Raw genomic sequence first — 72,089 nt, 5'->3', positions numbered from 1 at the left:
TGGCAGTGGGATTTAAACCCTGGTTTGTAGTCCATTGCTCTAACCACTAGGCTACTCCTCCCTGAAGGCATTGGAAAATTGCTACAATATGTGTTACTGAACTGTCAATAGGTTTTGTCCACCTTAAGTATACTCAACATGGGTAAATGGGCTTTTAAAAATTGCTACATTACATTTTCCTTTGAAAATTATCCTGAATGTGTATGAGATGAATCAGTGATGGAGCTTAAGTGTCTTATTTTAAGAAACAAAATACTTTTCCCCATTAGGAAAAAATATGTTTATTGAATAAGACTGTAATTGTCATATGAAACTAACATTTATTTATAAGTATGCCTAAAAGTAATAAGCAGTCACCCTAAGCAATATATCTTGTGGGTTATTACAGCTTTTACTTAATTCTACAGTTTTGTCAGGCACAGCTGGTTTTCAATTCAGTTTGTGAATTGTTTTCATCTTTATGAACAGACACAGCCAATTATATTATTTAATATATTATCAAAACATTTACAAACAGGGCCGGCCCAGGGGCTCAGCTGGTAATTGCTATGCACTGCCCTCAGGAAGATCCTTGGTTCAAAGCCTGGGTCAGGCCTTCCACTCCCTGGGTTGGCTAGGGCTGAGGAATTTGCAGAGGTAGCATTTGCGGCCATTGCTTGAGGGTGACACCCAGTGGCCAAATTCAAGACCCACGATGCAGGTGTTCCAGAAGGAGCCCTGGTACATGCTCCATGACCAACACTGCAATTGCTGCACTAAGGGGGTCATTTTTCAAAATGCGATAAGGTGTTTTTGCATGTGAAAAGCCCTGTTAACGCATGCGATCGCACCATATCGTATGGTGCGATGCAAATTCCAAAAATAGGAGGAGTTAGGGGCAGAGAGTGGGCTGGGTTAGCCACTCTGCGAAGAGCTATCGCACAGCTGATTTTAACTACACCTCTTTCAAATGCGTTAGGCTGTGCAATAGCTGCCGTGATGTAAGGTTTCATTGCCATTTGCAATGTCTCCCATCAATCCAATGTCATCTGGAGAGAGAGAGAGAGAGAGAGATTATGGCTGGCCATAATATCATGTCCCATAGGCAGGTATTTGTATCCCTAAGGTAGGCCCACCTAGTAACTCGAGGTGGGGATTAGGTAAGAGTGTAGGGGGTTAGGGGCCACTTTGACATGCTACGTGACACCTACGAACAGAACAGTGGTCTCTTGTGAACATTTGCTGGCCTTCGGAGTGAGGAAACTCACTCCAAGATGAAGTTTGCGCAAGGTTCTCTCAACCTAGTTTGATGTTACCCAGGTAGAGAGTCCATCAAGCTAGGTTGAGAGAACCTTGCCCAAATCTCATCTTGGAGTGAGTTTCCTCACTCCGAAGGCCAGCAAATCTTCACAAGAGACCACTGTTCTGTTCGTAGGTGTCACGTAGCATGTCAAGGTGGCCCCTAACCCCCTACACTCTTACCTAATCCCCACCTCGAGTTACTAGGTGGGCCTACCTTAGGGATACAAATACCTGCCTATGGGACATGATATTATGGCCAGTCTCTCTCTCTCTCTCTCTCTCTCTCTCTCTCTCTCTCTCTCTCTCTCTCTCTCTCTCTCTCTCTCTCTCTCTCTCTCTCTCTCTCTCTCTCTCTCTCTCTCTCTCACACACACACACATTAAAAATGGTCCCCCAGTGGTTGAATGCAGGAAATACAACAGGTCTGGCACTTATCGCAGATTCTGAAATGGTATCATAATTTGTGCTAACTTAGCTCTTCACACAGGTTATTAGCATAAAACACGCCACTTTTGCTATCGCATGCGGTACTTACCGCATTTTGATAAATCCACCCCTAAGTGCAAGGTAAGAGGAGATGAAGGGAAGAGTTGTGCATGAAGGCTCATGGTGCCCTGCTTTTGACTAAGCTGGCACAACAAAGGAGCAGGAAGAATCTACCACAAAAATCTAAGAACAAACTTATATAACTTTGTTAATGTGTCTGAAATCCTTCAATACAGCTGAAAAATACCTTATGCAAAGGAGTTAGTTTAAGGCACTACATTAATTTTATTTATTGTTTTTTTTTTATACTGATGTTCGTAAAAAACATCACTTCGGTGTACAAACTTATTAGCAAATGCACAGTTAAAAGCATTTGAATAAAATAAAACAAAGTATGAAATACATAAAATCCTTAATAAAACATTATAATACATAAAATATCTATTAAAATCTTAAAAAGAAATCTAAACTTAATGATAAAATAACATTTTGAAAAGAAGGTTGAGAGATTGTGTTTAAGAAAAAGCTTGTTGGAATAACCAAGTTATTTGAGTCCTTTCTTGAAGGTTTTGGTATTTGCTTCAAGTCGTAAGTCTTGCGGAAGAGAGTTCCATAATTGTGGTCCATACATAAACAATCAATATATCATTACTTCTGTAATTATGCACCCTTTGCAAGTCTACAACTTTTATTATTTCCAAAACATCCAAAAAATCAAAATCAGCTGTGTTAGCCCTGGTTTTCTAGTGTGAAATCTCATTGGTCATTGTATTAAAGGTAAGTAAACTATAGCCATCAGGATCCCAGGCCACCTGTGGATCTGTTGCCAACTTCACCTCCGACCTGCAGGTGATGCTGTGAGCTGTTTAGACTATCTATTCAGTCCTCTCAGCTCTGTCTCCCTCACTTCCATCCATCAGTCATCTTGTTTCTTGCTTAGACTTGTATTTACATGCAGTCTTTGCCCTCAGTCAGTTATCAGAACTTAAGTCTTACCTCTTGGTCTTCATACTCTTGTTCTGTCCTTGTTACCTGTATCCAAGAAGATTTCTTCATTCCTGGTTTCTACCTTCGGCATTCCTGCCTGATCTCCTTCCTATTCCTGGATTCCTGGCTTGCTCCAGTTCCTCACTCTGTCCCTCGCTCCTTGCTTGTAACAGGGGCTCTCACTCCATGCGCTGCATTTCCTCTTTTCCTTCCACCCCCAATGCTTGCCCAGAGTACATCGTTTTCCTCCCCCACACTACTTGTCCTGCATCCCTTTTTCTCCCTCCCTGACTCCTTGACCTGCATCCTCTTCTTTCTTCCCCAGCAGCATCCCTCCTCTCTCCCATCCACGCCTTGCCTAGCAGCACCCCGCTCTCTACCACCCATTCCTTGCCTACCAGTTCTCCCTCCCTCTGCCCAGTAGTCCCTCTTCCAGGCACTAGCTCAGCAACAGAAGTCTCTTAGAAGTCCTCTCTCTCTCTCCCCCACATCCCTACCCTGCAGCAGCAGCATCCCCTCTGCTCCCCTCCTCTGTCCAGCAGCAGCAGTGCCTCTCTTTCCACCCACCAACCTTCTGCCCAGCAGCAATCTCTTCTTTGATTCTTCCTTCACCCCCTGCCCAGCAGCAGCCCCCTTCCCTCTCACTGTTTCTCTCTCTCCTACCCCCCCCCCCTTATGCTCCTCTGACTGAAATGTTGTAGATTTTTGTGCAGTGGCAGCAGCAATAGCTGCAGAAATGTAAAATAAAATCAGCATGGAACCCAGCCGCCTTGATTCACCCACAAGCCCTGAGGCATCCCTGACCCTTTTTCTGCACAAGCTTATCCACAGCAGATATCCGAGGGGTCCCTCCAGGACAGGATTTGAAGCCAATTCACTAGATCCTTCAGCCTTGTGCCCCCCCAATTCAATTTCAAACCCACAGCAACCCCCTCCCTCCCCTCACAATTTTGGTAATGAAATTCAACAATTGTGTCCTCACCACAACCCTTGCCCGAACAAGCCTGTAAAATTACATAACTGGACATCATACTTTTAAATATTAAACTTTGTCTATATATTATAAATATTTCAGAAAATGTCAGTGTCTGATGAATGTGTCATTTGTAAATTTTGGAAATGGGATGTTCTTTTTTTTGCAGCCTAAGAAATTCCTTTTAAATTGATATTTAGGTATTTACACTACATTGGTTGATTGTCATTGTTTAATGGTTTATTCTCATTGTTCATAGTTCTTTGTAAAAAAAACCCCGGTCGGTCCTCCCAGACCCGGGCAATCTTTTCGTTTCATGTAAACCGGACTGATTTGTATTGTATACAGGAATTCCGGTATATAAAAATTAAAAATAAAATAAATAAAGGTAATTCTGAAATAGCTGGCTGGGCTGAAATGGAATGTTTCCCCTTACTGCTCACCAAAAGGTAAGACATTCAAATTATGCTGTCACTTCAGTAACAGCAATACAAAGTTCCTTTATTACCAGACATTTTATGAAGTAACACAAAACCCTGCAAAAAGTCACTCAGAACCTATATAACAAACTTGCCATACCAAAACAGCACTAACTCCCAGACCTCAAACAGCAACAACCCTGTATGAAAAGGCAACACAACAAAAATACCACTTGAACCTAAAATCCTGTACCTCTGGTGGGAAAACAAAACAAACTGGACTACTACAGAACCTATGAGCTAGACTAATTCACCTCGATCAGCCATACAGAACATAGACCCTCACCAAATACAGAATAAGGGTTCACAAATTAGAGATAGAAATATGCAGACAAAAACGGAATTTTTTCATTGTTGTGCTATCCATTCCAGCTTCACCCTTACACACATCTTTCCTGTTCCCTGCAGACAGGAGGGGCTGTATTCTTTGCTTTGCACTGTGCTTTTTCTTCCTCGGGCTCACCCCTCATTTTGTTCCTTGCATGCTGCCTTGGAGTGGAAAGGGCTGGAGCAGGGAGCTTCATTGGTCAATAAAGTCATCATGGACAGAGGCTTGTGTGTTTATGCTAACCAGTAAAAGCAGCCCTGCTGCTGACGCCCCCTCCTTCCCCTAGTCCCAGCACTGAATCTTTGTTACCTGTATCCCAGAAGACTCTGGCTCCGGTTTATACCTTCAATGCTCCTTGCTGTTCCCTGGATTGTTGGTTTGCTCCAGCTCATCATTCTAAGCTTTCAGCTCCTTGCTTGTACAGGGGCTGTCCCCGTTACTCATGCCTCACCAGCACCTGAGGGCTTAACTTGAGAGGAAGGAGGCTGGAATAGGCAGAAAATGCTCAGCTTTCCTGCTCACTAGCATTGGCCTGGATTCACCTCTCCAAGACATTAAGCCACTCATTCATGGGGCAACCCAGATTACAGCGGTTACACCATGTGTGGCCAGAAGTGATGCTGCCCTCAGCCTATCTGACCTCTTCAGACTCTGGGGGGCCTTAATCTCCCCTTACCTTTTGAACTGCTGGGGGAGTCCCTTCAATCTGGCCCCCAGGGTTACCTGTACTAGAGTGAATGCAAGTTTGCTTTTCTTCCCCTTGACACAAGTATTTGTTGACGTATCACTACTGCTGGTGCTTTCTCAGCTTTCGTTACAGCAGACTGCTGTTGCTGTTGCTGCTGCATACAATGCCGATTTTTTTGCACAATGGCAAGAAGCCAGTTTTGAGCAAGAGATTACTAAATCAAGAATAAGGTATTTAAGTGCATTAAAAAAAATTGCTTCATTGGAAGATACCTAAGGAATGTTTCTGGATTTGACTTTCAGTGCTTTTTTTTCTTTATTGTAGTGGAGTTATACTGATGGATTTATAACACTATTTGGACTCCTGCTGCTATTCACAACATTTTAACTTTTTAGATATGTGCAAATCCAAGTTGTGGTGTTTGTGGACTGTTGCAAAGGGTGCATGATTATACAAAAGTAATGGCATATTGTAAAGCACACTCCATGCTTATGGCCAGGGACACAAGAACACTTAGACTCAGTAGAAAGTATAATTTCTTTTTATTAATCAGTATAAGTATTCTCGGGAGATGCTGGGTACTGGATGCCCTTTTGTCTGACAAACTGACCAGCATCTCCTCGCATACAGGAAGTGACTCTTCTTTTATAGATAACATTCAATACTGGAAAAGGATAGAAGGTTCTAGAGATTTGTGTGACTACCCAAAGGATCATTTACATAAGTTGTAATGTCAACTGCATGATAACATCATCCCTAACTACCCTTGATTAGTTTACCCAGGACTTGTAGCCCATTTCCCATGGCTTTTGAGATAGTTCTTTGTGTTAAATTCTTACTGGTCAAGACAATCAACACGTCTGTAGCTGTGTTGATTACAAACTCTTGAGAATAGTGCCTGAAGCTCCCCTGTGGTTTCTTTTTTGTGACCCTATGAATAGACATCACCTGTCTGGTGCCAGCTTGCCAGCCTCTACAGCTATCCAGGGACATTCTGTAAGTTATGCTCAGAAAGTCACTCAGAGTCCATTCAGCCTAGGCAGGCTAAAGAAAAGGAGAGGTTTCTGGGGATTTCCTTCGCCATGTTGGTTTTCTCTTCAGGCATACTTCTCAATATGCCTTGTTTACACATGCCCTTATAATGACACATTAATCTAACTGCCATTTTCTTTGATAAAAAGCATTTTTTCACCTGTATTAAGACTTCAGGCACAATCGCAAAGTTGTATACATTTGAACTAGTCCGCTCACTATTGTGTATTGCCTGAGTGGGTTATCTATTGCCTCTTTTGGTTTTGCATGATTAAAATAGCAAGTGCTCTACCTAACAAGTTCTTCTCTGGTCTGAAAAAAGAAAAACAATTTTTTCAATACAGTGCTTTATTCAACAAGGCCAGATCTAGATAGTGACAGTGGGCTGCTCAATGCCCTCCCCCACACCAGCCCTCAACTAATTCACTCTTAGGCCTCAATTATATCACCTCTGCACAGCTCTCAAGAGCCTACCTACAAAAAAGTATGAAAGAGGAAGACATCCACACAAAGGAGGGGCAAATATCACAAAAACTCAGAGAAACATAGTCAGTACAGCAAAGGTGCAAACAGAAGAAAAAATAGCAAATACAGTAAAAGGGGTAATTTTTTATGATTAAAAAAGATATTAGTGATAGCAGGACATGCAAAAAGAAGAATTATGAGACTCAAAGGTGAAAAGGGTGGAGGGGTGTGTGTGGGAAATATGCAGAGGCTGATGAGAAGAAAACAGAATTCCTTAATACATTTGTCTTTTTGGCATTTAGAGAACCACAGAAAACTACTATGAATGGAAACAAGGTAGACTTCAATCAATTTTCAGAAAATTATGTTTTTGAGGTGTTGGCAGCTCTGGTTTGGAGACAGGCAAATGTGATGTCTCTTCACAAAGTAGGAGGAGGAATCAGAGAACTACAGGCCAGTTAGTCAGACCTTGGTGGTGAGTTAATGCAATCACTATTAAAAACAAACAGTAAAGATTCTGGAATTCATTGGATTTTGGGATCCAAGGCAGCATTTGGTCTTGCCAGAGATAGGTATTTTCAGATGATTTTAATCAATTTCTTTGTCTATTTTGGTCCAGGGGATAACACTAGATGCAGTGTACTTGGACTTTAGCAAGGCCTTCTAGCACAGTTCCGCATAAGCAACTTATAAAGAAACAGAGTACCCTAGGTATCAGCCCTCAAGCAACTGATTGGATTAGAAAATGGTTGAGTGGAAGGTGACATCAGCCCACCAGTATTCTCTGTAAAAGCCAACTGTGGACAACAAAATAATACACGAACAAAACTATTAACAGACAAACATAAAAGCACTCAGTTAACAGGAAAACACTGAGCTCAGACAAGGAGTATATCATCACTAACCTAGGGACTGGATCTGACACTTACCAGTAATCCCCAGAAACGCAGCCACACAGGAGGACAGCAGCAACCACCATCCAGAAGCCAAGGGCGGGAAGGTGGATTAACCTGTCTTCATTAAAGAAAAGGAAATTATCAGGTGAGTAGTAATTTCTCCTTTCTTAGTATACAGACAGGTTAATCCACACCAGTGGGATGTACCAAAGCTACTCCCGAACAGGGCGGGACACTCCCCACGGTCCAATAAACACCGCATGCGTGAAGGCTGCATTCTCTCGGGCCTGTACATCCAGGCAGTAATGCCTGGAAAAGGTGTGTAAGGAGAACCACGTCACAGCTTGAGAAATCTTGATGGGAAAATCTAATCTTCGCCCTTGATATTGCTTAAACCCTAGTGGAATGAGTCCTAACCTGACTAGGCAACGGTGGCTCAGCATCCACATCTGCTGGATTAAGAAGGTTATCACAGCCACATGTTAGTGTAGCCCGTGATGCTGGCTCACCCTGTTTTCTCCCACAGTGGAGTATAAATATCCGGTCCATCTTCCTGAAGGTTTAGAAACCTTCAAATAGCTCATGATATGCTGGTCCGTACTTGGCGACATTCATACACATCTCTCTCCCTGTCCAGTGTCGGCAGGGAAATTAATCGATTCAAGTGAAAATCCCAAACTACTTTTGGCAAAAAGGATGGAACAGCTCGCAGCTGTACCATCCCTGGAGTCACTTGCAGAAACAGTTCCCAGCAAGACAAGGCCTGCAGTTTGGAAACTCCACAAGCAGAACATAAATTGCCACCAGAAACAGAGTTTTCAAAGTAAGTAACCTCACGGAGAGGCTACACAGTGGTTGAAAGGTGGACCAGCCAGAAAATCCAGGACTAGATTAAGACTCCACAAGGGCACTGTCATCCGCAAGGGAGGACAAAGATGCTTTACCCCTTTTAAGAACCGGGCCACATCCGGATAGGTCGACAACATTTCACCATTCACATGACCTTGGAAACAGGCAAGAGCTGTCACCTGTACCTTCAAGGAATTGAGGGCCAAACCCTTAATCAAGCCATCCTGCAAAAAAATCCAAAATGAGCAGGATCTTAAACAAATGAGGGTGAACCCCTCATTCCTCACACCAAGCCTCAAACACTCACCAAACCCAAAACATAGGCTAAAGAAGTGGAGAATGTTTGCATGCAAAGAAAAGTGGAAGTCACAGCAGTGGAGATCCACACTTCAGCAACCGAGCCCTCTCCAGGGCCATACCGTAAGACAAAATCAAGTCGGATCTTCGTGCAGAATAGGCTCCTGCTGCAGCAGATCCCTGTGGACTGGTAATTGGAGAGGAGAGTCCACCAGAAGCCTGCGCAGATTTGCATACCACGGCCTCCTGGGCAATCTGGCGTCACCAGAAGCACCATCCTCGTGTATTTCTCAAACCTCTGAATCATTCTGCCCAACATGGGCCACAGGGGAAAGGCATATAGAAGTTTGCTTTCCAGCCACTCCTGCACAAAGGCATCAGTGCCCAAAGACTTTAGATCTCTCCTGCGACTGAAGAAGTGAGGAACCTTTGCATAGTGTGATGCCGTCAGCAAGTCTAGAACCGGGAGGCCCCAGCGACCCAATATGAGCTAGAACACTTTGACAATTCCCATTCTCCTGGATCCAGCTTCTGTCTGCTGAGAAAGTTAGCCCTTACATTGTCTTTTCCTGCAATGTGTGAGGCTGAGATCTCCTGAAAATATATTTCCACCCATTCCATGAGTTGGGCTATTTCCTGTGACACTTGCTGGCTCCTGGTTCCTCCCTTGCGATTGATGTAAGCCACTGTCATCAGTCTGACATTATTTGAACCGCTTGACTGTGCAAGCAGTCGATGAATTGAAAGCATGCCAACCAAATGGCACGGGCTTCTAGCCAACTGATGCTCCAAAGAGATTCTTCTATGCTCCAGTGTCACGTGCTGTCAACTCACGACAGTGAGCCTCCCAACCCTGGAGGCTCGCATCCGTCATGAGTACTAGCCAGCCCAGTGTTCGAAGGGGAACACCTTTCCTTAGATGATCCGCTTGCAACCACCACTGCAGCTGGATGCTGATTTCCACCAGTAAGTGAAGCCATATCGAGTAGTCCTGACATTGTGGACTCCAACGTGCAAGCATATGCGCCCTTGCCCAAGGAACTACATCTAGGGTGGTTGCCATCATCCCGAGCATGTGTAGGTAAGACCACACCATCAGGAATATTGTTTCTGTCAATAGCTGCACCTGCGTCATCCGTTTCTGAATGCAGCTCTCCTGTAGGAACACCCTGCCTTGCTTCATGTCGAATCAAACACAGAGATACTCCAGTGTCTGGGACGGCTGCAGATTGCTCTTGGCCAAGTTCACCAACCAACCTAGCTCCTGTAGCAAGGAGATCACCTTGTGTAATACCTGAGGGCTCTCTTTCATACTCTTGGCCCGAATTAGCCAATCGCCTAAGTACGGGTGGACCAGAACACATCCTCTCTCAACACTGCCGCTACAACTACCATGACCTCCGAGAAAGTTCTGGGAGCAGTGGCCAAGCCAAAGGGTAGCGCTCGAAACTGATAATGTTGCCCTAAAACAGCGAAAAGTGGAAACAGTTGATTCTCCAGCCGGATGGGAATTGCAGATATGTCTCTGACATATCCAGAGACGCAAGATACTACCCCGAATGTACTGTCATTGTCACGAGCATAAAGTTTCCATGCGGAAACAAGTCACTTGCAAATGATGGCTGATTCCCTTGAGATCCAGGATAGGGTGAAAGGAACCCTCCCTTCTTGGCTACAATGAAATAAATGGAACATTGGCTGTATTTACTTGTGACACAGGCACTGGATTCATGGCCCACAGACTGAGAAGGCTTGACAACGTACACTCCACTCCTGTCTCTTCTGTGGACAGCTGCAGGGAGATATCATGAAAACATGGTCGAGGAATGCTGAGAAACTCGAGCATAGCTGTCTCTCATCACCTCCAGAACCCACTATTCTGACATGATCTTGACCCATCTCTATTAAAAATAGAGGAGATTCTCTATCTCCTGTTACTGGGGGTGGGTTGGTACACCTTCAAGGGGATCTGAAGGCACCGCCACTCAAACCTGCACCCCCATCTGGGCTGCCTGGGGTAAAGAACTGAGACCTACTCAAAAGTCGAGCTTCTCTGAGAAGCCGCTCCTCTGAAGAGTCAAAAGCATTTGAAACCCTTAGCATGACCTCTCACGCTGAACGAGCGCAACGCCCGCTTTTTATCCTCTGGTAATAGAGGAACCTGGGACTCACCCTACTTACTGGCCATTTTTTCCAACTCACAAACAAGAGTGATCCTTTAAAGGGCAACTTTGTTAGATTTTGAAATTGTACCGGCCAACCAATTCCTCAGTCATAGCTGACGCCTGGCCACTATCACCAAAGCCACCCTTCTAGCTGAAGTGTGGACCTTTTGAAGCCCACATCTGCCAAAAAGGCGGCTGCTGGTTCCATCACTGCCCTGGAATTCAAACCAGATTCATCGACTTCCTGAGAAAGACGTAAGCAAGTGCGAGCCACCAGGAAGCAACAAGAGGCTATCTGAAGATTCATTACTATTGCCTCAAAGGCCTGCTTAAGGATAGCCTCAAATCTCCTATCCTGCGCATCCTTCAATGCTGCTCCCTCTTCTACAGGGATAGTCGTCTGCTTAGTGACTGCACACACCAGTGCATCCACTTTCAAGCAGCACAACTTCTCTCTTGCCACTGGATCCAGAGGGCACAGCGTTTCCAAGGCTCGTTCCCCCTTTAAAATTAGTTTTCAGGGTGCCCCATTCAAGATCAATCAATTCCTAAATAGCATCCATAATGGGGAAGAAACATGATGCTTTACCCAAAGAAATAAAATGGTATTTTTCTTTGGAATCAGCACCTGGCACCCCCAGTGTCTTCAGTGTCTGTGAGATCAGAGCCGGTAACTCATGTCTATGAAAGAAACGCAACATTCTATATGGCTCCAACCCCAGACGAATGGCCCAATCTTACAGGGAGTAAGAATCGCCTTCATCATCCGTGCCATCTGGGTTCCTATCGGGATGACCCACAGCAGATCTAGACATACTCCGACGCCTACCCGCGGCACCAGGCATGCGGGGATCCATAGCCTGCTAACCTAAATTTTTAGGATTGGCCAGAGCTGCTGACTGCGCCTGAAGAAAGGACTGCAGCCCTTGAAAAAAATGTCACCCAAGAAAAGGCAGAAGGATCCATACCAAAACCAGGGGGCATCAGTCCTGCACCCACTGAGTTGCTTTCCCCTGCTGACGAACCAGATAAGGGAGACTCAAAACCAGGCAACACCTCTGGCAGTTTTCCCTCTGGTCCCATTCTCACATCATTCTGGGAAGGACCGAGCTCAGCAAAATCAGTTGGAGACAAATCTCCCTGAGCCTCCAAGCAGCGCTGACACAAGTTAGAGGGGACGCCAGGCTGTGATGCATGAATATGACAAGCAACACAAAGGGTAAGGCCTTAGGCTTCTTTGCTACTGGCGCCATGGAGAAACACCCACTAGCAGTATGCTCCCAAAAGTGTCTGACAATTGTGCACTCAGCTGCGCCCCCACCAAAGCGAGCCTGGACAGAGTGCTCAAAAAAACAAGCCCTGTCCAGTAAGCGCACACTACAGATGCCCAATACACGGTCCAGCTAGGCACCCACCTGAGTGCCCAGTTAAGTACACACTGGGGGCGCAAGAGCAAACAGTCAGACACTGTTTTGTGGCAGACTTGGCATAAAAAAGTGCGTGAACACTGCCGCAGCCTACCATGCAGCGACTAAGTGAAGCCTGAGAGCAGGACCTAACCAAAAAGGCTGCTCAACCTGCCACGGACTCCCAAACTTCCACGGAGACAAGAACTGATATCAAATTGGCGCACCGAGCTTGGAGACCAGAAGGGGAATGGAATCCCTAAAAATAACTCCCCTTTTTTTTCTTCTTTTTATATATTTATTCTTTACCTGAGCTCAATCTGTCCAAGCCAACTACAGAGTCTGTCTCCGGCTGCGGGGGAGAGGGTAAAGGACTTCACCGCTGTGCTCGGCTTCCTGCACCTGCTAGCCTCTTAGCTGTTTATCCCTCTACAGCTAAGTCCACACCGGAAAACCAGCTAAGGCACTTTACTGAGGGAGGGATCATAAGGTATAAACACAGGAAAGCGGGGCAAATTAATTTTTCTTCTTTCTCCTTCTAAAATTTTAAAGCAATCCCCAATAGGAGATGCATGTCCATCATCTGCTGGAGACTGAGAATACCGACAGGCTGTCAAGTGCAGGCGTATATATACCATGACATCAGCTTTGCTCCCCTCCATCTGCTGGTAGAGGTGCATAACCTACTGGTGTGGTTTAACCTGTCTGAATGCTAAGAAATAGGCAACTCTGGCCCTCAAGTGCCACAAGCCAGTTGGGTTTTCATCCACAATGAATATTCATGAGATACATTTGGATGCACTGCTTCCATTACATGCACATACATCTCATGCATGCTCACAGAAGTTGTCCTGAACCAGACTGGCTTGCAGAGATGCATGCCTTTGGTTTAGAATCTGGCAGCTAGGATTTAATGTTCAAAAATGCAGGGTCCTATACTTAAGTTGCAAAAAAACCCCAAGGAATCAGTACAGCATTGGGCTGAAGTTCTTCTATGCACAAAGCGTAAGCAGGATCTACTCCTGGGGGAATTCTGCACACAAAAACTTAAAATTCTGCAAACTTTATATTGGTCAAAATAATTTACATGACAGACTTTACATTTTAAATTGATACAGAAAAAAGTTATTACTTAAAGATGCAGAATTTTAAATATTTTGAGCAGAATTTCCCTAGAAATTCACTGTAAGAGTGTCTCTTCCACTCGCTCTCCCTACTCCCTTGGCCACTTTGCCCTCTCAGGCCAACTCCTCCACCTGCCAGTATTTCTCCCCTCCATCTCTAGGCTCAGTCCCAGAGTTTGACCCTGTTCTCAGTACTGCCCCTCACACACATGCTCCCTCTCTCTAATACACATACACACACCCTCATATAAGCACCCTCACTCTCTCGCACACACACGAGCTCCTAATCTCTCACACACATACACACTCCTTCACAATCTCCTCATATAGGCTCCCTCTCTCTGAAACCCACACTCAAGCATCCGCCCCTGCTCTCTTACCTCCCATGCTCTCACACCCTCCCCCCTCCTGCCTCTCACTCACACACACACAGTCACACGGGGGCTTTCCATCTTCGCCACGAGTGGAGGACACTGTTCGCGGCACACGGGGGCCTTCTATCTTCACCACGAACGGAGCACGTCCCGTGGCAGACGCGGGACATGCTCTGTTCACGGAATGCTGGGGTCTCTTGTGCTATTTTCTGTACAGAAAATGACAATTCTGCACGGGGGGGGGGGGAGAAATTCTGCACTCCACAGTAGCACAGAATTCTCCCAGGACTAAGGATCCAGGAGTGATCTTATCTGATAATTCTAAAGAGGTCCATATTCAGACACAATCCAGCTAGCAAAGGTAGCCGGATAAACTTATCCAGTTAAATTTGGAGGTATATTCAATAGTGAAACCGCACTACTGAATTTAGTTAGCTATCTTAAAAAGTTAGCCGGCTAAATATAGATGCCTAACATTAGGACAGCTCTTTGTCCGAACCAGACTTAGGCCTGGATTCATCATTGTGCTATAAATATAGCTGAATGATGAGCCGTGACAAAAAAAGGGGTGGTAGGTGATAGTGAGAAGGCAGCTGCATTTTGACTGTGTGTTTTCGCAGGCTGCGGTTGCAGATGCACTACACACTATCACACTAATGTGCGATATATTATTGCCCGCAGCGCTACAGGCCCGTAATTTCCCTAAACTCCAACCACACTCCTACACTTTCCCTTTTAGATGTTCAAATCGCGATAACGGCCCAACACAATTTGATGAATGACCCTCTTAGCTGGCTAAGTCATCCGGCTAACTCTGATTATTGGAGTTAGCTGGTTAACATAGCTGGCTAACTCAACTCCTCCCAGTTATACCCTAGGAACACCACTAGCTTAGCCTGCTAAATTCAAGCCTTGTAACTTATTAAGCGGCTAGAATTCAGCCAGATATAAGAACATAAGAACATGCCATGCTGGGTCAGACCAAGGGTCCATCAAGCCCAGCATCCTGTTTCCAACAGAGGCCAAACTAGGTCACAAGAACCTGGCAATTACCAAAACACCAAGAAGATCCCATTTTACTGATGCAATTAATAGCAGTGGCTATTCCCTAAGTAAACTTGATTAATAGCAGTTAATGGACTTCTCCTGCAAGAACTTATCCAAACCTTTTTTGAACCCAGCTACACTAACCACATCCTCTGGTAACAAATTCCAGAGCTTAATTGTGCGTTGAGTGAAAAAGAATTTTCTCCGATTAATCTTAAATGTGCTACTTACTAATTTCATGGAATGCCCCCTGGTCCTTCTATTATCTGAAAGTGTAAATAACCGATTCACATCTACATGTTCAAGACCTCTCATGATCTTAAAGACCACTATCATATCCCCCCTCAGCCGTCTCTTCTCTAAGCTGAACAGCTCCAACTTCTTTAGCCTTTCCTCATAGGGGAGCTGTTCCATTCCCTTTATCAGTTTGGTTGCCCTTCTCTGTACTTTCTCCATCGCAACTATATCTTTTTTGAGATGCGGCGATCAAAATTGTACACAGTATTCCAGGTGCGGTCTCACCATGGAGCGATATAGAAGCATTATGACATTTTCCGTTTTATTAACCATTCCCTTCCTAATAATTCCTAACATTCTGTTTGCTTTTTTGACTGCTGCAGCACACTGAGTCGACGATTTCAGAGATTTATCCACTATGATGCCTAGATCTTTTTCCTGGGTGGTAGCTACTAATATGGAACCTAACATTGTGTAACTACAGCAAGGGTTATTTTTCCCTATATGCAACACCGTGCACTTGTCCACATTAAATTTCATCTGCCATTTGGATGCCAGTCTTCCAGTCTTGCAAGGTTCTCTTGTAATGTATCACAATCCTCTTGTGATTTAACTACTCTGAATAATTTTGTATCTGCAAATTTGATAACCTCACTCGTCGTATTCCTTTCCAGATCATTTATAAATATATTGAAAAGCACCAGTCCAAATACAGATCCCTGAGGCACTCCACTGTTTACCCTTTTCCACTGAGAAAATAGACCATTTAATCCTACTCTCCGTTTCCTGTCTTTTAACCAGTTTGTAATCCACAAAAGAACATCGCCTCCTATCCCATGACTTTATGGTTTTCTTAGAAGCCTCTCATGAGGGACTTTGTCAAACGCCTTCTGAAAATCCAAATACACTACATCTACTGGTTCACCTTTATCCACAAGTTTATTAACCCCGTCAAAAAAGTGAAGCAGATTTGTTAGGCAAGACTTCCCATGAGTAAATCCATGTTGACTGTGTTCCATTAAACCATGTCTTTCTATATGCTCTATGATTTTGATAAGAACATAAGAAAATGCCATACTGGGTCAGACCAAGGGTCCATCAAGCCCAGCATCCTGTTTCCAACAGTGGCCAATCCAGGCCATAAGAACCTGGCAAGTACCCAAAAACTAAGTCTATTCCATGTAACCATTGCTAATGGCAGTGGCTATTCTCTAAGTGAACTTAATAGCAGGTAATGGACTTCTCCTCCAAGAACTTATCCAATCCTTTTTTAAACACAGCTATACTAACTGCACGAACCACATTCTCTGGCAACAAATTCCAGAGTTTAATTGTGCGTTGAGTAAAAAAGAACTTTCTCCGATTAGTTTTAAATGTGCCCCATGCTAACTTCATGGAGTGTCCCCTAGTCTTTCTACTATCCGAAAGAGTAAATAACCGATTCACATCTACCCGTTCTAGACCTCTCATGATTTTAAACACCTCTATCATATCCCACCTCAGTCGTCTCTTCTCCAAGCTGAAAAGTCCTAACCTCTTTAGTCTTTCCTCATAGGGGAGTTGTTCCATTCCCCTTATCATTTTGGTAGCCTTTCTCTGTACCTTCTCCATCGCAATTATATCTTTTTTGAGATGCGGCGACCAGAATTGTACACAGTATTCAAGGTGCGGTCTCACCATGGAGCGATACAGAGGCATTATGACATTTTCCGTTTTATTCATCATTCCTTTTCTAATAATTCCCAACATTCTGTTTGCTTTTTTGACTGCCGGAGCACACTGAACCGACGATTTCAATGTGTTATCCACTATGACACCTAGATCTCTTTCTTGGGTTGTAGCACCTAATATGGAACCCAACATTGTGTAATTATAGCATGGGTTATTTTTCCCTATATGCATCACCTTGCACTTATCCACATTAAATTTCATCTGCCATTTGGATGCCCAATTTTCCAGTCTCACAAGGTCTTCCTGCAATTTATCACAATCTGCTTGTGATTTAACTACTCTGTACAATTTTGTGTCATCTGCAAATTTGATTATCTCACTCGTCGTATTTCTTTCCAGATCATTTATAAATATATTGAACAGTAAGGGTCCCAATACAGATCCCTGAGGCACTCCACTGTCCACTCCCTTCCACTGAGAAAATTGCCCATTTAATCCTACTCTCTGTTTCCTGTCTTTTAGCCAGTTTGCAATCCACGAAAGGACATCGCCACCTATCCCATGACTTTTTACTTTTCCTAGAAGCCTCTCATGAGGAACTTTGTCAAACGCCTTCTGAAAATCCAAGTATACTATATCTACCGGTTCACCTTTATCCACATGTTTATTAACTCCTTCAAAAAAGTGAAGCAGATTTGTGAGGCAAGACTTGCCCTGGGTAAAGCCATGCTGACTTTGTTCCATTAAACCATGTCTTTCTATATGTTCTGTGATTTTGATGTTTAGAATACTTTCCACTATTTTTCCTGGCACTGAAGTCAGGCTAACCGGTCTGTAGTTTCCCGGATCACCCCTGGAGCCCTTTTTAAATATTGGGGTTACATTTGCTATCCTCCAGTCTTCAGGTACAATGGATGATTTTAATGATAAGTTACAAATTTTTACTAATAGGTCTGAAATTTCATTTTTTAGTTCCTTCAGAACTCTGGGGTGTATACCATCCGGTCCAGGTGATTTACTACTCTTCAGTTTGTCAATCAGGCCTACCACATCTTCTAAGTTCACCGTGATTTGATTCAGTCCATCTGAATCATTACCCATGAAAACCTTCTCCATTACGGGTACCTCCCCAACATCCTCTTCAGTAAACACCGAAGCAAAGAAATCATTTAATCTTTCCGCGATGGCCTTATCTTCTCTAAGTGCCCCTTTAACCCCTCGATCATCTAACGGTCCAACTGACTCCCTCACAGGCTTTCTGCTTCGGATATATTTAAAAAAGTTTTTACTGTGAGTTTTTGCCTCTACAGCCAACTTCTTTTCAAATTCTCTCTTAGCCTTTAGATCTTTAGAATAGTTTCCACTATTTTTCCTGGCACTGAAGTCAGGCCCACTGGTCTATAGTTTCCCGGATCGCCCCTCAACCCCAAGCCTCAGCAGCCTAACAACCAGGGGGGATGTCCCCTCGGGACCTGGCAACCCCCTGGGAGGCTCAGACCCGATCTGACCTGTAAAACTGTCTTATTATTATTATTTTTTTAACTTAATTAGAAGGAGGAAAAGAAAAACAAACTCTAGCTAAACAAAGGAATCCCTTCTTCCCGCTTACACTTATAATTATTTTAGATCAGTGGAGACTGTGGGTTAAGCACCTGGCCATCTGCTGGAGACAGAGTTATACTGACAGGCTGTGGGTGGCACTCTGGTACTTATGGCAGAGCCTGTCAAATCTTGCTCTGTCTCCATCTGCTGATGCGGAGGCAAAACGCAGGAGTCTGGACTGATCCGGTAAGTACAGGGAATAGCCTCTTTCACCTTACCTTTTTGTTTTTTGTTTTTTTTTTAATTCTTTATTTATGAATTTAAGTTTACATTTCAAACTATTCATATTCGTATTCAATATACATTGAATTTTTAAGGATCAGAAAATAAAGCCTATTTCATCATTTTAACCATAACACTTTCCCATCTTATATTGAAATTAAATTTGCTCCATTTACCTGATTCCATATTTCACCTTACCTTTTAACCATGCCGTTAATCGTTTTGCCTTCCTTCCACCTTTCTCAATGGGTGGAATACACCTGGACTTCATTTGGAGTACAATGCATGTAGGATTGTATTTTTAAACAATGTACAAGCCTTTTCAACACTTTTAACCTTTGAAGCTGCACCTTTCAGTTTTATCAAAGTTTCCCTTTTGAAAGTTTAGTGTTAGAGCTGTAGATTTACTTATTGTCCCCCTTCCAGTTATTAGTTTAAATCTGATCATGTTATGATCACTATTGCCAAGTGGCCCCACCACCGTTACCTCTGTCACCAAATCCCGCGTTCCACTAAGAATTAAATCTAAAATAGCTTCCTCTCTTGTTGGTTCCTGAACCAATTGCTCCTTGAAGCAGACATTTATTACATCCAGGAACATTATGTCTCTAGCAAGTCCTGATGTTACATTTACCCAGTCAGTATTGGGGTAATTAAAATCTCCCATTATTGCACTGCCAAATTGGTTAGCTTCCCTGATTTTTCTTAGCATTTCATCATTTGTCTGACCATTTTGTCCAGGTGGATGGTAGTATACTCCTTTCACTATACTCTTACCCAACCCACATGGGATTTCTACCCATATAGATTCTACTGAGCATTTAGTCTCTTGTATAATCTTTATTCTGTTGGACTCTATACCCTCCTGGACATAAAGTGCCACACCCCCTCCAATTTGATCCTCCCTATCATTGCGATATAATTTGTACCCTGATATAGCAGTGTCCCATTGGTTATTCTCCTTTCACAAGGTCTCCTTGATGCCAATTATGTCAAACTCATCATTTACTGCTATACACTAACTCTCCCATCTTACTTCTTAGACTTCTGGCATTGGCATACAGGCATTTCAAAGTGTGTTTTTTGTTTGTATTAACAACCTGCTTTTCAGTTCTTAAGAGATAATTTGGAAATCTTTAGCTCAGGTGATTTTTTGCATATAGGCACATGGACTACGTTTGCTTTTAATGGAACCTCTCTGTTGGGATGCCCTAACTCTCCTGTTTCATTAGTATCCTTCAAGGATACATTTCTCCGAACCATGCACTGCTGAGTGACTGTCGGCTTTCCCCCTTGTTCTAGTTTAAAAGCTGCTCCATCTCCTTTTTAAAAGTTAGTGCCAGCAGCTTGGTTCCACTCTGGTTACGGTGGAGCCCATCCTTTCAGAAAAGTCTCCCCCTTCCCCAAAAGTTTCTCTAGTTCCTTACAAAACTGAATCCCTCTTCCCTGCACCATTGTCTCATCCACGCATTGAAACTCTGGAGCTCTGCCTGCCTCTGGGGACCTGCACGTGGAACAGGGAGCATTTCAGAGAATGCCATCCTGGAGGTTCTGGATTTCAGCTTCTACCTAAAATCCTAAATTTGGCTTCCAGAACCTATCTCCCACATTTTCTTATGTCATTGATGCCCAATGTTCATTTAGCTGGCTAACTTCTGAGTTAGCCGGCTAAATGCTTTTGAATATGGATCTCAAGGTATTCAAGCAGGTAGGTAAGGTGATAGCAAAAGCCAGAAGGATGCTTGAATGCATAGGGAGAATAGTAGCCAGCAGGAAAGGGTAGACAATTTTGATTCTGTTTAAGTCTCTGCTGAGACTTCGAGTACCAAGCACAATTTTGAAGATCAGACCTTTAAAAGGATATAAACCAAAAAAGGTAGGTACAGATGACAGCTACTACAATGGTCTTGGGACACTATCCACCACCCAAGGAAAGAGCTGCAGAGCATATACTCTGATCTCATGCCCCCTTTATGTGTTGATGGCACTGATGTGCAGTTGAGGCCTCAAAGGCAGAACCAGGGCTATTACGTTTACCGTAACAAGTTTGGGGAATAAGCACTCAAAGTCTGACACTGTCTTTTCCATAAGAGCACTAAAGTCCTCCTTATTAATTAATGCTAAGTTTCCAAAAATGTCCAGGAAAATGAATTCCAGTATTTTAAGATTGCTATACTTGTATTGGTCAATAGTTTTATGCATTTTTATATAAATATATTTATGAATGTCACTATATAATCCGCATTGAACAATAAGCTGGAAGCTGAGGAATATAAATATTTTTAACACGCAAAATTATCAACAGTCTTCATCATAAAGTATATAGGGACAGACAAAGATCTAAACATGTATACCCTGGAAAAATTAGAGACCATTTCAATACCTTCAAGGAATAAATGCATAGGAGGCAAGTCTCCAACAGAAGAGAGGCCATGGAATGAGGCGGTCATAGGGCAAGGTTGAAAGTGGGTTGATTCAGGTACAATCTACATAAGGAAGTATTTCTTTACTGAAAGAATGGTGGATGCATGGAACAACTTCCCTATGGAGTTGGTGGAGATTAGGACAGTATCGGCATTCAAAACAACATGGGACAAGTAGAGAATCTCTGAAGGAGAGGAAGGGTCGATAAAGCTGAGCAGGAGACAGATGGAAAAACTAGACAGGTGATATGTGTTTTTGTCTGCTGGCATGTTCTCAGTTTTTATGTTCAAGGATATACATTTTTTCTATATGGCCATATATCATGAATAACCATTTATTTCACACTCACTCATTGGGGAGGCTTTTCTGTGTACAATTTCTAAATCTGGTAACCCCCTCCCCCCTCAACTGTTTTAACAGTCTGTCACGGCTTTGAAAAGATAATCTGAACAGTCTGAGTCAAAGCCAGCCCTGACAGTGCCAGATTGCAGACAGAGGTAATTTAATATTGACGGTTCTTGTTTGCTAAACACAGTGCCTCGATCAACACATTAACTGTTGCCAATGATCAGATGAAAAACGTCTCATGCATCTGGTACCAAAGTGTGAATGGATGCTGCTTTGTGTTTCCTGCACTACTATTACAGTAATTTGTTTCTGTGTATGTGAGTTTTACATTCATATTTCTTGTGTATTTGCAGTGATTTCAGTGACTAGATCTGGTCTAAATATACTCCTGCTCAGTTAGAAAAAGCAGAGAAGCTCTACCAAAGGGCAAGGAGAGGAAATCAGCTGCAAAGATATGGGCTCCACCACATCAGACAAGTTCTAAATAAGGACATAAGGAATTATCTGTGTTTTATTTATGTCAAAATGTACGTAATACCTCTATCACTTTTTTGTTAACATTAAAAGATCTGCTTGTCTTGTGATCTAGTGTTTGACACATGTATACCCAAGAATCTGCATTACACAATAAATACAAATTTACTCATCACAACTGCAAAATATTGTCAAAACAAATGAGAAATTAACAACCTTTAACCTGCTGGTGCTTTATAGTAAACAAATCTTTTTAACAAACAGAGGGATGTAAATATCACAGGTTTTCTCCTACTCTATGTTCAGGGGAGAAGCCTTTGGTAGATCAATCCCTGTCACAATTTAACAATGAGTATCACATTCACATTTTAAAAAACATTCAATATATGCCATTTTAGACACAATTTTGCTACTATTTCATGTTTAATATATTCTGAACATGACAAATCCTTACACTTACAGAAAAAGACAATTTGTTTTACAAATGTTAGTTTGCTGAAAGTGCAGATCTAGGAACTCTTGGATAAACAATACACATCAAATTCTGGACAGCAGTGTAAACTTCAAAATGGTCTGGAAATTACCATGAACACTCTGCACTGTGGAATTATCCATCCCTAACTCACTCACAAATCAAACACATTAAAAATGTCTATTCAGGGGAGTATTTTGTTAAAAAAAAAAAAAAGCCCACATAAGCAAGTTGGAAAATATAAGTATAAAAGTGATTTCACTTTTTAAATCAAACTTACACATGCATATTTGCTTTGAAAATTATCCCCCCAAAGCTACCCGTGCACAATCATACCTGCTAACTCGTAAGCAGGAAAATTTGTGCTTTTGAAACTCCAAAATTATGTAAGTCCAAACCCCTTCCTAACGCCGTCCTTGGTATCTTCAGCTCAGTGTGGGTACACTTATTCACGTAAGTTTACCCGCACATCAGACGGGCAATTTTAAAACAAGCCATTTCAGTGCCTTTAACAATTATTTCCATGCCCTCAGGAAGGGTATTTGTCAACTTTCTTATGCCGGCTACTACATAATTACCCCTTAGTGCTGAAAAAGTGAGAAGTCCAGTTTTTGTATATACTTTCTAGGATCTGCTCCTTTAGAGGTCTCCCTCTTCCTTCCTGTATTTTGCCAATAGCAAAATTCTTAGAATGTTATTCAATTAAGAGGCCAGAGGGGGAAAAAAAAAAAAAGTCTTACCAAAACATATGAAATTTCAGACTATCTTTGTGTGAATTTGAGGCTTACATCTAAGTTCCTTGTTCAGTGAGGAGGTAAGTCAGGGTCTTTTCAGTATATGTCAATTCTATTTCATCAAGAAGATGAGAGAGAAACTTTAGGTTCCATCAAAGGCTCCTTAGCTCAAGTACAATTTTTTTCTACCATTCTGTACCCATGAGGTAATTGGTATAGCCACAATTCTCTTTCAATGCAGGACAAAGACAGTTTTTCCTTCCTTCTGACACCTTTAGCCCATCTTTATGGTACCACTCACTTTCCTCTCCAGATGAGCTTTCAGCCTAGTTGAAACTCACTCATAACCCACTGAAAACTCATGAAAGCTGAGGCATCGGGGGCCACTTCATGAAATCTCTTCATGGTTTAGGCCCCTTCCACTATAACCCAAGCATCATCGTGACAGCGCTCAGCAGGGGACAACAGATCACAGTTTCCTATGAAACTTATTCAACTAGCCCAGACTAATTCTTCTTTCTAATTTGATGCTATGAAAAGGGAGAATGCAGCTTCAGCCTTGAGATGCAACAACGTACTTGTTAAGTGTATGAAATAGTGACTTCTGATAGCTAAGCTGGCTAGATATGACTTATACTTACAGAGAACTGGCTACAGCTATAACTCAAAAGTATTTTCACAGTGACTATTCACCGTACAGACTCTTTACCTAGTGGAGGTTATTCTAAAGAAATATAAAACAACCCTTCAAATGGAAATGCTGTATCCAAGAACCAGATACAATTAATATGCACAAAAATTGCAAATGAAGGCATTAGCAGAAAAAGAGGATGCATTCTTGGCCACCCATTACCATGCGGATTACCACAATAATAATTTTACAACCACCACCTTTATGTATTTTTACCAAGGCAATGAATTTTATTTCAAGTACCATGAGGGTAAGTTTGGATATGGGCAAGATACTGCACCCACAATTTTTGGGATTTAATGATGGTCAAAAGAAAATAAACAGGACATGGGATTTGTCCAGAAATGCGACCTTATATTATGACTGTGATTATACCATTATCAGTCACTTTATAAAATTTTATATTGTTATGCATTTCTTTTTGGATGTTTCATTTCTTTTTTTTTTTTAATCAGTATCTGCATGGAATACTGTGGAACAAATAAGTAAAACAAGGTGGCTTCTGTGCAATGGTCAGGGAAAAGCACTGGTGTGCATTCATAGATCTTTCAAATAAATCAAGAAATTCAGTATCAATTCTGAATAGCATTAAGTCACACAGGTATTGCCTAATCTTAACATTACAGTAGCTGAATCCAGAGCTTGAATTCATATATCTCATGTACCTAAGGTGTACTGTACTGGATTTAGAATGCGTCTTTCGTGATGACCTAATACTGTCAAAACGATTTGCAATGTTGAGTGCTCACAGTACTCCAACATCACTGCTATTTACTCCCTTTTTTATGCTGGAGTGCAAAGGAGAAGCCAAGAACAAAGAAATCCAACTTAATCAGCATTACCAAGTTACTAAAGCAAGTAAGAAACACTCTCTGTTTTCCTAACACTCCTGCCACAGATATGACTGCATAATGATAGAACAGATCTGGGCATTCAAACTGACTGATCCAATGGAACTACATGTAAACCGTCGCCTCCAAAACAATAAAAAATGATTCAAAGTCTACAGATTAAATGGGTATTCAAATTTTGTTTTAAAGGAACATACCAGAGCAATATAGTTTATCCTTGTGCCTCTGCTCCTAAGATCTACCACATTTCAATTAGTTAAGCCAGTGTCTGCATATTCAACAGTTGCAACAGAGAATGAAGTGATGCAAGGTAAGAATAAAAAAAAAAAAATAAAATAAAAAAAAAAAAATCCAAAATAATCTTCTATGGCTGGTCTAGTGGTAGTGTGCTCTGCATGGCCATGAGGAAGAACCTTGGTTCAAACTGCAGCTCAGGCTTTCGCTCCCCAGGTTGGCTGGAGATACTGCAGAGGCAGCGTACACAGTCCCCAGGGGAGAGGCAGCATTGATAATCGCTTAAGGATCACACCTAGTGGCAAGATTCAGGGCCTACAACTGCAGTGTTCTTGAAGGAGCCAGGGCACAAGGCCCTGGGGCCCACAATTATTGCAATGAATGGATTAGGTACATTGGAGCTGGGGAGGAGAAGGGAGAGGAGAATATAAACCAGGAGAAAATTCCCCAGGTAATTGCAAATAAAGGCTCATGAAACCAAATCCCAGCCCTGGTTCCAACTAAGATGGAGGTACAAAAGGAGCAGGAGGAATATGCTGGATCAAAAAATAAATAAAAAGGATCCAATCTTCTAAACCTCAAAGTTTATATTATATGGTGGCACCATACTGCTGCCACCATATAGTAATTTTTTTGCCTTTTTAACGATTAAAATTTAAAATGTTTAGCTGCCAGTAAGACTGGTTCTACATCACCTTATGCACCTTGCAAATGAAATGAAAAAAAAAAAAAAAAAAGACCACCACTAGGCTCATCAGAGGTTGTAGGACTGAAAAATCACATCCTCACGTTGGTTCTGAGCCAGCGAGCTTTATTTCAGCTTGTGGCACACTAATTCAGCAACACTGCTCTACCCTGACCTAGCTAGAAAAAACACAAACACTGGGAAACTTAGCCCATGTGTTCCCTGAGACATTTCCATTACTTTCACAGTAAACATTCACTAGCAGATTATCTCCCACGCGCGCACACAAAACAGAAGCATTTCTCATGGCAAGAAGAGGGCCCAAACAGCAACAGGACAGTGGCCTCTGCTGGATAGATTTCTGTACTGCAGCATCTCTTCCATTTCATTCACAATTACCCCAACCACCAAACAAACAAACTACTTTATATAGTCACTAACAAAATAGCATTTTACTTTTGTTTGCACACTTTACAACTAAAGGTTTACTTAATTAATCGGCAAGCTCCTGCCAGTGGGTCCACACACAGTGCGAGTCTTAACTTCCCATGCATTGCTGGTCTTCATGAGCAAGCTGGGGAGGGGATCGCACAATTAAAAGTCTCAAAAAAGGATAAAGGCATCTCTCAAGGCTGCATGAAAGAAAAACAAACAAACAAACCAAAACCTTCTACAGCTACAGTAAGGCAAAAATCACACAAAAGTACAAAGAAATGTTCATTTCTTCATATATTTGTGTTCAGCGCTCACTAAACTATGCAGGATTTGCATTTTTTTTTCAGCAAGGTAAAAACTTGATTTCTGGATGTAGCTAAAATAATTCTAGTGGTATAAACAGCAGGGAGACAAGACACAAACTTTTCACACCATAGCTTCATAATACCCTTAGGACATACTTCACAACACACCTTCAAGTTTAACATGGCAGTAGTCAATATGTCAATTAGCTCGTTTCTCGAGTCTACTGCTTCCTATATCTTCCTTCCCTCTGTGTTCTCGTATATTTGATTTCTTATGTTTTCACCTGCATTTTCTGGAGACAGTGTGCACCTTTCATTATGGCTGCTCTCTTGTTTTCAAAAAAGTCTTCTCTTCAGTTGTTCCTTCTAGCTTCACATTTGTATCAGTGCAACAGCTGCCTGAGGTTTTCAGAAGGATTAGCTCTAGCACAGCCCCCTTACTTATGTACATTATAGCCATAATGGTAGGAACTGCTCCATAAGAGGAACTTTCAAAATCTTTAAACACCAAATAAAACATAAATATAGCTAAAAAGATGGGACCTTAATGGATTTCGTTGTTTTCACTTGCAACTAAACTCAGTTATAACAACTTTAAGAACTATTTGTTTAACCTACTGTCAAGCTCAGTGCACCAATGCAAAATATCTACCTAAAATGTAACCAAGTTTCCAGAGAGAGATAGAACTTGGGTGTCCTTCCCTACTATTTACATAAACCTACTAAGCAATATCAAAGGCATACTTATTGAGAACGAGAACATTTAATATGGACATCTTAATGACCTATGTTTTATGGAACTAATCAGACTGTTTTTGTAAATGAGAACAAAGCTTTCCCCAGTTAGTACTCTGTTGTTGCCTTGAATTTTCCATCTCCATGTTCTGGAGGCCTGGCAGGCTCATGCTCAGATACGCTGGAAGCATCGTCATCATCGTCTGTTTGCTCTCCAATGTGGGATAACATCAGTGCGTGTGTCTTATGAGTTATGGTAACAGTGCATGGTCCCTGTGCCCACGGCTGGCCATCCACTTGCATTGGCATCTTTGAGCTCTTCAAAATCAGCTGCCATGAACAATGAGAAATGTCAATTGCTGACAATATTTGTGTACAATCAGGGCCACTAAAGGCCAGTCTAGAGAGCTTAATCAAGCAGAACAGCAAAATCCAGCTATGGCTGATTTTTTTTCTAAAAAAAACCCCCCACACACGTTCATCCTCTTCCAGTATGTTTAAACAGAATAAATTCCCTGCACTAGCAGAAAAAAAAAAAAATCCCCAATGGAGACTCAGTGGCGGGCATAAAATATATTGTTTTGATTCTGAACATTTTGCTAATTTTTTAAATTCATATTTAAGAAGTGCAATAATTTTGTTTCTTAAATGGAGCAAGCCTCTTGTATTTTTTACATATTTGTTTAAATCATGGTGCAGCAGCAAAGACTGAGAAATTACTACTCACCTGATAATTTCCTTTTTCTTTATTCAGACAGATGGATTCAGGACCAGTGGATTATGCACCTCTACCAGCAGATGGAGATGGAGCAAACCAACGACACAGTATATATACCCCTGCAGTGACATCAGCCTGCCAGTATTCTCTTCAAAAGCCAACTGTGGACAGACTAGCAAAAAGCTTGATTAATAACAGATAACCATTTCAGTACTCAACCAATACAAACACTGAACTCAGGCAAGGAATGTATGAACAATAATCTAGGGACTGGATGAACACTTACCAGTAACCCCTGGAACACGTAACCACAGTCATTCGGCCGCCAAGGGCGGGAAGCTGAATCCATCTGTCAGCATTAAGGAAAAGGAAATTATCAGATAAGTAATAATTTCTTATTTCCTAGCACCCAGACTGATGGATTCAGGACCAGTGGGATGTACCCAAGCTACTCCCACGGTCTAGTCAAAACCGCATGTGCAAATGCTGTATCTTCCCGGCCCTGCACATCCAGACAATATCATCTGGAAAAGGTGTGCAAGGAGGAACACATTGCAGCTTGGCAAACGTCGACAAGAGACAATCTAACCTCCGCCCATGACACTTGCCTGAGCCCTAACCTAAGTATGCAATGGCTTTTCAGCGGCCTCCTATGCGGCCATGACTACCTCCTTAATCCAGCGAGCTACTGCAGCTCGTGAATCCAGCTCACCCTGTTTACCTCCACTATAAAGGACAAACAGGCGATCCATCTTTCGGAAAGGTTTAGAAACCTCCAGATACCTCACACGACATGTCTTTTGACATCCAAGGGACACAACAGGCGATATTCCTTCGCCATCTCTTTCCCTATCCAGAGATGGCAGGGAAATGGACTGATTCAAGTGAAAACCTGAGACCACTTTAGGAAAAAAATGAAAGAACAGTATGCAGCTGTATCACCCCTTGAGTCACCCGAAGGAATGGCTCCCGGCAAGACAAGGCCTGAAGCTCTAAAATTCAACATGCAGAACATATCGCCACCAGAATCTCTGTTTTCAAGGTCAGTAACCGCAATGAAAGGCTATGCAATGGTCGAAATGTAAGGCCCGCCAAGAAATCCACAAAGGTACCGGTAACCGCAAGGGAGGACGAAGATGTTTCACTCCCCATAAGATATGGGCCACATCTGGATGAGCCAATAAGGATTCACCAATCATCTGGCCCCTGAAACAGGCAAGAGCCGCTACCTGTACCTTCAAGGAATTAAGGGCCAACCCTTTATTCAATCCATCCTGAAAAAATTCCAAAATGAGCGGGATCTTAACTGAATAAGAAAGCACTTCTCGATCTTCACACCAAGCCTCAAAACACTCGCCAAACCGCTCATAGACTAAGGAAGTGGAGAACTTTCGTGCCCGTAGCAAGGTGGCAATCACCGCAATAAAATATCCATGCTTCAGCAAGCAAGCCCTCTCAAGGGCCATACCAAAAGACAAAACAGTGTTGGATCTTTGTGAAGGACAGGTCCCTGCTGCAACAGATTCCACTTGCACCAGAAGATGGAGGGAGAAGTCTACCAGGAGCCTTCTCAGATCCGCATACCATGGTCTCCTGGGCCAATCTAGTGCCACCAAAAGCACCATCCCCCTGTGACCTTCAACCCTCCAAACTATTCTTCCCAACATGGGCCATGGGGGAAAGGCATATAGCAGTTTGTTCTCTGGCCAGACCTGCATGAGAACATCGATACCCAAGGACTTCAGATCTCTCCTGTGACTGAAGAATTGAGGAACATTCGCATTGCGAGAAGCCGACAGCAGGTCTATAAACTGAAGGCCCCAGCCATCCACTATCAGCTGAAATACCTCGTCCGACAACACCCATTCTCCTGGGTCCAGACTCTCCCTGCTGAGAAAGTCTGCCCTTACACTGTCTTTTCCTGCAATGTGCTAGGCCGAGATTTCCTGAAAATGCATTGCTGCCCATTCCATAAGTTGGAATATCTTCTGCCACACTTGCTGGCTTTTGGTTCCTCCCTGCTGATTGATGTCGTTGCATTGTCCGACATTACCTGGATCACTTGACCCTGCAGCCTGTCGCTGAACTGCAAACATGCCAACCGGACCGCTTGGGCTTCCAATCGATTGATGCTCCAGAGACTTTTCTGTATTCCAGGGTCCATGCGCTGTTAGTTCCTGACAGTGAGCTCCCAACCCTGGAGGCTCGCATCTGTCGTGAGTACCAACCAGTTCGGCGATGTCAGGGAAACTCCCCTTCTCAGATGATCCGCTTCAACCACCAATGGAGGTGAGAGCAGAATTCCATCGGCAGGTGGAGCCGAATCGAATAATCCTGGGACTGCAGGTTCCAATGAGACAGCTGGGAGCGCTGAAGAAGACGCATATGCACTCTCACCCACGGCACCAAATCCAGGGTTTCTGCAATCAAATCGAGTACCTGCGGATAGGACCACACTGTCGGGCATATAGTGTTTATCAAGAGACGCACCTGTGTCATTAACTTCTGAATACGAGCTTCTGGCAGGAACACTTTTCCCTGCTTCGTGTTGAAGCGAACACCCAGATACTCCAACGAATGAGATGGCTGAAGACTGCTCTTGGCTAGGTTCACCACCAACCAAGCTCCTGCAACAAAGAGATCACCTTGCAGATTACCAGGTGGCTCTCTTCCAGAGACTTGGCCCGAATCAGCCAGTCATCCAAATACAGATGTACCAGGATCCCATCCTGTCTCAACTCTGCAGCAGCCACCATGACCTTGGAAAAAGTTCTGGGAGTGGTGGGCAGACCAAATGGCAGCGCCCAAAACTGATAATGGCACCCCAACACTGTGAAACGGGATGGGACGAAAGGTGACCTTCTTGGGCACAACGAAACAAATGGAATATTGACCCTTATTTTATTGAGATGTGGGTACTGGAACCACAGCCCTCAGACTGAGGAGCCCTGACAATGTACACTCCACTGCCTGCTTCATCTGCGGGGAGTGGCAGGGAGAACCATGAACATATCTCGAGGAACACTCCAGCACATATCCCTCTCATCTCACCTCCAGGACCCACTGATGTGATTGACCCACCTCTGATAAGAGAGAGAGACACATCCCCCTATCTCCTGTTCCCGGGGGTGGGTTGGCAAACCTTCATTGGGAGGCTCAAGAGGTTCCACTACCCGAACCCTCCCTGGGCTGTCTGGGATGAAAGGACTGAGACCTACCAAAAGGCCGCGTCTTCTGAAAGGTCGCCCCTCAGTAGGATCAAAACCGCTTGGAACCTGAGATGACCCCCTCATATCAAAGGGGCACGGCGATTGCTTCTTTTCCTCCGGCAACTGAGGAACCGTAGATTCGCCCCACTTACTGGCCAGTTTCTCCAACTCGCTCCCAAATAAAAGCAAGCTTTTAAAAGGCAATTTTATAAGATTAGCTTTGGAGGTCGCATTAGCGGACCAATTTCTCAGCAATAACTGATGCTTGGCCGCTATTACCGAAGCCATTCCTCTGGCCGAGGTGCGGACCAAATTGCAGCCTGCATCTGCCATAAAGGCAGTGGGTTCCATAACTGCCCTGGAATTCACTCCAGAGTCATCAACCTCCTGAAAGAGAAGCAAATAAGAGTGAGCCACCAGGGAAAATCAAGAAGCTATCTGCAAGGTGATTCCCACTACTTCAAATACTTGCTTAAGGATGGCCTCAGTCCTCCTATCATGCCCATCCTTCAAGGCTGCTCCTCCCTCCATGGGGATAGTCGTCCATTTACAGGTGGCACAGACAAGTGCATTCACTTTTGGAAAACCAGATGCTTTCTCACCACTGGACCCAGGAGGTACAGGCCTTCCAAGATCCGACCCCCTTTGAAATTTACCTCCATGGCATCCCACTCAAGATCAATCAATTCTTGAATGGCCTCCATAAAAGGGAAAAAGCAGGCTTTACACCAAGAAACAAAAATGGGATTTTTATTTGGCTCAGACATGGGAATCTGCCCCAGGTACTCCCAGCATCTTCAACGTCTGGGAATTCAGGGCCGGCAGTTCATCCCTATGAAAGAACCGCAACATAGCCCTATACGGTTCTAGCCCTGGAGACATTTCTCCATCCTCCGGAGAGTCAGGATCTGCCTCATCATCAGTGCCATTCAGATTCTTATTGGGAGGACCTGCAGACAGGTACTTTGGAGTACCTGCAGAGGTGTACTTTGGAGCTCAACCGCTGTACCGGAAGAGGGAGAGGCTACCGCCTGAGAATCTGACCTGACAGGATTGCAATCCTTGAAAAAAGTTGACCAAGAAAAGGCAGAAGGATCCATGCCAAAGCCAGAAGGCACTGGTGCTGTGCCCATTGAGCTGCCATCCCTGCTGAGGAACCAGTCCAAGGTCAGGCATCCCTCCTCATATGTCCTTAACTAAGCCATCATCAGGCTGGGAAGAACCAGGCTTAGTACAATCTGAGGTAGGAAGATAATTCTCCCTGAGCCGCTAAGCAGAGCTGGCACAAATCAGAGGGCACTCCAGGCTGAGATGCCCGAACACGACAGGCAGCACAGAGGGAAAGACACTTAGGTTTCTTAGCCACAGGCACCATGAGTCCATCAGTATGTTTAACAGGTGACTAAAGGTGTGCGCCAGCCGATTTATGCTGAAACATTTAGGTGCACAAAATTTAGGAGGCCAGAGGCTATGCACCGCAAAACTAAGTGTACTGACAACACATCAAACCTGGGCGCATAACCACTATGTTCCAGAATGTGCATACAGGCAGCGCACCCAAAGGAAACTGAGCACACAATTCGGGTGCACAGCCGGATGCACTTGCACACACCGATGGTCCTGAAGAAAGCAGCTGAACGCATAGGGAAAAAAGCATGCAAAAACATTGCCATGGCCTACCACGTGGCGCACAGCAAGAAGCCTAACAGCGGGGCCTAGCCCACCCAGGCTGCTCAGGTCCCTTACCACCACAAGAGCAATCCCTAGTAGGAAAATGCACGTCCACTATCTGCTGGAGACGGAGAAAACTGGCAGAGTGATGTCACTGCAGAAGCATAATTACTGTGACTCCATCTGCTGGTAGAGGTGCATAACCCACCGGTCCTGAATCAATCTGTCTAGGTGCTAGGAAAATGTAAATTTATGCATAAAGTTGGCCTTTCCAGCTGAGATCCACTAACACTATTAAGGACAATTTTAAAACTGGCCAAGCTAGTGCCCAAAGCCTGCAGGTTGGTTACTTTTGTCCAAAAATTTCATTTTCTGGAAGAGAAAAAATATTTAAGCAAAACTGTGCAAAAAGTCACTGTGGAACTTTGCAACAGTTCTTAAATTTAGCACTTTTGGGTAAAAGTCCTGCAACTTTATCTGTACAGGCTTTTCCTTGCTCAGCTTCTTCTTCTGTGGTTTGTTTACCTTCCAGAAGTCATAGGAAATTAAAACCTTGCACAAGGGGTGCACCATTTCAAAACGATGCCAACAATCTGACCCAGGGTCATTCTGCATTTTCCTGTCTCACTTTTGTACAAAATTTTAAACTGCCCTAAAAAAAGCTGTGAACAAAATGTCAGCCAATACAATGTCGCACTCGCTTAAATTTGTAATGAAGATCAATTATTTAAAAAAAAAAAAAAAAAGCTTAAAAATTAGGAATGTCCATAGTCTAAACATTTGCATTAGGTTACCATTGTTCTTCTCTTTCCTATCTCAAACATACATGCTTTATTGAATGAAGAGTTACAACATAAACCAACTCATAAGAACATAAGAAACTCGTTTGGAAGAGACTGCGTTAACACATGGGAGAGAGAATCTGGGATCTCTGTTTCCTTCAGGCAGGAAGCAGTTCTGTTTTCTCCATTATAATTGAAAATAGCTACAAAATGCTATAGCGCTGGTATCTGACACCTGAACGTACACTTTACCCCTCGGCAGATAATAAATGTTGGCACAGGTATGGAAAGAAGGGCTTTTTTCCCCACGTAGTGGGAATGGCCAGAGGTGATAGCTTACTGGAATAGGACTCTAAATTTGATGTTACAAATGATGGGTGGTACTATAACTACAGATCCTAAATTTTTATTAATGAACATCCCCATACCAAATATAGAATCCCACTCGACGTCTCTGTTGGGGAAAATAGCAATTTCAGCCAGATATGAATTGATGGTGGAGAAAGCCTCCATCCCATCTGAGGGGCAGCTGTGTACTCGAATAGAGGGGGCGTACTATTTGGGAAGGCTCACAAGACACGGTACGGAAATTTGAAGAGATTAGGGAACCATTTGTGAAATGGATTAATATTAGGACCTTGATTACCAATTAATATCTAAGATGTGGCATTTTAATAGATGCTCTTCCTTGGTATTTCTGGTACTATACTGTTGCAGGGGGGGCAATGGGGAAATTAGGCTTTAAAGTTTATGATAATGCTTGAGAACATTAATGAGTTTTGGGGCCACATTCTCTCAAATGTACAGCTTTGGTTATCATAATCGGATGATAGCTTGGGGAATTTTATTGATGGATAAGAAAAGAGGCTACTACCATTATATTATGTTATTCAAATATGTTTATGCGAGCAACTTATATATTGTTGCTAAGAATATGGATGTTTTTGTGGTTTGTGATGTAAAGACAAATTGGAAAGCTGTTTATTACTCAGCGAAGTTCTGTTATCAATGGATGAATGTTTAATAAAATTTAAATTGGGGGGAAAAAATGTCTCTTTCCTGTTTTTATCAGTCCAGTTGTACCCCTGTAAAATCTTGCTCCAACATTATGAGTTTACAATTCATTTCAAAGCCCCACATCTTAAACCCGCTAAAAGGAAAAGCAGAATGTGGCAGGCCACGGCTGAGCTGTGCTGTTCCTGCTCATATTTCTGCCCTGCTGTACAACTGGTCAACACAATGGAGCAGCAGGAAGCAGGGAAGAAGAGTAAATACTCCACATTTTGTGATTCATCCCCAAATCTTGGAGCAAAACCACACTTCCAAACTACTATTGCTTCAATACTAGTACCTAGGCACAGATTTCTAAAGAGCTCTTTTACAAACAAATATATTTATACTTTGTCACTGCTGTGACAGACTTGATGCACTGTCAGTGCCACATACCCGTACTGTATGCGCCTGTCCCAGCCGAACAGGGTTTGCCAGCTTCACCTGAATTTGGGCACAGTGGAAAGAGCCGTAGACTCCAACAATTTCCAGCAGCCCATCGTTATGGCTGCATTGTAGAGGAAGGAAAAAAAAATAATGTGTGAAAGGTTTGTCATGTTTTTGCATTTTATACAATGTGCATGTGCATATTTTACAAGAAAATGCATTGAAACAGATGGGCCTATTAAATAGTAAATGCAACTCTATGTGTACCAGGTCATACAGGAATAACAAGGGTTTTTAGACAGGTATATGTTTAAAAAAAAATAAAAAAATAGATCCTCCACTGTCCAGACACTCAAAATCCTGTATAGTTATGTATTGAAAGGCCCTGTCAAAATGCATTCGTGGTGCAGCAAGATAAACGCTGGAATAAAATAAATTTGAAGAGTCCCACTAATTTAGTGCATTTATGTGACCAGTATTTTTTAAGCATGGAGGAGCTGGGAGAAAGCAGGATTCTTACTCTGCTAAAACTAAAAACTAATACTTAATGCCTCCCTCCCCACTGTCCCAAATAAAGAGCAGCAGTACAATGGAAAGGCTATGATTGTTTTTAAGTATTTCCATACCTTGCTAAGGGATATGGCTCATCTCCCATTCCTTCCCACAGTCTGCAGCCACCTCCCCAAGATCCGATATTCAGAACTATGATTCCTTCCAAATCTGGGAGATGAATTTGCTCACCATCCAACTCCAACTTGAAAAACACATCGCAGATTGTGCAATTAATTTTAATTAGGTAAAGAAGGTTTATAAATGTTATTAAAAGAGAAAGCAGTATGTTAGGCTTGATTAAATCACAGAATATTAATCTTCTTGAAATTCCCTGTTTCAGACTTTTTGAAATGTTTTTGTCTTTTTGTAAAAAATTATGAAAAGATGCTCAAAAACAAAACTTTCTATAACTCGTGATAGCAATAATCCCCTCGGGATAGAATATAAGTAGTAATAATAACCATCAATAAAATAAAAATATCATGCTACCATTCAAAAGACCTATCCTGTGGGGCGGAGTCAAGATGGCCGCTTGCTACGAGTGCTCGACGGAGCTCCTGAGTTTTTCTTGTTATTGAAGGATCCTATCGAGTTAACATGCCTCCAAAGCGTAAAGGGAAGCTTAGGACTTACCCTCCAATGTCCGCGCTCCCGTCAGGACAAAGGAAAATCACTGAGTGCACTCCACTTGTTGCTAAGCTGGAGGAGCCAATCCCCGCTGCAGAGAACGGAGGAGAAGCCGCCGTCTCGCCTGGGGAACTTACGCTGAGCCCTCCAATGCCGAGATTACCCCAGGTGATTTCCTTGTTGTCCCCGCAAGAATCTGCTATGGAATCCGGGAACCTACTGGGTTCAGCGAAAACCATGGAGGGAGCAGCAGCGGGTGGAACACTCGGAACTGCGTCATCTCAAGGAGCCATGGCGGGCCCGAGCAGTGCTTTGAATCCAGAGGAAAATCATCAAGAACGTGGTAAGCCTTGTTTTACCTCAGTTATTTGCCCCGATTTGTCAACATCGGAGGATATTACCCGGAAGATGCAGCAAGGGCTAGCTATACCCCCTAAACCCCCTGTGGTAACTTTGGACGCGATATGGGAGTTGTTGGCCCAGCAAAACTTGGCAATCCAGGGGACTATGATTCAAATCACTCAAATTTCCTCACGATTGGACTTGGTGACACAAGACCACAACCTGCAAATAGTGGAGCAAAAGAATAAAGTACAGCAGATTGAAATAAATATTAAAGAGATCCAGAAACTGCAGACGGCTATTGTTCAAGACAATATTGCCTTAAACAAAAAAACTGAATTTCTGGAAAACCGCTTTCGGAGGCTAAATCTAAGACTATTAAACTTCCCCAAAGTAATGGGAGAGTTGCCTAGAGTGACTTTACGTAGATACCTGATTGAGGTACTGCATATTGCCTCAGAAGAGATACCAGCTTTCAACAAAGTCTATTTTCTCCCTTTCTCCCGTTTACAAGGAGATAGTAATCAGAATCAAATGGACTTGGAGAACCTGACAGCTTTCTTAGAATCTTCCGAAGCAGAGATTGTGGGGAGAGCCACCTTGTTAATTTCTTTTATATATGAGAAAGATATGGGGGTGATCATGAAAAGTTACTTTCAGAATATAAGTGCACAGTTTATGGGCCAAAAAGTCCAGATCTTTCCTGATCTGGCGAAAGCCACACAAATGAGGAGGAAGGGTTTTTTGGCCCTAAGGCAAGATACTGGTCTACTGGGTGCCACTTTCCAGCTAAGGTACCCATGTAGATGTATCGTGAAATTCAATAGTAATACATATGTTTTCCTTAATCCTGAACACCTCAAAGTGTGGCTCGACTCCCAAAACAGGGTGATGAGACAATCATCACCTATGGTTAGTCCAATTTCTCAGCAATAGATAAATGCAACAAGTGTATGTAGCAAGCTATTGGCAATTTCTTCATATCTTTTCTGTGTGTATGATTGGCTTCATTTAAATCTTTTCTGACATCCACCCCCCCAAATATATATTTTGTGGACTGTATAATTATATTCATTTCTTATTTCTACTATTGTTAATGATCAGATTGATCGTTTATCATATGTTTCTGAATATTTCTGTGCAAAGATTTAAAGCTTTGTAGTATTATGGAAATTTAATAAAGAGTAAATTAAAAAAAAAAAAAAAAAAAGAAAAAAAAAAAAGACCTATCCTGCACTCTACAAACAAGCAGTTGGTTGCAGAAAGCTAAATAAAGGCATCTCTTTATTCCATGTTTAACATCTAGATCAAACTCTTTGACAGAGTGCTAGGGAGCATGAAAAGGTCTTTGCACTTTTTCTCATTGCTCTGGCCACCAACGCTTACTGTTATGCAACAGTCTCCTTGTGACTGGTTGTAAAGAGTGGGATAGGATATTTGAACCATTTGAGATTTGCTTGTAAAGAGTGGGATGGGATATTTGAACCATTTGAGATTTGCTGATTGTTTTCAGATCATGTTCTTTTTATTACTCTTCTGTCTTCAAACAGCATGTCATAAATAGGCTAAAATAATTCATACAAAAGTTTGTTTCTTCAACAATTTGGGTAAAAAAATAAAACTACACAATATGCATGAATACTACTACTTCCTTCTTTTGAGCAATTACTCAACCGCACAATTTTACCGCTAAAGAGAAAGAAGAAAAACATGAAAATTCTACAACATTAACCTCCAAGACCTTGAGAATTCCACAAACCAGTTTTTAGTTGCTGCTGTAGCTCCAAACGAAACCTAATTGCAGTTCATCAAGGAGTCAATCTACCAAATCAAAACAGAGAGGCCTCAAGGAAAGGAAGCAGGTGCCTTACCTCCACTTTTTTATTAAGGTCCTTGCATTCTTGTACAAGGCAATCTTTGGTGCCATAGAACAGATAAACAGCCTAAACAAACGAAAACAAGAAAGCAAATTGTGCAAAAATATGAAACAATGAAAAACTACTTTGCATTATTACATTTATTTGACATTGCATTTCAAATTCCAAATTCTCAAAGGGCCGGATTTTAAAAGGGGTACGTGCGTAACCCTTTTAAAAAAAACCCTGCACACGCTGTCTTTTAAAATGTACCCCAAAGTGTTTTGTCAACTGCTAGATAATTATTCTTCCATGAGATTTCTGACCACTTCCCCTGTGATGTTTTCTCACTACTTAGCTGGTAGTTTTATTTTTTTAAAAACTAGAAATCTCTATCAAAAATCAATATTACACTAATAATTTAAATGAACTACGCGAGATCCTGTGAGCAAAGGTTAAACAGTTGCTTTGCTATACCTTCAACAGTATGGCAGTTGGAAAATTTACTCAAAATATACCTTATTAAAAATTCTGCTAGAAAAGAGAGAGGGAGTCTTCTCACGACGTTCATGGAAATTTAAAGCCATGAGAGCATCGGGCCCAACAGAAAAATAGTTACTCATCGAGAACACCTGCAGAAATGAGAAATTCCAACTTCAGTCATTGCTGTTGGAAGGACAATAAAATTGTGTGGTGTCCTTTAGGACCATAAAGTGACAAGTCTTGGAAAGCTGCTACTCAAGATCCTTACCTTTGGTTTTCTTAAACTGTATCCCTTCTTTGTGACCTGAACCTTCCACCTGAAAAACACAAGGGATAAAATAATAAGTTCTTCCTATCTGTATGAAACATATCCATAAACTATTGATTATTCAGATGTTACTTCAGTTGTTTGATCAAAAAACATAACACGCCAACAATAATCATCATCTAAGAAACCAGTAGTCTTACTGAGTCTCCTCTTTCTTTCACTATGCTGGCCTTTAGGCTGTTTCCTTCTATTCTTTCATTAAAGATGCATGCATGGATTCCACTGGTCCCTTCCCTTGGTGCTACAAGTACTTGGGGAGGAATACAGAAGCTAATTGTAGCTCCCCTTTTACATAGTTTCTATTTCCTATTGCGGCTGCTAGAGGTAATGCCAAGATTTAAGCACACTAGATGGGGAACCGAGTACAGTGGTGCCCCCTATACGATGGGGGCCACTGAATAAATCCCTCTATCTATGCCTTATTTCATTAGCTAGATAACAATGTGATTTCTAAATGTTAAGATGGCTCCTAGCCCTGAAATTTTGTTTTTGGTGGCGAGTGCTTATTGCTTTCAAGTAAGGACATTTTATGTTAAGCCTTTTTTTTTTTTTTATATTGGTCCCGTAATTTAACAGCATCATTAGTGTTGTGCTTTCATGTATACTTAAAACCTGAAAAATATATGCACTAGAAAAGTGTGAATTAAACACTGAAGATCAGTCTGCGACACTGCATTATCTTAATTCTTTTATATTTTTTCACAAGAATCTTAACATTAAACTATATTACTTACCTGTCTAATTTAATTCCATCTGCCTCCATTACATTTCTCAAGACCTGCTCCACTGGGAATTCTCCAGCATAACTTGTACCCCAACCTAATGTATTAGATAAGTCATTGCCAGTTCCCAGAGGTAAGACTGCAACTTGTGGAATGTATCGTTCTTGACCCTGTGAAATTATAGAATTCAGGACTGCTTGTAAAGTTAGCAATGGAATAGCACTGGTATTTCATATCATCGATCAAGGTAACTTACCAAATATTTTCTACTAATTTAATGATAATGCACTTTGAAAAATAGGAATACCACCTATGCAGAACACTGGCTAAGACTAATGCAATGTGTATGACAACTGCTATTTCTATTTCATCATATGATTGGCAAAGTGTATATAAGGAGGAATACCTTTATCTTCATGTCATCAATGGCATCCAAAACCCAGCCCACTGTGCCATCTCCACCACAGACGAGTACTCGGGCTGATTTATCAGGAAGCAAAGTGCAAAGCTGGAGAGCTTTGATGGGGGAAATTTTATTCAAATCAAAAACCTATCAAGACAGGGAAGGCAGCCAAGAGAAGACTACATCAGTAAGCCTTATTTAAGAAAATTAAAAGCATATCCCAATATGGAATCCATTCAAAGAATTTGCAAATAGCATTAAACGTCACCCACTCTCATATCATCTGAATTGCAGATTCAACCTAATTTGTCAATTAGCAGAAGTCAAAAAACAATCCGACTGGACAATGAGTCTACCTTAAACAACTATTGAAAATATTTAAAATACTCTTTATAGCATTATTCATTATAATTACTATTACATAACAAACTGCAACTGATCATGTCTAAGTCTGAATAAAGGCATCTTATAACATAACATGACAGTTATTCTAATTATCTGGACTACTCTTTCTTTTATATATAAAATCACTGTCAAGATTACTAGAAATGCCACTGTATGGTAAGCAGAGACACCACAATTACCTGAACCGGATTTAGCAAGATTTTAAATTCCCCTAGTAGTATTTCACCCATATTGTTTCCACTCCGAGAGTTAGCCAGAACTATCAGAGGCATCCAGTGTTCCCCACAGGAAGAAGCTAACTGCAGAGAGAAAATATATATTTAAGTCAAAGTAAAAACAAACTGTTTTAATAGTAAATCAAGGTGAACTGTACGTATGTTGGATTTTCTCTCTCTCAATAATTCAGCATTGTACACGTTTCTCCATACACCTCTGCCAATGTACCTGAATTATGACTTGTGTTGCTTCAGTTATTATAGATGCTATTGGGCAAGTATTACCAAGATCATAGTAGCCAAGTCCCAACTCCAGTCTGGTAGCCCTGGTGCTGCCTTGGAGGAGGAAGGTCTCCTGGTGGTACAGCATTAAACTGGTCCAGCAGAAGTGATCCTGTGGCAAGGACCTGCTCTCCAGTTGATGCACTGTCCTATTGCACCAAGGATGTGTCTCCTAGGGATACTTCCCAGGAGGAAAGGGTTAGGTCGGCCATCATAGTTGGTGATTCGATTATTAGAAATGTAGATAGCTGGGTGGCTGATGGGCGTGAGGATCGCCTGGTAACATGCCTACCTGATGTGAAGGTGATGGATCTCTTGCATCACCTAGATAAGATTTTACTCAGTGCTGGGGAGGAGCCAGCTGTCGTGGTACATGTGGGCATCAACAACATAGGAAAATGTGGGAGGGAGGCTCTGGAAGCCAAATTTAGGCTCTTACGTAGAAAACTGAAATCTAGAAACTCAGGGCAGTTTTCTCTGAAATGTTCCTTGTTCTACACGCAGGTCCTAGACGCAGGCAGAGCTCAGGAGTCTCAATGCATGGATGAAACGATGTACAAGGAAGAGGGATTCAGTTTTGTAAGGAAATGGGGAACCTTTTGTGGAAGAGAGGGAGTCTTTTCCGAAGGGATGGGCTCCACCTTATCCAGAGCGGAAGCAGGCTGCTGGCGCTAACCTTAACAAAGGAGATAGAGCAGCTTTTAAACTAGAACAAAGCAGGAAGACAAAGTTTCTCAGCAGTGCATGGTTTGGAGGAATGAATCTTCGAAGGATACTAATGAAGCAGGAGAGTTAAGGCATCCCGACAGAGATTCCAATAATAGGAAAAGTAGTTCATGTGACTATAAGAAAGAATCACCTGAGCTAAAAGATTCCAAATTATCCCTGACAACTGAAAAGCAGGCTATTAATACAAACATAAAACACACTTTGAAATATCTGGATGCCAATGCCAGAAGTCTAAGTAGTAAGATGGGAGAGTTAGATTATATAGCAGTGAATTATGAGATAGACTTAATTGGCATCTCAGAGACCAGATGGAAGAAGGATAACCAATGGGACAGTGCTATACCAGGGTACAAATTATATCGCAATGTTAGGGGGAACCAACTTGGTGAGGGGGTGGTGCTTTATGTCTGGGATGGCAGAGAGTCCAAAAGGATAAAGATCCATCAAGGGACTAAATGCACAATTGAATCTTTATGGGTAAGAATCCCATGTGTGTTGGGGGAAGAGTATAGCGATAGGAGTATACTACCATCCACCTATCCAAAATGATGAGACAGAGGAAATGTTAAGAGAAATTAGGGAAACTAAATTGTTAGTGCAGTAATAATGGGAGATTTCAATTACCTAATATTGACTGGGTAAATGTAACATCAGGACATGCTAAGGAGATAAAGCTGTAATTTATTCCATTTAGGAACTTTATCGAGCAATTGATTCAGGAACTGATGAGAGAGGGAGTGATTTTAGATCTAATTCTTAGTAGAGCGCAGGATTTGGTGAGAGAGGTAACGGTGGTGAGGCCGCTTGGCAACAGTGATCATAATATGATCAAATTTGAATTAATGACTGGAAGGGGGAGAGTAAGTAAATCCATGGCTCTAGCACTAAACTTTCAAAAGAGAAACTCTGATAAAATAGAAAAAAAACAGAAAAGTGCAGCTACAAAGGTAAAGAGTGTACAACAGGTGTCGACATTGTTAAAAAAATACCATCTTATTAGCGTGGTACAGATGTATTCCACATATTAAGAAAGAAGGCCAAATGATTGGCTGGCATGGTTAAAAGGTGAGATGAAAGGCTATTTTAGCCAAAAGATATTCCTTCAAAAACTGGAAGAAGGATCCATCTGAAAAATAGGAAAAAGCATAAGCATTGTCAAGTTCAGTGTATAACATTGATAAGCCAAGCGAAGAGAGAATTTGAAAAGAAGTTGGCCCTAGAGGCAAAACCTCATAATAAAAACTTTTTTCAACATATCCAAAGCAGGAAGCCTGTGAGGGAGTTGGTTGGACCATTAGATGATTGAGGGTTAAACGGGCACTTAGGGAAGATTAAGCCATAGCGGAAAAACTAAATGAATTCTTTGCTTTAATGTTTGCTGAGGAGGATGTTGGGGAGATTGCCTTTCTGGAGACGATTTTCAACAGTGACTATTCAGATGAACTGAACCAAAAATCAGCGAGCCTGGAAGATGAGGTAGGTCAGATTGACAAACTGGAGAGTAGCAAATCACCTGTGCTGGATGGTCTACATTCCAGGGTTCCAAAGAACTAAAAAAATGAAAAGTCAGACTTATTACAAGTAATTTGTAACCTATCATGAAAATCATCTGTTGAACCTGACAACTGGAAGGTCGCCAATGTAACCCAGATATATAAAAAGGGCTCAAGAGGTGATCCGTGAAACTATAGACCAGCGAGTCTGACTTCAGTGCTGAGAAAATTGTGGAAACGTTTATAAAGAATAAAACCACAAAACATAGACAGACATGATTTAATGGGCCACAGCTGGCATCGATGTATCCAAGGGAAGTCTTGCCTTACAAATCTGCTACATTTTTTGGAGGGATGAATAAGCATGTGGATAAAGGTGAACTAGTAGATGTGGGGCATTTGGATTTTCAGAAGGCATTTGACAAAGTCCCTCATGAGAGGCTTCTGAGAAAACTAAAACGTCATGGGATAAGAGATGATGTCCTTTTGTGAATTGCAAAATGGTTAAAACAAAACAAATCAGAGAGTAGGATTAAATGGTCTATTTTCACAACAGAAAAAAATAAACAGTGGAGAGCCTTAGGTTCTGTACTTGAACCAGAGCTTTTTAATATATTTAAAATTGATCTGGAAAGAGGTATAATGAGTGAGTTGATCAAACTTGCAGCTGATAAAATTATTCAGAGTAGTAAAATCTCAACGGATTGTGATAAATTGCAGGAGGACATTGCAAAACTGAAAGACTGGGCATCCAAATGGATGATGAAATAGGTAGACAAATGCAGGTGATGCATATAGGGAAAAATAACCCATTCTGTAGCTACATAAGTCCATTTTAGGAGTTACTCCACAGGAAAAAGATCTTGGTATCATAGTGAATAATACTTTGAAATAGCCAGCCCAGTGTGTTGTGGCGGTCAAAAAAACCAAAAAGAATGTTAGGAATTATTAGGAAGGGAATGGCAAATAAAACAGAAGTTGTCATAATGCCTCTGTATCGCTCCATGGTGAGACCACACCTTGAATACTGTGTGCAATTCTGGTCGCCGCATCTCAAAAAAGATATAGTTGCACTGGATAAAGTACAGAGAAGAGCAACCAAAATTATAAAAGATATGGAACGCTCCCCTATGAGGAAAGGCTGAAGAGGTTAGGACTGTTCAGCTTGAAGAAGAGATGGCTGAGGGGGGATTTGATGGAGGTCTACAAAATCATGAAAGGACTTGAAAGGATAAACACGAAACGGTTATTTACTTTTTCGCATAATACAAGGATTAGGGGGCATGCCATGAAGTTAGCAAGTACCACATTTAAAACAAATCAAATGAAAATCTTTTTCACTTAATGCACAATTAAGCTCTGGAATTCGTTGCCAGAGGATGTGGTTAAGGCAGCTAATGTAGCTAGGTTTAAAAAGGGTTTGGATAAGTGCCTGGAGGAGAAGTCTATAAACTGCTATTAATTCAATAGGGAATAGCCACTGCTTGTTGCCGGCATTAGCATTGGATCTGTTTTTTGTTTTGGTATTTGCCAGGTACTTGTGACTTGGATTGGCCAATGTTGGAGACAGGATGCTGGGCTTGATGGACCCTTGGTCTGACCCAGTGTGGCATATCTTATGTTCTTATGATTAAAGGACCATCTGTAACTTTGTAGATTACTGGCATATATTTGTTGGTGCATCCTATTTCAAGCAGCAGAAGAAATATGTAAGTATAACTGTGCCAGCCAAGCTGTCACTATTACTGTTAGTCTGAATTCTTATTGAAGCATGCTCTTAATTTTCCTTCAAATACTTTGCTATATATTTTTAGTATGTGTTCTTAAAAAAAAAAAAAAAACCCACCATTATCATCGGGATGCTGTGGATTTTGACTACGTGCAATTAATTATTCATCCTAGATCACTTTGAATGTTTTTTGTCTTAAACATATTAATCACCAATAAACAGCACCATGAAATAACCCTTTCCCCACATAACTCCCCCTAAAACAAAGCAATAATTACCTTCTCATAATCAACTGTTTTGCTTTTCCGCATCTGATTAATGGCAGATAAGTAACTTGGTGGAATAATTAAGTTTTTGAATTCTCCAAAATCACACTTGTTACTCTTTACATAATTCTGCATACAATCGTCATGCACTGTATGCTGGCACCAAATGCACCTGTAAAAATAATTTTTGCTTAAATATCAGCAGATATCTATCATTTTCATTCTTCTATTTTACTTTACACAATTATTTTGTTTTTGGAAACACAAAGATGAATTTTAAAACAGACGCGCGGGTGCAATGCGTGCACATTTGTTGGCCCGCACCCAGGGACACGGCTATTTTACACACACACACACACACATTTTATTTATTTAAACGTTTTTTTATATACAGACATTCATTAGAAACATCACATCTGTTTCCATAAAACAAGAATGCAGCCAAAAAGGCTTTACAGTGAAACAGATGTTGAACTGGGGGGGGGGGGGGGGGGGGGGGAGAGGAACAACACAAGGAGGAGTAAAGGGAAATACAATATTCAGGTTTAGACATTATGTACAATCATTAAATGTGAAAAGCTAATATAGGGAATTGCCATATGAGACACTGTAAGTAAAGTCAATTCAATGAGATATACTAGGGCAGCGATGTTACAATATGAAAAGCTAATATAGAGGGGTAATACAATAGTTGAATTCAAGATTATGTAAAGATGTTACAGTAAGGTATACTATGAGAGCATTGCTACAGTGGGTTGTTACAAAGTGATATACTCGGATGTTACAATTTAAGAGGTAATACAATCGATCAATTTGAGATAATGTGAGGTTGTTACAATAAGATATACTATGAAAGCGTTGCTGCAATAGGGTGTTACAATGAGGTATACTATGAAAGCGATGTTACAATAGGGGATATTAATAAGGGGGAGTAATATAATGGTTAGCTTAGAGGTTATGTAGAGACTGGAAAATTGGACATCCAAATGGCAGATTAAATTTAATGTGGATAAGTGCAAGGCGATGCATATAGGGGAAAATAACCCATGCTATAATTACACAATGTTGGGTTCCATATTAGGTGCTACAACCCAAGAAAGAGATCTAGGCGTCATAGTAGATAACACATTGAAATCGTCGGTTCGGTGTGCTGCGGCAGTCAAAAAAGCAAACAATGTTGGGAATTATTAGAAAGGGAATGGTGAATAAAACGGAAAATGTCATAATGCCTCTGTATCGCTCCATGGTGAGACTGCACCTTGAATACTGTGTACAATTCTGGTCGCCGCATCTCAAAAAAGATATAATTGCGATGGAGAAGGTACAGAGAAGGGCTACCAAAATGATAAGGGGAATGGAACATCTCCCCTATGAGGAAAGACTAAAGAGGTTAGGACTTTTCAGCTTGGAGAAGAGATGACTGAGGGGGGATATGATAGAGGTGTTTAAAATCATGAGAGGTCTAGAACGGGTAGATGTGAATCGGTTATTTACTCTTTCGGATAGTAAAAATACTAGGGGGCACTCCATGAAGTTAGCATGTGGCACATTTAAAACTAATCGGAGAAAGTTCTTTTTTACTCAACGCACAATTAAACTTTGGAATTTGTTGCCAGAGGATGTGGTTAGTGCAGTTAGTATAGCTGTGTTTAAAAAAGGATTGGATAAGTTCTTGGAGGAGAAGTCCATTATCTGCTATTAAGTTCGCTTAGAGAATAGCCACTGCCATTAGCAATGGTAACATGGAATAGACTTAGTTTTTGGGTACTTGCCAGGTTCTTATGGCCTGGATTGGCCACTGTTGGAAACAGGATGCTGGGCTTGATGGACCCTTGGTCTGACCCAGTATGGCATTTTCTTATGTTCTTATGTACATTAAAAAGATAAGAGGAATGGGTGAGGATATCTAAACAACTGAGTTACATGGGAGATATGGGAGGGGATAAGAGATGACAGATTATAATACAAGGAGGAGAGTTTAACTTTGCAGTTAGGTCATGAAATTCAGAGGTGTATCTGGTTGGTTGGGAGATGGCAAGATTTGCACGCATGTTATAAAATAGCCTGGCCACAAGCACAAATGTGCCTAATTTTAAGTGGACGCAGGCCTGTGCGTGCAAAAGCCACTTCTACCGTGTTAATGGAGAAATTTTAAAAGGGATGTGTGCTGACGCCATTGCCTGTTTTACCAGATCCTGTCCACTTTGCCCAGTTAAAAGCTAGGTCCTCCATCCCCCGTTACACCCATTCCAAAATGGCTCAATTGTTTTTTAATTTTTTTTTTTTTTACATACATGCCATCCATAGCAGAAATAAAATTACGTGGCAGGTGACCCCTGCGCATGTCGAATCGCCTAAGTATTTACACGCAAATTTCTGGCTCAAGTCTCAAAACATGCCCTGCTCCTTTTTGAGAAGTTCTGAGATGTGCACGCTGTGGCATTTATGCGCATAACTGGGGGGACTTTTAAAATCTGCGAGCCTGACATATTTGTACATCCCCTAATTAAAGAGCACGTCGAGCTTTTAAAATTCACCTTTAATGTTTCATTTTTACACTTTCTTTTATCTGAAAGCATGGCTTAAATTCAACATTTTTCAAAATTTTGTTTTTAATAAAATATTCTAGTTTTGCAGGCCTGTTCTCAATCTCTCTCCTTCTATAGGAAATTTCTGATGGGGATTAAAGTTAAAAGAGAACAAAAGAACATAGCTATGACATCTTCATAATCTACTTCAACACTCAAACTGAATGGTTAATTCTAGGCGAGCTGGACTATATTATACAGACTAGTCATGATTCCGCAAATTTTCTGTCACATGCAAAAAGCAAAATATGTGAATGAGGCATAGAATGCTCCATTTCAAGCACTAAACAAGCAGGGAAGGCTGCCAACTCAAGTGAATTTGCATAATACTTGTGAAGATTGGCAAACTATTTTCATAAAGAACAGAAGTTGAGTCAGCACTTGTACTGATTAGAAAAATCTAAGTATAAAGTATGAAGACAGGTGCCATTTGAATCCTTTAGAGCAGTGGTCCCCAACCTTTTTTGCACCAGGGAACGGCTTCAAGCAAGACCATTTTTCCATGGCCCGGCAGGGCGGGGCTTTGGTCATATGGGGACGGGATTATGGAGAGGGTTGGATTTTAGTGCATACTTATTTAATTATGACATTTATAATAACAGCAGACATCGCATAATACCCAATAATTAAAATGGCAGTCAATCAAGAAAAATAATCTTAAAAAGCCACCTTTACTTACCCTCTCCAGCAACTCTCCTACTCCTTTCCCTTCCAAGCCAAAAGCACTCACCAGAAGCAGCAAGGGCTGCTGAAGCTCTGTCCTCACAGTCCTCTTCCTTAGCGCCCACGACCAGTCTCGGTCTCTCTCTCTCACACCAGTCATCTTCACACAGACCACAGCACCAGCACTCAGCCAGGCACTCATTCACACACAGACGCACCAGCTCTCAGCCAGGCACTCATTCACACACAGACGCACCCAGCTCTCACCAAAAACTTCTTCCTTCACTGCAGGGATGGGCTCTAGTTCCGCCGCGGCTTTACTCCGGCGGGCCTTCTTTTTTCGCTACCACGGGAATGGGCTTCCGTGGTGGCCTCGGTCGGGTTTCCTCTTCGCCGCCATGGGAATGGGCTCCCATGGCGCCTTTGCTTCGTCAGGGGTCGGGTTTCCTCTTCACCGTGTGGCCTTGCTTCGGAGTTCAAAAACTTCTATTCCTCCCACCCCCGGGCATTCAGATGCCTGCCTCACCAGCCAATCAAAGGCTTCCTCCCTTCTTCCTACTCCCACTGGTAGGGAGGAGGCTTCCGATTGGGCAATGGGGGAAGGAAGAAAGGAGGTTTCCAACTGGCACGCGGGGGCTGGAAAAAGGCAAAAGGAATGTAGAACGGGGTAGTGGGACACCGGGAGATGCGACACACCTGCCGATAGGCCAACCCGTCCCTGGTCTGCGGCGGCGCCGTGGACCAGCAAAAAAACCCCAATGGCCTGGTCCTGGTCCGCGGACCAGTGGTTGGGGACCCCTGCTTTAGAGACCTGACATCACTTTATTTAGAACATCTAAGTCCCAGCAACACTAGAATACTGTTATATTAGAGGCATAAATTCTAGGTTCACTGCTTCCCTTAACACATAGATTTCATTATAAGGGCAATAATCAAAAGTGCAGGCATTGGCACAGACAGGCTGATCCAATAAAGCACGTGCATCCACCCCGCCCCCCCCCCCCCCTGTAATTCTGATGCAACATTCTAATGAGAATGAAATCAAAGTGATGTACGAAAAGGACGCACTAGGGAGAAATGTGCATTTTTGCACTCAAAAGTATATTATATTGGGCACATGGATGTCTAAAATTGTACATTCCTAGCAGAAGCGCATCACTTACTTGAAATTACAGAATTCAGCAATGCCACTTTACCGAAAGTAAAGGAATCACCCGTGGTTTTTAAAAGTGTCCTTTAGCTAATCATTATGCTGTGCTCCACTAATCCGTATACACATTTTTTAAATTTTTTGTTCTAACGCCAAACAACTAAATCTTATACTTCTCTCTCTAAACAACCCTATCCTACAAGGGCACATTTATTGCAACACAAAGGACCACATTTTTTATGTTTCTCATGTGCCTCTGACTGAGAGTAAACTTCACTCCACCTCCAGAGTGGGAGTTAATTTTTCATCATAAAAAAATGTGCACCCAGCCTGGGACAGTGACTTTCAAATCTGCACGTGAGTAGACGTGTTCATGGGCCCGCACCCTGGGATGTGGCTATTTTATAACTTGTGCTCGTATATGCATACGTGTTATAAAATAGCATGGCTAAACACATATGTGCCAAATTTTAAGTGGGAGCATGCCTGTGCATGCAAAAGCCGCTTCTACCACGTAAGTGAGAACATTTTAAAAGGGATGCACACCGATGCCATTTCCAGTTTTACCAGTTCATCCACAGTTAAAAGGTCTTCCAAACCCCCCTGATTTAACAGCCTTCACTCTCCCCAGTTATCCTCAACCCTTAAAACCCGGCTAATCTGCCTATTTAGCTTTATTTTATAACTTACATGCCATCCATAGCAGAAGTAAAGTTATACAGCAGGGGGCATCGGCGCATGCCGGGTGGCTTTTAAAATCTACTCTGTGTGTGTGAGCCCGACATATTTGTGCATCCCCTAATTAATATGCATGTTGCGCTGTTATCATTCACCTTTGTGGGAGCGCTTAAATGTGATGGGTACTGTCCAATATGCTTTGGTTAGGATATACTAATCTCCTTTCTCCATCAGACACTATGATTGTGTGCCAAAACACGCATCCAACTGTGAGCAAACTTGTGCGCACTTTATTGCATTGGACTGTCTATGGGTACATTTAGCTTTGTCCATTGCCTAACAACGAATTGCTTGCAAATATCTGCACCTAAGTTCTTGGCTGGTAATTTTTTTTGGAACGAAATTACATGTGTTCCATTTTCTGGTCTCCCCCTATTCCTGGGAATGCCTCTGTAATATGCATTTAAAAGTACTTGTGCTGTTGAAAAAAGTGCATACTTTTTACCCCTATACAGGATGGGCAATAATCAAAGAGCCTTTTCTGTGGATAAAATAGTTTTACATAGGGAAATATGTTTTATTATTGCCCTCCCTATAATTAAGCATGTATACTATTTTCACTCAGGAGGTATGCTGGAGCAATTTTTACAGTTAAAGAGTGTAACCCCCTTCTCTCCTTTTGGTCTCCAAGTAAAATTTAAACCAATAGCCCTGGACGCCAAACTATATCTGCAATCCCAATTCCAGTATTCATTACCCTCACTCTAAAAAAAAGTATGTACTTCAGGAGAACGAACTTACATGACAGCTGCATGCCACAGACAGATACGTTTGCCTTCCAGATCATTGTCACAGAGCTTGGCATGCATTTAAAAAAGGCGACGCAAGTTTCAAACCTTAGTGATGTAGAAGCCTTACAACAAGAGCAGTACCTGAAATCACAGAGCTTGGGCTGGGTGCCAGTTTGCTGCTTACAGACGGTACAGTAACTGCAGAGAGGGACGTTGCCTCGGATCCAGTGGTGGGCCATGGGGCCGCGCTGCCAGTCGCTCCGCCGCATGATCTCTTTGCAGGTGAAGCGCCGGTCGGCCCTCCGCAGGCAGCCCTCGTCCGAGCACACGCCGCAGCATTCGCAGAAGGCGCCTTGCAGGATGTGCTGGGTGCAGACACAGCAGTAGGTGGGCTTGCTGAACAGGTCCGTGTACTGCCAGCCGTGCTTGCTCTTGCGGAAGAAATTCCTCCTGAGCAGCTGCCGCCGGGACCGCTGCAGGCTGCACCAGAGCGTGATGAGCACGGGCAGGCTGACGGAGAGCAGCGTCCAGAGAATCAGGTTCCCCGAAATCTCGGAGGCTGCTTGCTCTGTCTGCTCCTCCATCCCGAGAGCTCAGTAACCCTCCTTCCCTCAGCCCCCTTTACCTATCATCACCCTCCCGGGCCGAAAAAGCTGGACACTGCAGGCGGGCCTTCCGCGCCCCCGACCCGGCGGATGACGGCCGAGAGCTCGGTCCTGAGCGGCGACCGAGGTGAGGGGGGCCCGCGTCGGGTAGCGGCTGGCCTCAGGCATCACCGCGGCGGAGCGGTAACGCCTTCCCCTCCCCGCCCCGGGTGGCACATTACAGCTGGCTGGGGACCGATTCCTTTCAAACCGCGGGGACCCAAGCGACCGCACCGTATTCCGGGAGAGAAGGGGAGCGGAAACGGAAGTGCGGCGATATCCGGCCGTTGCCTGGCGACGTAAAAACCAGGAAGTGCTTTAAAAGCAGATTTGCTGCTATGAGAGAGTTGTAGCTTGTTGTATGGGGATTGGGAGGGGCGGGTTCGTGAGTGTGATTAGATGATATTTTGAACTATCTGGGCAAAGGAGGGGGAAATCTCAGTAGTTCAGAGGCGCCAAGAGTGATCTGTCCCATTGAATAAGATTTACGGCCTCGATGAGGGAAATTGTAGGCCAAAGAATTGGGAAGGGGGAGTGTTTAAATCTGGTCTATCTTGGATTCTGTGGACTGTACCATGGGTGGAACATGGTGTTTTCCTTGTTACTGGACAGTAAATACAGTCAGACCCTACCAGGTTCAACAATTTAGGGGATATATCACTGACCCAGCTCCAAGTCTTCTGCTGTCTCGGTTTCCTATCTCAGCCTGTGTGTGGTTCAAGGCGCTGCTATGGTCTCCTTGTTCTATTCATGTACACAGTTTGCATGTGGCTCTGGACCAGGGCCAGTGCAAGGGTATTAGAAGTCTTAGGTGAACCTTACAGCCTTGGGCCCTCTACCTCATGGCACTCTCCACACTCAAAAATTATGTATTTTTATAACAGATTTTAAATGGAAAAGAACATTCAAAGTACAGTCTTCTAAGATAAAATATCACTTAAAATGTGTATTATAGTTACATGCGCTATTGTGGTGTCAATCAGAAAACCCTGTAAAATGGCAAAAAAGACACTTTAACCCATTTGGCATTAAGTTTATTGTAATGCATGTTGGGTTTGGGTCTCAGAAAGCCATAAATAAACAATTTAAATAACAATGTAGTAAAGCCCCAATACTGAAACAGCACTAACAGCCAGCACTCAAACAGTAGCAAGCCTACCTATGAAAAGGCAACAGTTCAAATATTATACCAGGCCCTAAAACACCAATACATCTATTAGAATAATAGAACAAGCCAAGCTGCTAGATCCCTACAAAGAAACAACATGCTGGCAGAATATCTCACCTTGGTCACACATGCAGAACACAGATAGACTCTCACCAAATATAGAATAAAGAAACCATAAGTTCTAAATAGAAACGTGCAAACAAAAAGTGAACAGGAATCTGCAATAAGCAAGACTTTTTGCAGTGCAGTGATGGAAAAACAGAAACACCACGCCTCATAAAACATCAAACAACAAAATTAAGAAATATAAAATATCAATCATAATAGTAAAAACATGCTAAGATAAAGAATATTTCAAAACAATTGACAATTAGAACTGTGGCTCAGATGCCACTTGATGGCGTAGTAGCTCTGTTTTATTGGGGTTATGCCTTACTGAAGTTATGTTAATGTTTTTGCTATATATGTTACACTGGGGAATGTTCTGGTTCTAAGAGTTCATCCTTAGGCCACAAGAAGGGGATGGCTAATGGGAGGAGAAACAAGGTAGCCCTTTTTTACTGAAAGGTTAAAAATTTATCTTATGGTTAGAAAACAGAAGGTTCCAGAAAGTGGTTCAAGGGATGGCCCCCTACAGGTGTGTGTGTGTGTGTGTGTGTGTGTGTTAGTGGTGTGAGTGGCTGTATGAGTTTCAGTTGTAAATAAAGTTTAAAAAAATGTGTTTACCTGCCCAGATGCTGTGGTACCCTAGTTATGCTGGGCCCGTTGATCACAGGGGAGTACCTAGGTCCTGGAATTGTGGCCAGTACTGGCCTGAGAGGCCCAGGGATTTGTGCCCTGAAGTTTTTGGATCTGGGAAGAAGAGTAGCATGTGGCTGCTGTGGGCAGCACCTGGCCATATTAAAATGAAAGTGGCTGAGTGCCGCGATTGCCAGAAATACCACAGAGTGTGGGGAACTCCCTGCGGCAGGAGAGAAAAGGGGCCATGTGAAATGGAGCCAGAGCAAGCAGTGAATCTTGCTGCTGCTGCTCTGCGACTCCCATTGCTGCTAGGCCGGCTCAGAGGAACAGGCAGTCTCTAAGCGGGAGTGAAGCAAACAGCTGTTTGAGCTGTAGCTCTTGCTCTGGTCTCCCGCTCAGCTATGGGATCGTGGCAGAGTTTTTAAAATAAATTTGTATCGTTACATGACTGGAGGCAGGAGTCAACAGCGGCAGAACTGGGGAGGCTGCCATTGGGCAAATCCCCGGCACGATCCTGGTACAGGCCTTAAGGTCCCACTGATGTTAGCGGATGGCCATGAGACTGCCTGTGCCAATTTTTAAAAATTAAGTAAAAGAAAAATGAAATTAAAGAAACATTCAAAAATAGTGCGATTCAGGTAGGGAAGCCTAAAAGAGGCTCCCACCTGATTTTCAGCCCAGGGAAGCACATCAGCGAACCCAGTGCTGACAAGTTTAAAAAAATAAATTAAAATGACCAAATTTGTGGGGTTTGCTGGTGGTGGCCAGGTTAGGAGGTTCTATTAACCTGATCACAGCAGAAATTTGGGGCCAAAAGTGTTTTTAGAAGGAGATTTTTGACCTGTTTTTCTAAGGCATTTCTGGGAGTCCAAAACTGTCAAAAATCCCTGAGAAAGTTTAATTTGGTGGTGGTGGTCATCAAACGGGGTTATAGGGACACTAGTTTGATCCTTAATTTGAGTTAAATTATTTTAATTTTTAAATTATAAACTTAATTGTGTTTGAGGATATTTGCCATGGGTTTGTGGCAATTTGTGGATGCAGGACATTTATAGGGGACTATTGATTGCTAATGAGGTAATTTGGTCCAAATTTGAGTTGGGTAAATGGGATTTTATTAATTTAATTTAATTGTATTTATTTTTTCCCATTTATTTCAATGGATAGTACTAAGACAAGTAAAAAAAAAATTAGGTCCGTTGAGCTCAAATGGTAAAAAAAAACCCCAAAAGGGTCGGATGCCATTTTCATGGAAACATCATGGCAACACCATAACAACTTAATGTTTACCTGACGGCATCAGGTAATTTTCCCAGCGAAACAGCACTTCCTTAGGGCAAAGCACAATACAAAGAGAAATTTTAGACTAATTCAATTTTATTTAATTTCCTATTTACCAGTGCCAAGGGATTTTGGGATGAGTCCCTAGGTAATAAATGGACTTTCAGAAGGTGGACTTTCAGAATATGGATTTTCAGAAGGCATTTGAAAATGTCCTGCATGAGAAGCTTCTAAGAAAACTAAATGTCATGGGATAGGAGGCGAAGTCCTTTTGTGGCTTGCAAGTTGGTTAAAAGACAGAAAATGAGTAGGATTAAATGGTCAGTTTTCACAGTGGTGTGCCCCAAGGATCTGTAATTGGACCGGTGCTTTTTAATATATTTATAAATGATCTGGAAAGGGGTACGACAAGTGAGGTGATCAAATTTGCAGATGAAACAAAATTATGCAGAGTAGTTAAATCTCAAGCAGATTGTGATACATTGCAGGAAGACCTTGTGAGACTGGAAGATTGGGCATCCAAATGACAGATGAAATTTAACGTAGACAAGTGCGAAGTGATGCATATAGAGAAAAATAACTCTTTGCTGTTACACAATGATAGGTTCTATCTTACCCAGGAAAGTGATCTAGGCATTATAGTGGATAATACATTGAAATTGTCGGCTCCGTGTGCTGTGACGATCAAAAAAGCAAACAATGTTAGGAATTATTAAGGGAATGGCAAATAAAACGAGGGATGTCATAATGCCTCTGTATCGCTCCATGGTGAGACCGCATCTTGAATACTGTGTGCAATTCTGATCACCACATCTCAAAAAAGATATAGTTGCACTGGAGAAAGTGCAGAGAAGTGTGTCCAAAATGATATGGGGCATGGAACAGCTCCCCTATGAGGTAAGACTAAGGAAGATAGGGCTGTTCAGTTTGGAAAAGAGACAACTGAGGGGGATATGATAGAGGTCTACAAACTCATGAAAGGACTTGAAAAAGTTAATGTAAATCTATTTACTCTCTCAGATAATAGGATTAGCAAGCAGTCCATGAAGTTAGCAAGTAGCTCATTTAAAACAAATCGAAGAAAATTCTTTCACTCAGCGCGTAGCTAAGCTCTGGAATTAATTACCAGAGGATGTGGTTACAGCAGTTAGTGTAATTGGATTTAAAAAAGATTTGAATAACTTCCTAGAGGCAAAATCCATACACTATTATTGATTAATAAGCAATAGTAGCCTGAGATTTATTTAATGTTTGGGTATTTAGGTACTTGTGACTTGGATTGACCACTGTTGGAAACAGGATGCTGGGCTTGATGGACCCTTGGTCTGACCCAGTATGGCAATTCTTATGTACTTATGTACTTATGGAAGGACTATTCCTTAAGGTGACATCAGTGAAGCAGGGATTTTTACACAGAAGCTGTAACAGTGACAGTTAACAATTTGAAGGAGTTCTGCGCTGCATAGTGGCAGAAGAGGGGCCATGTTGCCAATCTCTGTCTCTGAGGACTAGTTTTACTTTCAAACTTTTAACAAAAATATATAGGAAACATTAGTAAATGTGTGGATTGTGTGTTCTGAGAGATTACTGTATAACTTAAAAGCCTGGGAAAAGGCAAGGTGAAGGGAAAACAGATTAAATTTAAAGAAACAGCTGAATCACAGAAATTATTCAGCTTTTTCAGACAGTGGTGAGGAAGAAAAGGAATGAACGGGTATTAATAAAAATCATTTTATGAAAACTGTGAAGCTAGCTAACTAGATTTGGTTACATGACCTAAGTGCCCTGTTGACTGAAAAAACTGAAATAAGCCCATACTGCATATATTAAAGGCTTATTTATACCAGAACTATCAATCTAGATAAATGAGGCTTGACCGACGTGCCGCAAATGCGCAGTAGAGAGCAGCTCTACTGCACATGCGCGGAACAGATTGCTGTGAGCGACATGCTGACGTGCCGCCCCAAGGAAGAGATCGGGCCATGGTGTCACAGAGGGGAGGAGGAAAGGGCAGACAAGCCGCCGCTCCGAGAAACGGTTACTCCGACATGTTAACAGCCTGCGCCCATCCCTCCGCTGCCGGGGATGGGCTCAGGCTGTTAACATGTCGGAGGAGCCGTAGGGACGGCCGGACCGGCACGCACAGGGACAGGAGGAGGAAAGGGCAGAAGAGTTGCTGAGCCCGTCCATCTGTCCACAACGGGCAAGGGGGAAGGGAGTTGGAACGGCCGGAGCAGATCTAAATCTCACCCGTTTTAGCCGTCATGCAAAGGGACGACAGCCGGCCCTGTAGAAAAGAAAAAGAGGGAGTGGAGGAAGGCTGAGGGAGAGGGAAGGGATTGTGGATGAGGTGAGAGGGGAAGGAAAGGGAAGATGAGAGGGGATGGAAGGAAAAGGGAAGAGGATATGAGTGAGTAAGTGGGAAGGGTAAGAAGTTGTGGAGAAGAGAGCGGCTCTGACCGATGGAATCTCGACCGTTTGAATGGGCCTAACGGCTTGTTTATATATAAAAGGAATTTTGGTAGCTACTGAGCAAGAAGCCATAACTTTTATTATACCTTATGGTACAGGTTCAAGGTTTACTGACGTGGTCAGAGTTATAATAAACTCCCCTACCTCTAGTGGGTAATTTGGACCAGAGTCTTTACAAACAGGCCAATACAGTATAGTGCACTCCGACGGAGCGCACTGTTAACCTGCCCTTACTGAATAAGGGGTAAGGGAAAACGCGCGTCCAACCCGCAGCACCTAATAGCACCCTCAACATGCAAATGCAAATGCATGTTGATGGCCCTATTAGGTATGCCCGCGCGATACAGAAAGTAAAATGTGCAGCCAAGCCGGACATTTTACTTTAGGAAATTAGCGCCTACCCAAAGGTAGGCGCTAGTTTCTGCCGGCACCGGGAAAGTGCACAGAAAAGCAGTAAAAACTGCTTTTCTGTGCACCCTCCAACTTAATATCATGGCGATATTAAGTCGGAGGTCCCGAAGGGTAAAAAAAGTAAAAAAAAAAGAAAAAAATGTTTTAAATGGGCCGGCAGCTGTCGGGCCGAAAACCAGAGGCTCAATTTTGCCGGCGTCCGGTTTCCGAGCCAGTGGCTGTCGGCGGGCTCGAGAACCGACGCCGGCAAAATTGAGCGTCGACTGTCAAACCCGCTGACAGCCCCCGCTCCGGGTCAAAAGGAGGCGCTAGGGATGCGCTAGTGTCCCTAGCGCCTCCTTTTGCTCATTTCTACCGCACCACCTAATTTAAATACAGAATCACACGCACCGGCGAGTGGCCTGTGCGCGCGCCGGGAGAGCAGGCATTCATCCGCTCTCCCGCGGACTTTACTGAATCGGCCCAATAGTAAGGTGAAATCAAGATAATACACTTCTTTCACCTACAAAGAAAATTGTTTCTTTGTTTCCTTAAGACACAGAGACTACTGACAGAAACCATACAACTTTGTTGCTACAAAGGAAACATCTACTAGATAAGGGAGCCCTGACCGATGTGCCGCAAATGCGCAGTAGAGAGCAGCTCTACCGCGCATGCGCGGGTGAGCATGTCGGCCAGAGCGGAGCGTGCCCGAAAAAAAAAATGGCGCTGGGTCCTTAGGAGCAGGAGCGGCGGTGGCAACGAGCAGGAGCGGGAGGAGCAGTAGCAGCGGCGGCGACGACGACGACAAGCAGGAGCGGGAGGAGCAGTAGTGGCGGTGACGCGCGCGAGGGAGGGAGGGAGGGAGGGAGGGAGGGAGGGACGGACGGACGGATACCCCCCCGTTTGCCGGTTGTGGATGAGCTGAAAGGGGAGGGGATTGAGAGAGGAGGAGAGAGGGAGCTGAGGGGAGGAGGGAGGAGAGGGTGAGGGGAGGGAGGAGAGAGTGAGGAGAGGGTGAGGGTGAGAGTGAGGGGGGAGGGAGGAGAGGGTGAGGGGAGGGGTGAAGGTGAGAGGGAGGGAGAATAGAGGGGGGAGGTGAGAGGGAGGAGAGAGTGAGGGGAGGGGGAGGGAGACTAGAGGGGGGAGGTGGGAGGGGGGAGGGAGAATGAGGGGGAGGGAGTGAGAAGAAAATGGATCGAAAATTTTTTTTTAAATGTAGCCCGTTGTTAACGGCTAGTAAGAGATAAACAAATCAAGAAATAGAAAAAAAACAATAGTGAATGCGTGAATATGTAACAATTAGAGGGAGAGAACATTATTCTCATCAGTGGTAATTGAGATACGTCATACCTTGTATATTCATTAATACATTATTCATTGCATATTCTTGGCTACCACACAAGTAGTAACCCAAACTTCAATCCTAAGACTCCAGTATTAGTTCCCTGCCAATTATGTTTTGTTTATTAACAAGTGACTAAGTTCAACAAGCCGACCAGACACACACTTAGAAAGACTTAGGCTGTGGAAAAATAATCTTGGTACAAGAAGTTAGTATTTCTTTTTATGTTGATTAAAGTTAGTGTAGTAGGTAAAAGTTTCCTAAACTCAAGAAGGAGACGACTACGTGGTCAAGAATGGTCCAGATGTCAATAGCCAGCTGTAAATGCCAGTTTCGCTTCTGAGCATCTAAAGCTTCACAATTTCCATTACTAACCTGACTTAGCGCTCACTATCGTCACTAGCCAGCTCTATAATTATTGTATTGAAGAAGCCACAGATAAGCGTGTCCACTGTCGGAGATTCTTGAGATTGGGAGAACATTTATTCGGGCCGATGCATATAGGGAAAAATAACCCATGCTATAATTACACAATGTTGGGTTCCATATTAGGTGCTACAACCCAAGAAAGAGATCTAGGGGGCCTATTTCAGTCCAAGTCGAAACAGACCTGGGGGGAAGGCACGGTGGCTGTCCCCCCTTCAAAGTGCAGACAGCAGGGGGCCTATTTCAGTCCAAGTCGAAACAGACCTGGGGGGAAGGCACGGTGGCCGTCCCCCCTTCAAAGTGCAGACAGCAGGGGGCCTATTTCAGTCCAAGTCGAAACAGACCTGGGGGGAAGGCACGGTGGCCATCCCCCCTTCAAAGTGCAGACAGCAGGGGGTGCAGGGGAAGAGGAGAAGGACTACGAATCCCAGCTTCCCTGAAACACCACCAGACAGGGGAGGAAAGCCTGAAGGCGAATAGGTGGCAGGCATAGAGGTTAATGAGGCAGACACCGATGAGTCCATGGAGGTGGAGGAAGAGGGCGTGCCCCCTTGGTGGAACTGGCCACAAAAACCCAGCTCTTCGGAGTCAGAGGAGGAGGAGATGGAGGTAGGTTCAGGGGGAGAGGAATCCTCCAGTTCATATATGGATACCGAGTAATCTATGTGGGGTGAAGTATAATCTTTATCCAAAAAGGGGAAGCCTGGCAGGAGGGCTCTATAGGGACCTGTTGTGTTGGGTCTTGTAAGAGCACTGAGTGTAGGAGGTAAAAAGGGTTCTCTGTAATAGCACAGCTTGTGAGAGGACCGGAGGGCTGGAAGGGGAGAGGGCAGATCCCCATGTAATGCATCCAGTTGTTACCTTATAAACTGCTTTGAAGGAACTAGCTCTCTCTCTGTGTTGTCTTTGGGGATTGGGGGGCACGGTTTTCCCCCAACCCTGCCCGAAGGGAATTTAGAAGCCCAGTCCATAGTCAAAAAAGCAAACAGGATGCTAGAAATTATTGGGAAAGGAATGGCAAATGAAACAGAGAATATCATAATGCCTCTGTATCGCTCTATGGTTCGACCTCATTTTGAGTATTGTGTGCAGTTCTGGTCACTGTATCTCAGAAAAGATATAGCAGAATTAGAAAAGGTACAGGGAAGGGCAACCAAAATGATAAAGGGGAAGGAACAATTCCCCTATGAAGAAAGGCTAAAGAGGTTAGGACTCTTCAGCCTGGAGAAGAGACTGCTGAGAGGAGATATGATAGAGATTCATAAAAGTTTGAGTGCATTGGAAAAGATAAAGAGGGAACAGTTCTTTACCCCTTCTATTAATACTAGAACTAGGCAAAACGCCTTGAAACTAACAGGTGGTAGTTTTAAAACAAATTGGAGAAAGTATTTTTTTCACTCAACCGACAGTAAAATCAACACATCTAACACCGGTTAGAAACAGGGCCGTTTCTCTTGCTGGACCAAAAATCTGGAACGCATTGCCAGAAAACTTAAGAGTGCAGCAGAACCAGAAAACATATAAAAGAGAATTAAAAACTTCGTTGTTTTGCAGAGCCTATGATGAGATTCACTAGGTGAAATAGCAAGTTTGCTTTTTCTTTAATGTATTTTTTAGAATGTTAATAGTGTATTAACTTAATGTTAACCTAATATTTCTTTTATTTTTTATTTTATTTGTATATTTCTTATGTATCTATGTAAACCGTTGTGATGGTACTCTCTAAACGACGGTATATAAAATTTTAGAAATAAATAAATAAAATAAACAATCCAGCTGTGGAATTTGTGGCCAGAGGATGTGGTCACGGCAACAAATACAATGAGGGTTTAAAAAGGATTTGGACAAATTGCTGGAGGAAACACAGTTATTAACTCGTTGACTCTGTCGCTGGGAGTGAACAACCAGAAGTTGGATCTACTTTTTGCAATAGGCTGTTGTCTAGAGACAGGATTTTAGCTTGCTGGACCTTGGTCTGTCCTGGTATGGCCCTTCTTATGTTCTCCAAAGCAGGAGTCAGTCAACCTTTTGTGACTGATGCCTTTTTGTCCTGTAACTTAGGAGTCCACTTATTATCATTTTTTTTTTTAGAAATGTGGTGCTTCTTATACCAATTAGCAGCACTGTCTGCATGTCCATGTGCCAGCATTCCTCTGTTGATGCATTCCAGTGCCTCTCATTGCAAGGTGTTCAGGGTGAAACAGCAGGCTTGCAATTTAATCTTAATGATGCTTATTCTCACGAGAAGAGTCTCAGGAGCTGCCCTTAGTCCTTTTAACACTTCTGAGCCCCCACAAAAGGAACAGTACACAATTTTAGTTCACACCTTTGATCTTCACGGTATGCCAGAGAATGATAAACTCTAAAATTCTGGCAGCTGAACAGCACTGCAGTAAAATTTGCTTTATTAGAATTAACAAGCAAGAACAAACAGCTGGATAGTAAGGTAATTCATTTCTGTTCAAATGACTTCAAATATGATCACTTCCAAAGAATGTATTTTTGCTGGATCTCTTTTAAATTGCCCATGGGAACCTGGGTGCCCAAACACATTAGCTATTCATCTTTACTAGCCCTTTGCATTTAGGCTGGGTTTTGTTTTTTTTTGACCCAGCAGTTTCCTCCTACTTCCAGCTCAGGCACAACCAGGTCAGGGATCGGATGCCATAAGCCTTTATTTGCAACCACCTGGGGATTCTTCCCTCTATATTGTATCCCCTCCTAACTTTACTCCACTCATTTCAGTAATAGTCCTTGGTCAGGATTATTACTGAAATGAGTGAAGTACACTACAGTGGAGTGTACTACAGTGTAGTGCACTACAGCTCTTTTCGGCCCCCCCCCCCCCCCCCCCCCCCGCAGTCTTATACGAAATCCAGCCACTAGGTGTCGCCACTGTGTGATGACAAGGGCTCCCTGCCCCCACAGGGGCTCTGTAGCAACTCCGGCCATGGCCGACCTGGGTAGTGGAAAGCTTGATCTGGGAATTGAACCACTGAGCTGCCAGGCCTGCTCATATCTAGTACATTTTAATGCTTTATTTATCTATTTTACAATATTCTTGTCTGCAAATCTACAATTTTCCAGTGCAGATAGCATCGTGCATACATAATAATAAATGAATGGATAAAACATAAATACTTAAAGGTGAATTTTCAAAAGTTGTGCACTTCTAAAATAGCGTATGTGTGAGTCTTTGCTGTTTTAGGAACCTCAATATACACGAGTAAATCAGGGTCTGTGAGTAAATTTATACATGTTCCAGGGAGGGGCCAACATTTACATAAGTTGCTATATTATAAGCAATTTATTCATGTAAATGTGGCACCTTACATGCATAAGAACATAAGAACATAAGAAAATGCCATACTGGGTCAGACCAAGGGTCCATCAAGCCCAGCATCCTGTTTCCAATAGTGGCCAATCCAGGCCATAAGAACCTGGCAAGTACCCAAAAACTAAGTCTATTCCATGTAACCATGCAGTGGCTGTTCTCTAAGTGAACTTAATAGCAGGTAATGGACTTCTCCTCCAAGAACTTATCCAATCCTTTTTTAAACACAGCTATACTAACTGCACGAACCACATTCTCTGGCAACAAATTCCAGAGTTTAATTGTGCGTTGAGTAAAAAAGAACTTTCTCCGATTAGTTTTAAATGTGCCCCATGCTAACTTCATGGAGTGCCCCCTAGTCTTTCTACTATCCGAAAGAGTAAATAACCGATTCACATCTACCCGTTCTAGACCTCTCATGATTTTAAACACCTCTATCATATCCCCCCTCAGTTGTCTCTTCTCCAAGCTGAAAAGTCCTAACCTTTTTAGTCTTTCCTCATAGGGGAGTTGTTCCATTCCCCTTATCATTTTGGTAGCCCTTCTCTGTACCTTCTCCATCGCAATTATATCTTTTTTGAGATGCGGCGACCAGAATTGTACACAGTATTCAAGGTGCGGTCTCACCATGGAGCGATACAGAGGCATTATGACATTTTCCGTTTTATTCATCATTCCTTTTCTAATAATTCCCAACATTCTGTTTGCTTTTTTGACTGCCGCAGCACACTGCACCGACGATTTCAATGTGTTATCCACTATGACACCTAGATCTCTTTCTTGGGTTGTAGCACCTAATATGGAACCCAACATTGTGTAATTATAGCATGGGTTATTTTTCCCTATATGCATCACCTTGCACTTATCCACATTAAATTTCATCTGCCATTTGGATGCCCAATTTTCCAGTCTCACAAGGTCTTCCTGCACATCTGATGTCATCTCTGCAGATGGGTGTGGCCTATCCTGTCTTGGGGAAACTCCAGACTGTAAGTAAGTTTAGGGGTGCAGGGACCTGTCTACTACAGGACAATTCCAGTTCCCCTCCCATTTCATTTCACGATCATAAGTTCAGGAAAGGACAATGTGTTCTCCTCTGAATTAGACTTTTATTTATCAGATTTGGCAGGATTTAGAATTTAGAAGATAACAACAATTCCTGTCTCTAAGATCCTGGCCATTAAGCACCAGTTTACCCTAAAGGAAGTTGGTGGGTGGTTTCAAACATGCCATAAACCTTAGCTTGCCTAATATATTAATACTTATGGCTAACTTACTTACCCCTGGGCCCAACTTTAGGAGATTTCCCTGTTTACCTCTGAAGCAGGCTCTGGTTGGAGGTCTGAAGAACTGTCTTGGAAGGAGACTTGCTTCCGGGTTTTGTACTGGCAGTGCTGCCAGGCTTTCTGGGGGCTTGCTGCTGGGTCTGGTATTGGCAGAGCTGCTGGGTTACTCTTGACTCCTCACTGCCTCAGACTCTGAGCCACCATCTGACCCTAGGCAGGGTGTTTCCTCTTTTCACTCTCTTGGCCACACCTAGTCTTCTCCCTCCTCAATAGCAGGGGTTGAAGGGGCTGCTTTGGGTCCACACCCTTTCTCCTTATTTGCCCCCATCTTATACTTTCCAACTGATAAATATGCATAAGCTTGTGCATAATCATGTAGTGGGTGGAGGGTCTTTTCTGCATTGCAGGTCTTTCCCCCCCTCCCCTTTTTATTTGGGGGGGGTCCTGTGATATCTGGACTGAGGCTGTATGCCAGCATCGGTGTTATCTTCATTTCAGAATGCTCCCCCTTCATCTAAGGGTAGGGGTCCCTCTGACCTCTGGACTTCGCTTGGTTGGTCCATGACTTCTGCTTATGAGCGTAAGTTGCTGCATTGTCCCACTGCCTTGGTTTTATTTACACAGGAGCTTACAAACAGGCAGATCTTGTTAAGTATCCTTCAGTTCTGGTTTAAAGTTTCCATCTGGACAAAGTTTCTTTTCTTTAGCTGTGACAGTGTTTTGGCCTGTCAGTATATTGGTCAGCATTCTTCTTGGCTATTGTGATTCATATTGGGTGCTTTCAGTGGTTAAATATGAGATATCTCCCTATAGTCTGGGGTAACTTGGAGAAATGCAGCTATAGAACCAGGTTGGTTTTGAGGACCTAGATCTAGACTGGGTAAATTGGTGGCTGAACTAGTGAAATTGGTCATGTTGTGGACACACACCTGTTATAAAATTTCCCCATATGCGCGGCTCATACCCAGATGTGCGTGGTTGTGTGCGTCCAGGCTATTTTATGAGACATATGTGTGTGTATGTTATAAATTGTCACATCCCTGGACGTGCACCGATGCACGTGTCAATATGCACCCATGCGCATCTCTTTGAAGGTTACTGCCTACATGCATAAAATTAAACAGCACAAATCACAGGCTGCAAAGAGTAGGTATAGCTTTTTGCGGATCAGTTTGTGCATTTTATTTTGGAGAATATTTTAAGGAAATATTATGTGCATTGGCTCCCTTTGAAAATTGGTGTATCTTTTTTCTGAAAACTGGTGTAACTTGTTTCTGAAATGCATAACTTCATCATTTTGTTAGGAAATTACTCTCCCTATGTTCAGCTCCCCAAAATGGTAGATAACCAGAGAGCAGACTGGGAAGGCCATCATCTACTATGTTATAATATACATGATACACAGAGTACAAGAGCTACAACAAATCCCAGGTTCTGATTAAGGCATGAAATATCAGTCCTGTGCAAATAGCTTAGCTTGCTTAGAGTGCAGCTCTGAAGTTACACTGAATAAAGCACAAGTTAATTACAGTGTCTAAAGAAACTTCTTCGAATGCAAAGAGCAGCATTAGCATAATTAATATCACTGTAGAATAATTATAAACCACTGATGGAAAGGTTATGCAGTTTTGTTCTTTGCATAACGTGAGACAGTTTAATTAAATGCTATCTTCCAAAGCTTTCTATTAATCTCTATCAGTGTGGGTGTTTTTACTGTCCCTATCATGAATAGACTAGATGAATAAATGCACATCAAATAAATGCATTCTTGCTACTGTCTCTTATGCACTAATGGCATTTTCTTATTTCTTTTTAGGTCTCTGTATCAGTCTGTGATTACCATGTATCAACCAGCGACGTAGCCAGAAATGAATTTTTGGGGGGCCCAAGGTTAACATGGGGGGGCAGTTGGCATATAGGTCTAGGCCCTACTAGTTGTACTCTTATTGATAAATAATGCCTTAGCGTGCATCTGACAATGGATTTCTAAGTAGTCTAATCATGAGTGATGCTTTAAAATATTTTAATTCTATTATTTCAAGCAGTTAGTGGGCAAACAGAACAAGCCAGATTGCTACAAATTCCTTCAGAGAAACTGTATGCTAGTTGAAATACTGCACTTCTGTCACACATGCTCAACACAGACAGACTCTTAGCTAATACAGAATAAGGGACTATAAATTAGAAACAAACATGCAGACAAAACTGAAATGGAAAGCCTAAGAAACCAGACTCTGTGAACCCTGGAATAGTGAACAAAAAGCAAAATACAAATACAAATACGGTATATAAGAAATGCACATTCCCAAAGATGGCATATTCCAATTGCTGAAAGTCAAAATAATTTTTTTTAACCTTTGTTGTCTGATCTTATTTTTCTAATTGGCTGGTCCCAGTCTCTTTGTTCCTCTTATCTGTCTTCTCCTAATTCCTTTTTCAGGGTCTCTTTTGTTCTGTTTCATCTCTCCCCTCTTGTCTTCTTTCCTTCGTTTTTCATATATACACACACAGACTCTCTCTCACTGAGGCTCCCACTCCCACACACAGGCAACCACTATCATCTGCTCTCTCTCACATGCAGGCTCTCACTCTCACATGCAGGTTCACACACACACACACACACACACACACACACGCTTTCACTCTCACATGCTTTTACATGCAGCCTCCATTTCCCACAAATACACACTTAGGTTCTTGCTCTCACTCTCATATGCTCTCTCTCAAATTCAGGCTCCTATTCCCATATATGCAGGCTTCTGCTCTCACATGCTTTCTCTCACACACACAGGCTCTCCACAGTCACAATCAGGTTCTCACGTCCTATCTCTCACACAGGGTCACATTCCCACACAAACATATAATTTCTCACATGCTCTCTCTCACATGCAGACTCCCACTCACACACTAAAAAATATAGGCTTTCACTTCAACACACACACAGGCTCCCACTCTTATGCTTTCTCTCACATGCAGGCTCCCTGTTCCATATGCTCTCTCTCTGTCGCTCTCTCTCTCTCATACACACACTGTTATTGACTTGTTGCAAGGAGTTAGCAATCTGTTCTGTTCGGAGTTAACAGTCTGCTTGGGATTAGCAATCTGTAGTTATTTAGGAGAGTTGTGGGTGGATCCTTGGACCGGTGGCAGATGACCATGCCCCTGGGGGGGGGAGATCCCGAGAGGGACCACCAGTCAGGCTCAGAGTATGGAGACAGACACACACTAGTTCTTTTATTAGACACTATACTGAACCACCAGAGGTGGCAGTAGTGAGCTGGAATGCCCGGCTGGGCTGCAGTCCCTCAGATACTGGAACAGCGATCCCTGGAGGCTGAGCTGTAGAGAAACTGAAATAAAGTGAGTAGGCAGTGTATGCAGAGCTCATGTACTGAACCAGATGGTAACACTCACACAATGTCTCAATGAAGCCCAGGAGCTGGGAAGTATAGGCCCTCGAGGAGCGAGTACCTGGATCCAGGGAAAGCTCTTAGAGAGCGAAGGTAACTCACTGAAGTAGTTGGCAGTAATGACTTCCAGTCAGAAGAGAGTATCGAGTAAGTCTGGGAACGAGGGCCCTCGAGGAGCGAGTACCGGTTCCAGACTGTCACCTGAAAAACAAAGGAGAGAGCGAGGCGCCCGAGGAGCGGGTACCCCTAGTAAGTCCGAGGAGGCAGAGTAGCTTAGGTAGAGTAACCCTTGCTAACTTGATCTGTTAGCAAATTCCAAGACCTTATATATCCGTCGCGGGTGACGTCATCTTCGGGGGACGCCCCCGAGGTTCGCGCCATCACCGGTACTTCAGTCGGGGCCGCGCCACACGCGAGCCCCTAGGCCTCCAGGAAACATGCGGATTGCAGCGTCTAGCCGGTCCGGGGATGCCGGAGGGCCTCGGCAGAAGGACGCCGCGGCAGCCAATCTTCCCGCGGACGAAGAGGGAGGTGCCAAAGAGGTAAGGAGGGCGGAGAGAGGGCGTCGGGAACTGACAGACACAACACACACACTCACTCCCACATGCTCTCTCTTACACACATAAAGGTTCTCACACTCATATACTCTTTCTCTCTCACACAGATACTGGCTCTCCATTCCCACATATTCTCTCTCATACACACACATACACCCCTCACAGGCAGGTAGGCTCCCATTCATACATACACACACACACACACACACACACACAGGCTCTCATTTACACATACACATCCCCAGGCAGGTTCCGGACTCAGCCTCTTTGTTTGCCGCAACTTTTTTTTTTTTTATTCTGCTACTTTAAATGTGCAGCGGGAGCCTTGGAACCCATGTAAAGTTCCTGGACCTCCTGACACACATCTAAAGCTTTTCAAATAGGTGTTGTTATTTTATTGCAGCTGACTACCTTCACAGGCAGCAGTGATAAAATATTAACATCAAATTGACTGTGCATGATTTTCTTTGCATGCATTTGCATTATTCATGCATGCAAATTGCAAGCAAAAAAGGTCATTGTAATAGGGAAGGGTATCTGGGCAGGGAGATGCAAAATATTGACTATATCGCATGATATATATGCAATATAATGTGCATTATAGCACTAACATGGCTTGATGCATCACCAAGTTAGTTTGTTAGCTTGAGATAGAGATCTGAAAGAATTTATAGCCTTTCTGATTAACTCTTTCACTTAATATAGCCTAATAAGTGGTTTCATCAAACCTGTTCACACTGTATTTTAATATTACTTAAATGAAGGTAAGAAAATGCTGTTAGTCAATTATTTTTTACCAAAATTTGTTTTGATGAAAAAAAAAACCCCAGCAAATTATTCATCATGTAATATGAAAAATACAAAACATTCATCTTCTCTGATTGTGATAAGCTTTATTGAGCCAGTAAAGAAGATGGTGTAGTACATGAATGTTTTGATACCATATGGGTGTCTTCTTCAGACTTGACAACAAATGGCAAGGAATCTGGAGGACTGAAGTGGAAAGAAAGGGTTGATGAAACGATGGTGTTCGGTGCATAGAAAGGTTTTGGAAAGGGAAAACCAGCTTGCTTCAGTTGATGATGCCTAGTGGGCACTTCTGTATTAGGACAGCATGAGCTCCTGTTGCTTGAAGATATGCACTGGACCTATTCCACAATACTCTGTTTCATGACATACAGAAGGAGGCAGGTACAGATGGTTGTAGTATTGGCCTACGAATACAGAGGCATACTAGGTTCAAGACCACCCACCAGCTCTTGCGTGTGAGCTTGGCCAAATCACTTTATCTCCCTGTGTCTCTGGCACTGATCTGAAAACAAGGCATTTATTTTAATCTGGCTTTCTTGGCCAACTGTTTTTTTTTTTAATGCACTACAAAAAACATTCTCTGACAGCAATTCACTTCTGTGTCACATGAAAATATTGATGTTGTAATCAAATGCAGATGAAAATGGAAGCTATCTCTCTGCCTTTGTGCATAAACACTGAAAAAAGCTGAGCATTTCTCTGTTAAGTATTATGGTGATGTCTCCATATTTTAACGTAAGCTTTGATGACACCCTCTTTGTTCTCGGAGTATCTTTTCTTATATCCCTAGGGTAATAGGTCCATCCAGCTGTGTTTTGTGATTTGCTCACCCTAAGGAAACACTTGTAATCATGCATTGTTTTTTTTTATTCAGCTCCCCTATAAATATGAAACAGATGCCTCTTTTATAGTATCATTTATTATTCAGTATTATCGGCAGTGGGGCACTTTTAGGGCCCGGTTCACTAAGCTCTTTTCCCATAGACACTATATGGGAAAAGCTCCAGTAAATCAGACCCTTAGTTTGTGAGTTATCAGTTGAGCTGCTCTTTGCATCCCTGCTGATTTTCTCATTTTCTGTATGTAATTCTTTTTCCATATGTTTTTTTTTCTTAACAATTTGCCCGGATATTCAGGCTGATTCAGGAGGTATTTGATTCGGCCCAACAGAGATTTACTCCTGTCACATAAAAATGAGTAGCAGTTCTGCATATTCCAAACGTAGCCTGATAGGTCTCAGGGACTTAAGGGTTCTTTTCTGTAGGGGAGAAACACATGTTTTAACGCTCTGCTGATGGGAAAGACTTATTAGTTTGAATCTCTGCTTTGTAAATACCAGTCCTCCCAGTCTTGAGGTTCCCAAGCTATTTCTTTACTTCCAAATTAAAACAGAGGTTCACAAACTTCAGATAAAAGCCAGATTCTTTATAGACTCCATGCAAAGCAATAGGCAGAAAATCTTCCATACAGGTCACTTCTTATAGATGATTAAGAGTGAACCAGCATCAAAACTTGCTCACAGTCTCCTGTGGAAAGCTTTGCAGATACTATTTGCACTAAGCACCTGCCACCTTTTTCCAACCTAAGATGTCAGTTCAATGGGTAGGTTACCTGAATTTATTTATTTATTTGAATTTTTTATATACCGATATTCCTATAAAGGATATAGATCACACCGGTTTACAAAGAACTAAACTTTCGCTAGGAGGCGATACAATAAACAGTGCATATAAACCATTGAACATTTTGAAACAATTGGAATTAAGGAACAACAGCAGGCCTAGAGCCACAATATATAAATTGTGAATCAATCATAAATAAAATAAATGAGATAAAATAAAATAAATAAAAGAATGAATATCTGTGCAACACTCGTGAGTCAGTTCATTGATCCCAGATGAATACAACTGTTGCACTATCAAGATTTTGGATTCAAATGTGAAGTATTCCAAAGATCCCCTATCCTGGTGATCTCTCACATTCCCATGGGCGTGCAAGCTAATTTTCAATGGGAAACTCCTGCAAGGCTTCCCCTTTGAAAATTCAGCAGCGGGCGGGTGCTGCCAGGAAGTTTTTATCCTGAATATTTTGCAGATGCAAAGCATACAAGTAAAGCAGACACAGGGATTTAAAAATGAAATCCCTGCACGTAATGAAATCCTTGCGCGTACTTCACTGGCTCTCCCTAACCCCACACGCAGCGCTGCCACTTTTTCCTGCCATGTGGTGGGGAAGGGAGGGCATTTTTAAAGGGGTGGTTTTTCCCTTCGTAATCACCCATTTACCTGCAGAAATCCTTTTGAAAATTACCCACAACCCATGTTAAGGCCAGTGTTTGATAACACTCCCTGCATTGATCTACATTACTGCATGCTAATGTTAACATGGATTAATGAGAAAATTATGCAAATAAACCGCTTAGCATGTAAATGCCTCAGGGCAAAGTACCATACAAGATCAACCAGCACCATTTTGAATTCAGTGCCAGCAGTGAAAGGGTGAGTTATGCCACCTCTTGCTCTATCTTCCACTTGATGACGTTGGATGGGGAAGATTATGGGCCGGGGTGGGGTAGGAGGGCATCTGACAGGGGGGAAGAAGGTTTTGGGAGGAAAACTGGGAATTCAAGGCCCTTTCAGTGTTCAGTCAGGGGCTGGGGAAGGATCCGAGCAGCAAGGCCCATTCATACTTCTTTTGGGGGTGGGGAAGGTGGATCGTGGCGAAGAGGCCCCTTCTTTCTTCAGCTGGGGCAGTGGGGAGGGGGTATCAAGGCACCAAGGCTCCCTTATTTTGCTGTCAGGGAGTGGAGAGAGGGGGAAGGATTGGGCATTACCGGTGCTGGTCTTTCACATGTGTATAGCTAGAGGTTAACCAAAAGACAAAAAAGGCCGGTGAAGCAAGCCAAAAAAAATCACTTCACAAAAGCAATTATCTATATTAAAGGGAGTACCTCATTTCCACAAGATTCATGGACAACTTTTCATTTATTATGTTTATTATATTATCTATATAAATAAAAATGTTAAATAGTTTGGACAAAATCGCTAATCTCAGAAACCACTGAACCGATTGCTTTCACATTTGGATACACCTTCATTTCACATACAGG

At 42.6% G+C, this 72,089-nt stretch overlaps 1 protein-coding gene and 1 long non-coding RNA gene across 2 annotated transcripts in view; both read right to left on the bottom strand.

The window, feature by feature from the left end:
* Positions 1-24,107: 24,107 nt before the first annotated feature.
* On the bottom strand, positions 24,108-52,033 carry DGKE (diacylglycerol kinase epsilon). Its single transcript, XM_029600696.1, has 11 exons — positions 51,258-52,033; positions 45,259-45,418; positions 40,712-40,831; positions 40,131-40,274; positions 39,737-39,894; positions 38,943-38,991; positions 38,710-38,823; positions 38,207-38,278; positions 35,441-35,568; positions 34,824-34,935; positions 24,108-27,327 (listed from the first exon to the last, which is right to left on the bottom strand). The coding sequence occupies exons 1-11, from the start codon at positions 51,698-51,700 to the stop codon at positions 27,106-27,108; spliced, it is 1,722 nt and encodes a 573-aa protein (XP_029456556.1). The 5' UTR covers positions 51,701-52,033; the 3' UTR covers positions 24,108-27,105.
* A 17,021-nt stretch (positions 52,034-69,054) lies between these two features.
* Positions 69,055-72,089, bottom strand: part of LOC115089530 — a 14,482-nt gene continuing 11,447 nt past the window's right edge. Inside the window, exon 3 of the long non-coding RNA XR_003856144.1 lies at positions 69,055-69,482. This is a non-coding gene — a long non-coding RNA (uncharacterized LOC115089530). The remainder of the gene's footprint in view (positions 69,483-72,089) is intronic.

Source organism: Rhinatrema bivittatum, chromosome 4, assembly GCF_901001135.1.
Source record: "Rhinatrema bivittatum chromosome 4, aRhiBiv1.1, whole genome shotgun sequence".
Classification (NCBI taxonomy): Eukaryota; Metazoa; Chordata; class Amphibia; order Gymnophiona; family Rhinatrematidae; genus Rhinatrema; species Rhinatrema bivittatum.
Note: the sequence above shows the minus strand (reverse complement) of the source record. Positions and strands in the feature narration are given on the sequence as shown.

Excerpts from the sequence above, each read along its gene's own strand:
- DGKE (XM_029600696.1), bottom strand. The coding sequence starts at position 51,700 with ATGGAGGAGCAGACAGAGCAAGCAGCCTCCGAGATTTCGGGGAACCTG. Across the intron at positions 45,419-51,257 it reads CCCAAGCTCTGTGATTTCAG|GTGCATTTGGTGCCAGCATA; the intron begins GTACTGCTCTTG and ends TTATTTTTACAG. Across the intron at positions 34,936-35,440 it reads GAGCCATATCCCTTAGCAAG|CCATAACGATGGGCTGCTGG; the intron begins GTATGGAAATAC and ends TCTACAATGCAG.